Consider the following 68,081-nt stretch of genomic DNA (forward strand, 5'->3'; position numbering starts at 1 on the left):
TGACATGCCTACATTTTAATTCATACGTAATGAAAAGTAATTTCGTACAGTTTAAATAAAACATGTTGAAAATTTAAAATCCCACTAAAAATAGTTCTCACACTCACACCTACACAAGTGGATAATGTCTAAAATAAAAAAACTCTCAAAATAAAACCCAATGTTTTTTGTAGGTTATTTTGTCTTCAAGAGGGATAAAAGAGAAACAAGCCTACTCAAAAGGCTAAGAATACTGATTTTATTCTCTTTTTTTTGCTTTGTGGATTAGATGCTAAAACTTGATTACTTGCAATGCAGGAAAAGAACCTTCTTTCTCAGGCAGCCAAGGAAATAAATTTTCTTTCTTAATTGAAGCCATTTTCATTTAATTTGGCGAGTAAATTCTGCCATGGAGGAAAATATGAAGAAGTATAAATTAGAGAACTAGCTTGGTCTATTCGACCAATAAATTTAGACAAAATAAAAGTTAAAAAAAAAAAAATCTCTTTTCAACATTATTCAAGATTTGAATCAGCTCTATTATGGCTAATAAGATTTTGATATCAACTTTAATCTAATAATTAAGAAAATTACAAGCCAAATATATATCTAATGGAAACTAAAAACATCAACGTCATTTTTTTCATGCTCACAGAAGTGGAAGAAACAAAGAGAAAAGAAAAGAATCATAAACAAAAGAGATTAAAATGGAACTGTTAATCCATTCTCAAGTATGTAACTTACAAGGTAGAGAAAACTAAGAAAACTAACTAACTAATAACTTTCATTAATTAATTTCTTCTTCCCTTCTAAGCCTCTTCTTCATCAGCCAAACACCATCAACTTCCATATAAGAACTCATAAGCTCCAAATGCAAACATTCTCTTCTAATATTCCATGAAACCTTCCTCTTCCTCCTCTGGCTACCTTCGATTGGCTTCTTCGGTGCAGGCGGGCAATCTACCGATGGACGAATTCTATGCTCCGGTGATGTTGGAGTGTGATAACCCTCCGCCTCATCATCTCCATTGATATCTCCAATTTTCTTAGACGAAGCAGACAAAGCCAAGTCCTCCACAGTGGAAGAAGAAGAAGAGGAAGAGGAAGGAGAAAGAGAAGGCTTAGCTGCAGTGAATATTGAAAGATGATGATGATGATGGTGTTGAACATTCTCTTCTTCCTTGGTCAGTAAAGACGGAGTAATGGATTTGGAATTTGCCATGAAGGAGAAGTTACTGCGGAATTCCGAGCGAGTAGGGAGAGAAGCTAGGCAGAAGGCGACAGAAGAGAATAAGAAGCCAGGAAATTAAAAAGGAGTATTCATTAGAAAGAAGAAACGTTTAAGATTTCTTTATTTATTATCTTGTTTGTTTGTTTGTTTGAGAGAGAGAGAGAGAGAGAGACAAAAGGGGCTCAACGAGGGCTAATATTAAAGAGGAAATTTTTTATGTCGTGGCCTGTCTCCTACATATTTCTTTTAATAAGATGGTGACATCAAATTATTTTTATTTAAAATTTATAAAAAAAAAATTCATTATTTTGAAAAGAAATTATTAAATTTTTTATATAATTGTTAAAGCTATTGTACTCGTAATTTTTTTCTTTTATGCAAAGTATAAAACGAAAAATGCATCATAATGTTCTTTGAAAATATATAATAAAATGAGAAGTTATTTATATAAAATATAAAAATTTAAAATGTAAACATTTAAGATAATATAAATTTTATAAAAAATTAATATTTTAAAATATGTGATTAATTCAACATAACATAATTTTATAAAAGTATTGCTTGAAATCATTGTGTGAAACACTAACATAATTTTTTTTTCTACTAATGAATGAATATCTAAATCTTATAATTGTCACTCAACCATCAACAAACATAACCAAAGCTATTAATTAAATAATAAAACAATTCAATGTTTTTTACATTTCATCAAAAACATAATAATTCAGTTTACTTTCAATTTGTATATCAAAGGAATTAAAAATTAGATTACAAAATATTACCTTAATAATTCAGATCAAGACGAATCTGTCTCTACACCTTGCTACTATGTTAGGTCTTTTCAATTTTTTTTTTAAATGCCAAAGAATTTATAAAATGAGCACAACTATCCTAGAGGACTTTTTTTCCTAGTCATCACAAATATCAATGTCCATTTAAAATATTAAATATCAATTTAATGAAAACTCAATAACTTGTAAATAATGCATAAAGTGCTAGTAAAATATGATTTTCAAGAGTTTAAGTATGTATATGATTTTAAAATTCTTTCTTATACTTTTAAAATTGACTTTCATAGAGATTTCAATTATATCACAAAACACTTACCATTAGACAATTACTTCTTCTTTTTTCGATTAAAACCCACATAGGTTCCTATGTGTTAATATAAAAAAGGTTGCAAGTCCTTAATGAATCATAAGCTCTCTAAAAATATAACCTTTGAAGTAAAACCTATGAGTCAATGATTCAAACTAGTATAGAAAACAAACAGAAAGAACAGAAGGCATGCCAAACTAGCAAGAGGCCAACCCAAAAAAAGGACCTTTGGAAGAGCAGAAGAGCTTCAGCAAACAACCCAAAAGCCACCAAGCATCTAAAGCTGCAGAAAATCTAGAAATAGCAAGAGATACCGAGCATTAAAATAATTGGCTAATGGAGGAAGACCCCAACAAAACACACCAGCACCAAACCAACCCAGAACAACCAAAGGAGGAACAAGAAAAACACCACAACCCAAAACAACACAAGCCAATTAAGACCAAACACCAAAAGAAAAGCCCACGAATCAGGACAACTAAGGCCCCACCAACCACAAAAAAAAAAAAGAACAGTCACAACCAAAACCTCACAAAACAACACGCCAACAGAACAAAGGAACAACAACAACAACACAAAGGCAAGCTTAAAAAGTTTTTGAACTTTCTTTTTTTTTTTTTTTAATAATTTTCTTTCCATAACCCATAGAGAAACCAGCTTTATCAAATTTCATCACACCCAAATTAAAATCCTCTAAAGAAACTTTAGAACATGTAACATATATATCCCCATCACAATGAATATTACTTGAGAATTCCTCCATCCAATCAGATTAATCAACAGGGTCAACATGGTACTCACCAACCAAGTTAATACGCACATCTGGCATGGGAGAAACCAATAGATCAATAATAGGGACATTATTAGAAATATCAATGCCTTCAATAGGTAAATTAGAAATCAAGATAGGGTTAGAACTAGATGCCACGATTTTACCCACAACATCATAATCTTCATTCGACACATTCAAAACAACATAAGAAGAAATTAAATGAGTACCATAGCTATCAGAGTTAAGAGAGATTTTCTCCATTTTCTCACCATCAGAATTCAAATTCTCTAAAAAATTAACACTATAGGGAGTAAGCAAAGGAGAATTAGCATTGTTGTTAACATAGACAACTTCAGAAGGAGCAATATTAGAAGAAACAAAAGAAACTAAATGCACATTATCAAAAGCAGAGATAGGATCAGTCAAAAACATCTTTTAGAAACTCCGGCAAGAATAAAAGCAATATCCATTTCCATATCATTTAAAGCCAAAATCCCAACCTATGCAATAAGGGCAAATATTTAATTTCAATTCATTTAAAGTCAAAACTCTAGACCCCACAATAGGATTAGGAACATAACCAGCATCCAGATGAACAAAAACGTCATGCTTCCTCAACTGAGGATGCAATTTAACACATTCGGAATTTTTATGTCCCATAGCTTTATAATGAAAATAAAAACTAGGCAAACATTCTAAAACTACCTTTTGAATATAGCTAAAATTTTCAAGACCAAGCCAAACAGAACCAGGATAGGATCTAGAAATGTCCATCTTCACCAAAATACGCACAACGGGTGGCCTAGAACCCACAATAGTGGCATTATCCGTATGAAGTGATCGGGCAAACATATATCCCAAACCAGAAAGAATATGAGGTGAAAATAGATGGGGGAGAAGTTCTGGAAATGAGATCCATATGGAGATGATCAGGGACTCTTCCGATAAATCAAGAAAATGAGTCTATTTTATTAACTTCATAAAACAATCATAAACGAAGTAAGATCTATGCATAAAAATCCTACCATAGCCAAAATCATTAGAAAGCTTAGTCATAACATTTCTTTGATACAAAATAGTGACACAAAACTCACCCGACAATTTGAGGTTGAAAAAAAAATTTCTAATCAAATCTAATCGCGGCCTTCAGAATGAAAATTTCCCAACTAAAGCATAATCAAAATGCTTAACAAGATGAAGAACTTCTTCCTCAGATATCCACAACGCCGGCAAACCCTAAATATATCTCATACATATTTTTTATAGTCAAAATATATATTCAAAATATGACATAAAACAATATACAAAAAGTTACATGGTGAAAAATTTTTAAAAACATAAAAAATATATTTTATCCATATTTTAATAAAATCATTTAAATTAAAATCAGAGATAGCAGTTTAGAGGTCTACCTTGTGCTCTACAATATCCTGAATAGACCCGATGGACAAATCTAGAGCTTTGACCTTTAAAGTCTATATTCTTCTTTCTCTATCCTTCTCATCTGCCTTATGCTCTCTTCTTCTTTGGGTAAGGGCTGGGGATAGAGTGATATGCAAATAGTTTAAGATATTTTAATATTTAAAAATCATAATTAGTTTAGCCCGGCCAGCATCGCGATGGCGCTTCTTGGCACCGTAGCACCTCCCTTTCTTCCTTTACAACTAAAGAGTATATATTGCAATACTACCCATCCTTGTGCTATGGCGATCCCAGAGAAAATTTGATGACTTACATTTCTCTTTCCTAATAACTCTAGGGTTCATCTAGACTTATACTTAAGAATACATTGGAAACTCTAGGATTCATAATTATGAAATCAAATCAAAATTAAACAGGCATTAACATAAATCACATCCATTACTTGGGTTTTGGATATGTTTAGGATGGTAGCATCTTAAGGATTCTCTATGTTGAATAAGTAATTGTGTGTGTAGTTTAGATGATAATCATTCAATTGAAAATGAATTATTGGACTTAATTAATTCAATAAAGGTTTAGTGGCTTGAATTAGAACTGTTAAATTCAATCTCCATAATTAGATAATCGGGATATGAAAAGTTCAAATGTGAAGCTACTTGCCCAATAACGAGTAGGTTCTTTCTTCTAAGAAGAGCTTCCATTGGGGTAATTAGTTTTAAAGTAATTTATTGAATTTATTTTAAGATGAATGTGATATAAATTTTAATTGATTCCACATATAGTGCGCTTATTTTAAAGTCAATGTAATAGTTTTGAGACCGATCCTCATTAAAAAAGTCGCCACAAACAAATCCTAAACCTTTCTCGTTGTTATTCAAAGTACCTTATATCTATCCCCAAATAACTAAACTATCCTTTATTAAATTTAAGAAGCCAAATACATTCAAATGAGGATGGGAAACACACAACAACAGCCTTTGAAACCAAATTAAAGTTCAGTCATTAATGTAATCATGTATGATACAGATGATAATTAAAGGGTTTGTTCTAAATAAAGCAGCTAATCCATATTAAGACTGTTTAATATATAACTATGAAGCATCATACTTTGATCTTTTTTGAGGAACATCATTGGGCCTTCCGCATTCCTTTACACTTTCATGATTTTGCACAAATGACAGGCCACATTAATCATTCCATCACATTCTCTATGCTTTCTTTCTTCTCGATCCCTTCCATCCATTAGCATTCCATAAGGGAGCTAGCATGATAGAATTCCAGCTGAATGTGCAAAATGAGCATCAGATTTATATTAATCTAAAGCTCATTTGATTTATTTGAATTCAATTTTTTGTTTTGAAAAATATTGAAATTTTGTTAAATTCATTGATAGTTAGATCCGCTTCTACCAAATATTTCAAATTTGTTTGATTTTAGAAATTTTGTTGGGCTTCAAAATTAAGGTTATCAAAATTGAATCTAAAACGTCAAAAATAATAATATAGAAATATTCATATTCAAAATTAATCCTGGAACAAACCATGTTGATCGGCCGACTGCGGCTGCCGCTAATGACATATGAGGCTGCATATGCCATTATATGTAGTCTGAAAAATAATTATAATTAAATTTATTTGAATTGTAAGATAGAAATATGAAATGCATGACATTTTTTAAATTATTCAATAGTATTGAATAGGGTTGTTGGATCATTAGTTGTTTGTTTGTTACCTCTTACATGACCTATCTGCAATATTTTTTAATGGTGTAAATGGTAAATTTAAGGTGAGAATGAGTAAAAATTGTTATTAAATTTTACTCAAGAAAACCTAATCATCATGAAGTGCATAATCATACTAAATTAGGAAACTAATAAAGTGGTAAATATCTTTTCATTGAAAATTATGATGATTATTTCTTTAATATAATAACAGCAAATCTTGAAATCAACTAAAGTTTCGTTTGTGACTGATTTTTTATTATTTTCTAAAACAATTTTTTAGTACAAAATTTTTTATTTAAGAAATTTTTATACTAAAAAGTCATTTTAAAAAGCAGTGTGGAAGTTGTCTCAAATAAAGTCTAAATAACTTAGATTTATTTAAACTTCAATCAAGCCTGTCTTTGAAAATTAAAATGATAATAATAATACTTGATACTTCGACGAAAATCACATTGATACTAATCTCAATATATTTGAATTAGAAACTTTCAAAAATAAAATTGGGATCATCCAAACTTCGATCTTAACAACCTTACAGTGAAACTGAACATCTCGACAAGATGAACCCAATGATACCATGATCGGCCTAATCCGAGTCCAAATGGGCTTGAACCAAGGGACTAAAGCATATTTGGAAGCGTCAAAGCACTAATTGGGTAATCAAACAATCTCCAAATATGACATGCTTATAGTCGAATTAAGCGGCTCGATGACACAAATCCAACGAGCCCAATATCACTTAATTTTGACATCATTAAGATATTAAAAATACTTGAAGAAAGCTCTATAATCGAAGGAATCAAGATAGACCATTTGATGAAGCACACTGATTTTGCCCAAGATTTTTTCTATATTTACAGAGCATGTCACTACCCTAAATCTATAAATATGTTGTTACTCTTCACATGAGGAGGAAGAATTATATAGAAAATTAGAAAGAACTATCTCGCATTTTTCAGTCATTGTTGCAGACAACCGCTGTCAGTCATTGCCACCGACAACCAGCATCGCCACTATGGATCTGCATAAAAAATCTTTACATCTACAGATTATTGACAAGATTTAATCATGTTGTTGGGTATCAAAGTCTATCTATGTACAACTACTTTCCATGATCTCTATTGAGAAAATTCAACCATATTATTGGATATTAATTGTCAAACTTGATTTTTGTACTCTTCCTCTTCATCTAGTGGATTTTACAACTAGGTCAAGCTCCATAATTTTTTCCATTTCTGAATTTTTACACAAAAATTTATCCAATCTCATTACATTCATCTGTACATGTTGAACTTTTGTACATCCTGAGACATAAAATGTACACTCTACCAACTTAAATTTTCAAGCACATAATATTACTCATTGAATTGCTTAAATAGGTGTGCATTTATAGCGGTCCCTAATTTTAACACAGTATAGGCCTTTTTATGAAAGAATGTTGAAAGTAAATAAATTAGAAAAATCTATATTGCTTTTGGAAATAAAAAAAGATGGATTTGTATCTTTGTCTAAAATTCCTAATGTTAAAAAACAAAACAATTAAAGCGGTTCTCCCCTTTAGGGTATGGTTGTAATTTTTTTAAGTGTAAAAGGAAGAAAACTATAAATTTGAATAATTTAAAAATTAATTATGTGTAAATATGCAATTTTTTATTTAAAAAATTTGTACATTTTTTTATTTAAAGGAATTAGTGCGAAATAGAACAAAAGGGCCTCACAAAATCATTGTATCATTTTACATAATATTTTTCATATATATATTTATCAAAGTAGACCCAAAAAAAATTATTATTTTTAATATGGTTCATAAAAATGAGTTGCAACCGTGTATCAGGGTGTGGAGACCACTAATCTAATTATATGTGAATTAATAAGTATTTATACATACATATTCTATTTATATAATTTAAAACATTATAAATATTAAAATTTAAATGAATTCAGGCCCTCACCCTCTCAGCATCAATATAAATTTTGATTGATTATTAATAACTCCATACATTTATCTACTTTTTAAAATAAATTCAATAACTTTTAGACCATTCAACACTCTTTTTTTTTTCTTTTTGCCCTTTAATTGGGAATTTTAAAAATAAATACAAGTAAAAGCATTTAAATATTATGTTAAACTCTTTAGTCAAGAACTTAGGGACTATTTAAGATTGTTGCATCATTTTATAACATTATCCGGGAAGTTGTTGTTGGAAAAATAATTTAGCTACTGTAATTATTTTTCGTTTGGGATGGCTTTCTTCCAGCTTCTTAAAGCGATTTTTTAGTACAAAAATTATTATTTTTTTGGTACTAGAAAGCCGCTTTAAGAAGCAATAAGAAAGCCATCCCAAATGAAGCATAAATAATAAGATATATCCTTGTATTATTTGGTTAGTATATATGAAGAATATATACCTATATGCCAAATTTTTGTATGCTACAAAATTCATAGAGTTTGAAAAAAAAATTGTTATCTTAACATTATATAATGATTTTGCATACATACATATAAGAGAGTTGAGAGATTCTCATAAAAGATAGGAGGATATTTATATTAAAAATCAAATAAGGAAAAAAAATCATGATAAATTGCATAGTTGAAATGGTTAATTATATAAGTAAGATTACATTAGCATTATATTCTCCTCAATTAGAGAAAATGAGATCACAAAGTATATAACACAAATTTGATTTCTATGAATGAGGTGTGGTGAATATTGGAGATGAATTAAAGGGATATAACAATTAGATGACAACGATCAAGTGATGATATTGGGACACTGGTGATCTAATGATTACGATTGAGCGAAGATAGTTAGATGACAATAATCAAGCCATATCGCTTGGGCAACATTGGAGAGATGATGATGATCAGGTGATGGAATTTAGGCTACAATAATTGCTAACCGTGATCGTTGGCGTCAAATGTTTTGCAAAACTCTAGAGTTATTCAGATACCCAAGATATTTCTAATTTCAAGTTAAGATCCTCTTCATGTGGAAAATAGGGGTCTATTTAAAATTTCTTTAGTGGCATTTTAATAAATTCAACCAAAATGCCAAAATATTACATTGGACCATTATTTTAGTATTTTGTGAAGTAATTATATCATAATTGAATGATCTTATGCTCATTGGATTTTTCTCGTTGATATGCTCATTTTGTTACAAGCACATAGTATTTTGAGATATTTTAATACTTTAAATCAATGTAAAGACATTTTTAACTATGCTTTACGGGCTTGATTTGAGCTTATTTAGGCTCATATTAAAATATTTTTAGTATCATTGAACTCGTCTTATCGAAACTTTCATTTTAACTAAAACTTTATTAAAATCAGAGTTATATGGCATTGAATTTATTTTGAAACATTTACAACTCAAAGATTAATCCATATTCATATGTGATTGGATGGTTTTTTTTGTGTGTCACTTATGGCTAGCTCACTAAGCTCTATCACGTATCTTGTAGTCAGTTAATAATATTTTCTTTTAAGAAATGTAGAGTGCAGCCGGCGAGCCGGTGAACTCAATGGACGAGCGTGAGCAATGAGTTTCGGGTTTTTTGTTTGACTCGAATCTAATCCGTTTACCAAACGGACTGACTCGATGCCAAAATTTTCGAGTGAACTTTTGGGTTGCATCAAATATTGAAACCCCTACTTACATAATGAGGAATACGTGATTGGCACTCATAATTCGTGAAAATAATATTCAAAATATTTTTATCATATAGACAAGGGTGATTATGAAATTATTTGTTTTCGTTGGAGTAAAATAAAACTTGTTGAGTTTAGTGCTAATGACGATTATTAACAACTGCTTTGTCCGGATTCAAATGGACGCTCCCTTGTGGACTTTTTTATCTTGTTTGGTGTGTGGTCTGTCCTTAATACTTAAAAGACTTGAAAACTTAGAGCTTATCGGTTTTGAATATATAATAAGTACTACTTTATTAGCGAGAGTTATAAGAAAGGATAAAGTGATAAATTTTTTTTAAAAAAATTTATTGATGTTATAAAATACACTTTTTACTTCACATAAAAATATAAACAAAATAAATATGAAATAAATTTTAAAATATTATAAATAAGATGATTCCAAAAGCCTCTTAGTTAGCCAGGATATTTGATGTTATTATCTTTATTTATTTTGCTTTAACATATCATTGATATATCATCAAAAAATTATTTTGACCGGGCACGAATCTCGAGGCAAAATCATACTGGAAACTTCAAAAATTAAATACGGGATCACCTGAACTCTGATTTCAGCAAACTTACACTCAAACTGAGCGTCTCGGAAATACGAACTCAACGAAACCAAATTCGACTCAATCCGAGCCCAAATGAGACCAAATCATCACCCGAAGCGCTATTGGAAAGTTCAAATCACAATCTGAGTTACCAAATAGTTTCCAAATATGAGGAATCGAGCGGCTCGATGAGACGAATCCAACGAGTCCAAGATCGCCAAATTCCAACATCATTAAGACCTTCAAATGTCTGACGAACAGTACACGATCAAGGGATTCAATATCGGTCGTCCATCCGAATCACTCTACATTTGCCCCTGATCTCTCACCTATTTACGAGCCATGTCACTCCAAAAATCTATAAATAGACCCCTCATTTCTCTTTAGAAGGGGGCTCAAGCAAGAAGAAGAGAATAAGATGAAAAGGATGGGAGGGAAGAAACTCTTCATCGACCATCGCCGGAATTCTGTTCGACGCCCAAGTGACGTCAGAATTCTGCCCATGCGACTCTGGAATTTCGCCCAACTTCCACGGGACGCCGGAATTCCGCCCGATCTCCAAGAGACTGTGGAGTTTTGTCCGAATATCATCTAACGGCTGAGTTCTCCCCGCCCGCCGACAGACGTCGGACTTCTACCCGATGCCGGACCTCAGCTCGTCACCAGATTTCTACCCGAGACCAGACTTCTGCCCGTTTTTGGACTTTTGCCGAACATCTATCCGGTGCTGGATTTTTGTTCATTGATGGACTTCTACCTGACGTCCTCCTTCTAACCTCTGTCATCAGACAACGGTCCTTACGACCTCCGTTGCCTGCCGACTATACGGTCCTTCTAACTTTCGTCACCCACCAACTACAGTCCTTCCGACCTCCATCGCCCGCCGACTACGATCCTTCTGACTTATGTCGTCCACTGACTACAGTCCTTCCGACCTCCGTCGCCGGCCAACTACAGTCCTTCCGACTTACGTCGCCCACCGACTACGATCCTTTCGACATCCATTGCCCGTCGACTACGGTCCTTCTGACTTACGTCGCCCACCTACTGTAAAGACCATGTTTCCTCCCAAGTTCGTCCGGACGAAGTTTGATTGTCCGGGACGATCGGTACAGGTTGTGCAGGAAAACAGTTATGGATGTATGGTTTGTTTGGACGAAAATAGGATCGTCTGGACGAAATTCTTACCGAGGGCAAGTCGTACGGGACGATAATTAATTTCTTCTGGACGAAATCCGTCCAAAGCCCAAGTCGTCATGACGATAATTAATTTTCGTCTAGACGAAATTCGTCCAGAGCACCAAATCGTCCGGGATGAAGTTGCGATCGTCCGGGACGATCAGTCTTCATATATATGGAAATGAGATATTTTTGGAAAGAACAGTATGTCCAGGAGAGAGAAAAATGAAGGAAAATAGGATGTTTGAGCGACTCCGGTCTGTTTTCGTCCTTTGTTGTAGTTAGAGAAGTTGACCGACTCGAGGTAAGGCACATTCCGCCTTTCTCAATTTTCAAAACTGTGGATTTTGACGACTTTTCTGTTCTGGATTTTGTTTCCGTTAGCGAATTTTGTGTGTTATTTTCTACTGCTTCAGGTTTTACCGCGTAACTTTTGATATGTTTCCGAGATGATGATTGTGCACGTTTTGAATATTTTCTAGAAGATTTTTATCATATATTTTGGATTCCGATGTGTTTTAATTGAACTGCAATTTATTAGGATGTTGAAAAATATTTTGTTAGTACAGTAAAAGTCTTATAATGTTGTTGTAGATGTTTTGTCGTAATTTGGTAAATTTCTGGATCTGTGAATTCTGTGAGGTGTTTTTTGTACGAATTCTGCTTTTTTCCTGAATTGTACATTGAATGAATTGATTAATTGTATGCTATCAGAAAGGAGTTATAAGGGGCCGGAATCCTATGTGATTCCGTTGTCTGGGTCCGGGAAGGGAGACATAAGGGGAAGTTCTGAAATCTAAAATTCTGTATATATGTTCTGTTCTGGTGCTATAAGCACAAAAGGGAGCTATAAGGGGAAGTTCTGGTGCTATAAGCACAAAAGGAGCTATAAGGGGAAGTTCTGGTGTTATATGCACAAAAGGGAGATCCGAATCACTCTACATTTGCCCCTGATCTATCACCTATTTACGTGCCATGATTTTCCAAAAATCTATAAATAGACCCCTAATTTCTCTTGAGAAGGGGGCCCAAGCAAAAGGAAGAGAATAAGAAGAAAAGGATAGGAGGGAAGAAACTCCTCATCGACCACCGCCGGAATTCTGCTCGACGCCCAAGTGACGTCAGAATTTTGCCCATGCGACTCTGGAATTCCGCCCAACTTCCACGGGACGCCGGAATTTCGCCCGATCTCCAAGAGACTGTGGAGTTTTGTCCGAATATCATCTAACGCCTGAGTTCTCCCCGCCCGCCGACTAACGTCGGACTTCTACCCGATGCCGGACCTCAGCTCGTCACCAGATTTCTACCCGACACCAGACTTCCGCCCATTTTTGGACTTTCGTCAGACATCTATCTGGTGCTGGATTTCTGTTCATTGATGGACTTCTACCTAACACTTTCCTTCTAACCTCTGTCGTCAGACAACGGTCCTTACGACCTCTGTTGCCCGCCGACTACGATCCTTCTAACTTACATCGCCCACCAACTACAGTCCTTCCGACCTCCGTCGCAGGCCATCTACAGTCCTTTCGACTTACGTCGTCCACCGACTACGATCCTTTCGACATCCATTGCCCGCCGACTACGGTCCTTCTGACTTACGTCGCCCACCTACTACAATCCGCCCGACCAAACAAATACATCAACAATGATTCTTTGTATTCACATTATGTAATGTACTCTATAAAATGTATATCATGCTAAGGCCTTCCCCCAAGGAAGAGACTCTTTTGTAATCGACTGCGAATAATAGTATATTCATTCAAATTGGGCTAGGCCATGTGGGTTTTCCACCTTTTTAGGGGTTTTCCACGTAAAAATCTTGGTCTCTCATAAATGCTACGCCCTCTCTCTTATCTTATTGCGTGCCGGATTTTCGTACAAAATTAAGAGGTTAAATTTTATATTTATCTACTGACGCGAATACTCGTGGACTCAACACTCATAAATAAGTTAAAATTAGTGTCCTACGGGCTTTATATTAGTGTAGGAAAGGAGAATTTTAATATTGCTTTTTATACCAGGAAAAAATAACTTAGTATATTATGATAAATTTTTTTATTAAAACAAATATCAAAATTATACGTGTGCATAAATTAATTATTTAAAAATATCATCAATATTTTTTTAATATGTATTTATAAATTTAAATGCTATTTATTTTGAGGGCGCATGTAATAAAAATATTATAAAATTTTGGAGGCACGTCCCCCTCGTGTCCCTCTCTATATTTGCTTTAATCTAATTTAATTTGAGATGATTATAATGTATTACTAATTTGTATATATTATATTCATCTCACAATAAATTTAATATTGTAAAATTAAAAGATATATCAAAATGTTCAGATCAAAACTTTCATAATTTTTGTAATATATTTTAATATGAGTGCAATATATAGATTAGTAATTATTGCGGATGGGAACATTCACATTGGTAGAGAGATATAGAGTTTAACGTCTAATTTTTGTACGAAAATTCATCACACAAACAAATAAGAGGGAGGGGCATGAGAATCAAAAGAGATACTGAGATTTTTATGTGAAAAATTTTAAAAAGGGGAAAAAATCATGGGACATGGCCCAGTTGAAATGATTTTACTAGTGTTTATTTTTTATTACAAATGAGGCCCTTCCATGGAGGGAAGGCCTTGGCTTTATGTAGTAAATACACATAATATAAATCACACAACATGATTGGAGTTGAAAAAATATAGTGATATGAGTGTTGTTCTCAATAGAGTGTGTGCTATTTTATTAAATAAATATTTATTTTATTAAATGCATATTTATATTCCAAATTAATTTATCAAGTAATATTTATTTTTGCTATAAAATTTATATGTAGGTCTAATTTGAAAATTTGATAAATATAAAGATATTATTAAAAATAAATATAAAATAAAATATAAGAGATAATTATAATATGTTTTTTAATGTAAGGAATGAAATTCGGTTAAAATTTAAATATTATTACATTTCAAATCTCAAGTGGAAAATGGAAAATGAGTTTTTCCGTTTGAAATGGCCTTTTAGCTTAAAATTTTTCCGTAAAAGATACGCCTACTGAAGTGGTTCTGTTACAAAATTGTCATATCATTCGTTCAACTAATTCTTTTGTTTTTTTGGGGGCAGATTATGGGATTCGAACTTGGGTGGGAGGGAGGAAGCAATAAACTTCCTCGCCACTCTGGATCCCGTTCAACTACTTCTGATCTCTTAACGAGACATGTCAACAGTAGAAGCCTATGGTTCATTTACACGTGGCGGCAGAAACGGCTATTACCTGTTTTAAAATTCAAATCACATATGAGGAGGCATTGACTGACATCTTTCTCATCCTTTCCTCCCCCTCCACAAAATCCTTCATCTCAATTTCAACCAGCTTCCGATCTGTTTCTCTCTGTCTCTATCTCTCTGTGAATCATCTTTCCTCGAACAAATCTATCCTTCTAATTCGAAAAGCTACTCCCTTTGCTTAAGCAATCAGAACCCTTCTTCTTCTTCTTCTTCTCTTCGAAATAGTTCTGATCAAGCCCATGTCGATCCCAAGAAGCACAGGAATGGATGCCCCTTTCTTTTATGAGTTCAAGAAGCAAGCTACGTTTTTTCTCAGAGAAAAGATCAAGCACGCTCGGTTGGCTCTCACTGATGTCACTCCTGCTGAGCTGTGAGTCCTTTCTTCTACATCTAGGAGGTTTTTCTCTTTTGTTTCTATGAATATTTTGAGTTCTGATTGGGTTTTGTAGACTGACGGAGGAAGCAACTAATGGAAATCCATGGGCGCCGGATGCAAAGTCGATGAGCTTCATCTCAAGATCAGCTTTTGAGATCGATGATTTCTGGAGAATAGTGGATATTCTGCATAGGAGGTTAGTAGGTTTTTTGTTTTTGACCGAGATTCAGTTTTTATTTTTATTTTTTCTAGAGTTTTGTGAGTTTTATACGCTATAAAACAGGCTGGCTAAGTTTGATTTGAAGCACTGGAGAGAATCATACAATGCTTTAGTACTTCTCGAGCATCTTCTGACTCATGGACCAGAAAGCGTTGCAGATGAATTCCTGTGTGATAGAGAAGTCATACAGAGATTGGGCAATTTCCAGCATATTGATGAGAGAGGGTGAGAAAAAAATATTTGATTTGAGTGAGATTAATGATTTTTTTAATCAGAAATTTTGATGAACAAGAGGTTTTGTTTCAGGTTTAATTGGGGATTGGCTGTGAGGAAGAAATCAGAAAGGGTTCAGAAGTTACTTGAGAAGGGTCCAATGCTCAAAGAAGAGAGGGATAGAGCTCGAAAGGTTACAAGAGGGATTCAAGGATTTGGGAGCCTGAACCACAGATGGTCTCAGGGAAGCCAGGATGGATTTGAGTATTCATCTGATTACTTTGGAAGATGCAATTCTCATTATGAGAGTTATAGCAAGAATGATGACGCAATTTCCGAGAAACTAAACCAGAATTCTCATTCTAACGCTGGAAGTGATGACCTGCAGAAAAACGTGATTTTGATAGGAGAAAGATCCATGAAAACTAATTTTGCTGAAAGTACCTATGAAAGATTAGCAGACGAAGAAGCAAATCCTGATGATGAAGAAGAGAGCAAGGGATTGCCAAATGAAGATCTGAAACAACTATTGTCAGTTAAAGATGTGGAGAGACCAAATATTGAGTTTCAGAAAGAAGAACACCACCCATTTGTCTTCAATCAGCCTCACAGAATGGAATCAATGATCCTGTTGAGCCAATCTTGAGAAATTTTAAATTTTTGGCATCTGATGGAATCAAAGAAGCTTGCACCACTTTCTCAGCGATGCAGCTATGAGAAAATCTAGGAATGAAATCATGAAGAACTGATGAGGCTATCTCACCTCTCTTTTCATTTTAGCTTTGTAGATATGCTCATGTATGACTATTGTATTCTGTTTCAGCTTTTGTTCTCTTTTGTTGTTTGTTTTCTGGATCTGAATCTTAGTGTGGCCGGAGTTTATTGGTGTTAATACTTTTTCTCCAATAGGAGTTGTGATTGGTTTAGCAGACTAATGAGATCTTTCTAAACTATACTATATCTCTAAATCATGATAAAATCAAGGAAAGAAATTTTGTAAATTATGCATTATATGGCTGGTAGTAGGTTGTTGACATAACCATAAAGAGAGATTACTATTCTGCGAGCATTATCAATTCTGATAGCAACATGCTGAGTTTATTTGGATAACACTTTGGAAACATAGGGGGGTCAAATGTAATGCATGACTTATAAAATTTTTTTTTTTATTATATAAAACTATGTTTGATATGCATTTTGTTTTTTTTGTTTGAATTTACTTTTTTTGGTTATACAAAGTATGTATTTGGTTGATGCATTATTTGGATGCCATAATGACTTTGAGGTCATTGCGAGGCATTAATTATTGATGCACCCTTTCCTCCACAACCTCATTTTCAATAACACTAATAGTTTATCCCATGTAGCGACAAAAAGCCCCCTGCACCAAGTCTTATAAGCATTATTATACAATGACCTCAGATAACAAGTACCACTGAAGAGAAAATGATGCACCCTTTGGAGAGGGGAGAAATAACAAGAAAGGAGAGGAACAAATGAATGAAGGGAAAATCATGAAACATAAGCCAAAGTCCAACCAAGAATTGTAGATTTTGAACCTCTCCACCGCTTCATAGAATCATCCTTAAACTTCTTCGTTCTTTCTTCTTTTTTGGCACCGAAGAAGAGAATCATTATAGTTTAAACTACATGGGCATTCCTCTCTTTTTTCTAGAGGAAGTCATTTGAATATGAGATATTTTGTATGTAATTGGTGTCACAACCCAACCCAATAGGATTCCTATTGTGTTGAGCTTAAACAAATGGTTAGCTAACAATCATGGGGGACTGTCAACTGAGGAATTTAATGCTTGATTTAGATTTAAATTTTGAATTGATCAATGAAGATTAATGATTGAGAGAATTTTAGTTTTACTATGATCATATAATTGGAAATCATTTTGTGATTGTCAGGTGATAGATTATAATCATATGATAGTTAGGGGTGATTCTCAAGTGATGATTTATGTATGTCAACGATCAAGGCACTATGCGAATACACAACACAAAGTTTGATTTAGAGTTTGAAGTATGGTTCAATGATTGAAGCCTAGAGATAGATTTTTTATTTAGATCATTGACCTTATCCAAAAAATGAGGCTAACAACTGTTATTATGAATTCCATTAATGAAATAAAATATTGAAGCTAACAACGTCAAACTTACAAGTAAAAGCACAAAGTTTTTTTTTTCATAAATATCCTTACAACCAAAATTTGTTTTGAGTGCGCTGCCTCTCGACCCCTATTTGTTCATCGTTATACACTTCATAGATATGTCGGGGGTCCAAGGGGACAGCGCCCTGAAACAAATTTTGGTTGTAAGGATTTTTTTGGATTCTCTTTACTATTTCTCTTTGTATTTTGTTCATCATTTCCCTAGCAATAACACATCTACATAATGTGTTTAATTATGTGGGGCAATTGACTAAAGATCATAGTATTTTAAAATTTTTAGGGGGGCAATTGCCCTCCCTGGCCTTAAGGTAGGTTTGACCATGTACATCTATACCATCTTGTAAAATGGAAATGTAAGTATGTAACCAATATGTACTTTGTATATTGTTACAAGAGTAAGTTACAATACATGTTTTATTGAATTTAGTGCATATACAAGATGAGAAAAATTTCTTCTTTGTTCATCAATCCCCAAAGTAGTACTAACATCTGGAAAGGTCAAATCATAATCCTCTTGTGGGCTCTGAAAAACATCAATATCCCATGCATGAAAACTTTGCATATTCTTTCAAGGGACAAATTGATATAGCCACATTTCATATTTTTTCAAAATTTTTTAGCTATAATATTTGAGACTTCCAAATACCACCAATCATTGATTTTATACCCTCTTTCACATCGCCACTCATGGCTGGTTGGGCTCTAAACTATAAATAGGGATAAAAAAGTTGGGCATGAACATAATGTAATTTGATACTTTGGCCTAAACTCTCTCTCCAAGAAATATAAGGATATTCAAAATTTTATCGCAAATTTACCATCTTTCTTCATTATGTGTAAGTAGTGTCTTGGTGTCATGATACTTTACTCGAACACATTAAGGTTTCGTTTGGGATGGCTTTTTTATTACTTCTTCAAGCAACTTTTTTGCATAAAAAATAAATTTTTTGTACTATAAAGTTGCTTCAAGAAGCAGTAAAAAAGCCATCCCAAACGAAGCCTAAGGCTTCATTTGGGACGACTTTCTTATTTCTTCTTAAAGCAGCTTCCTGGTACAAAAATTAAAATTTTTATACCAAAAAGCTGCTTTAAGAAGCAATAAGAAAATCATTCCAAATGTAACCTAAATCCTGATAAGAACAACTGATAAGCAAACTCATCTACATAAATGTTGGCTTGAGCTACAATAGAGGAATAATCTCTAAGCCATTGGATCACTGCAACCTTAATCATCTCCACTCATACGTAAGTAACTTGATTATAGATATTTTCTCTCAGCTGTATATATATACAATATACTCACAGTTAACATTGTAGTATAAATGAAACTATACAAATAATTCCTGTTTCTATTTCCTTGTTCTCTCTGCTTTCTTATTGCTTTTACATGTAGGTTTATCAAATCCTATGTTTAATATTACAAGTTGAATTGTTATATTCTTAATATTATGCTTTTGATTTAATATTATTTTACTAAGCTGTAAAGGTTTTGCATATGAAAATATAGTTATTATATTTTTAAAATATCACAATATTAGGGTTGATTGCATTTTAGCACATTTAGGTTTTTTACTATCATGTTTTTTTCAGTCCACAGCTATAATTTTTATTTGACAATTATTTTTTGTAGCTTTTGAAAAAATTTTATACTAGAAAGTAACTTTTTACAGCAGATTTAAAAAGTTACATTCTCTGCAATAACTTTATATATTGGTAAGAAAATTGTTGAAAACAAAACCATTAGGTTTGTTTAAGACGATTGTAATTTTTTATAAAAACAATTGTAAAACTGTTACAAAGAAGATAACTTTTCAAAAATTGCTATAGAAAGTAGCTTTTTAATAAAAATTTTTTGGAAACAGTAAACAAACATTGATCAAATAAAATCTATGATTATAATATGAAAAATAAAATGGTAAGAAAATTATTCCAAACAAAGCCTTGTGTTTCGTTTGAGACAACATTTTAACTAATTTCTAAATCAATATTTTCGTACAAAAATTTTATATTAAAAAATTATTTAAAAAAACAGTAAAAAAGTTGCCCCATACGAAGCCTTCAATCATAATATAAAAAAGATATAATTGATATTTTTTTAAAATTTTATTTGAAAGTATCAATAAAATCACTATTTGGTAAGTTTAAATAATATAGTATATATACCACAAAATAACCCCTAAAATTCAAACTTTTATTACGTCCTCTGACCGGATTGTTACTCGGTATTTGGTCGGTATTGCTAGGTATTGTTTGGTAATAATGAGGAATACCGCTATGTGAAAATCAATACCGAGCAATACCGAGTTTTCCCAAAAAATACCAAGTTTTTCTAGAAAAAACTCGGTATTTTTTGGGATTATTCGGTATTGCTCGATATTGCTCGGTATTACTTGGTATTTTGTCTTCACATAATGATATTTCTCGTTATTGTTGGTATTGCTCGGTATTTGTTCGGTATTTCTCGTTTTGTGCCTGCGGTCTTACTGCCGGCCGAATGCTGGCTTAACGTAGCTCTACGTATGTTCACCGGACCAAATAAAAGTTCCCTAAATTCACTAAATGTTACGAGTTAATCAATTAGAAATCGGGTAAATCTAGAATATCAATTATAGGGTAAATAGGATTTATATTTGCAGTTGGATTTTTCAAAATTCGTCCGGAAAATTTAATTGCACACCATAAAATAGAGTAATTGTTTCTTAAAATCTCGCTTAAACCTAAGACAACCATCCTATGCACAGAAGTACCCTGTCTACTCTGAACTGAGCAGCTTGAGGTCTCCCGCCCGATCTCCTTCCACGGTGCAGTTCGCAATCTTCCGTCGAGATCTCCACTAACGAAAGATTTCCAGTAGCTTCGCAGGTTTCAATTAGATTATCTTGATCAATTTCGATGCCTAGAAGTAGAAAGCGGGCTTCCTCAGCCGTCTGTTTCTTTTCTCGCCTTTTGCAGAGAGAACCCTATCCGCCTTCTATTTATCCAGTAATTTCCGAGCGAACGCACTCTAGGTTCGGTATTATCGGTAAGGTTGAATCATTTGTTGTTCCGTTCCAAGACAGCGACGAGGATGAGTTCGGTAGCGCTGGGATCGGTTTTCCGAGATGTTGGATTCCTTCCTAAGGTTTGCACAAAGTTTCTCTTCTTCAAATGTGTGAAATGTCGTGGTTTTTTTTTTTAATTGGCTGAGAGCTTAATATTTTGAATGGTAGAATGCTCCGAGAAATTCAGAAGGAAGGAGATTTTGGATCAAGGGATCTGCGGTTACTTCGCCGCAAGGTCTGCAGGCCGCAAACTTGAGACCGAAGAGCTCAACTAAAGCGGTTCGTGTTGGAGTTTTAGGGGCCAGTGGCTATACTGGAGCTGAGGTACGTTTCTTTTCATCTCTTTTCATCCACATAGAAGTCTTATTATTAGCGATTTGTTTTAAGCTTAGTAACCTTTTATTTTCCGGGTGAGTTGCCCTACGCCATGCATCATGATGGTAGAGTATGCTTGGTGGTTGCAGGGCACCGCGGATTCAGCGAGAAAGTAACTTTTGAAGATGAACTAGATGAACAATTACCATCTTTTGTGCATGAAAGGCAGGTTTTGTGTGTAATTTGGATTTTTTTTTTCTGTGGAGATTTCGATACGGGTCTGCTTGAGTGTTTCATTAAGTTTTGAGACTGAAAAGCCGAAAGCCATGTATAGTTTATTTGAATGATTGGCACAACTTAGACAAACATATCTGATAGAGGATCACTAAAGGGTTAGGACATGGTCATTCTTATAAATGAGTTTAGAGTAAGGTCATCAAGGATATAAGATTTCTCATAAGAGCAGGTGATGGTGTATTATGAATGATATTCTAGAAACGTGATGAATACATGACCTGCAACAATATCATCAACTTTGCATTAAGGTCAACGTTTGATACACACGGTTAGGGTTTTTTTTGCTTTTAATGCATCGTTATCAATGATGGATACCTACAGAAATATTAGAATTGAGAGCTTGTTTCATAAAACAATGTAGAACATTTTTGGAAGTTAAGGGGAATATAGTAAATTGAAAAAGATGCATTTTTTTTTTATGCAAAATAAAGGATAAATACGAAATGATTCCCTGTTCCAGAAATGCTTGTAATATTGTTACTGTAGCATGGAAATGTAAACAGTAGAATAAGGCTCATGGACAAGATGTGGATTAGGTGGACATGACATTCTATATTCTGATTAAGAAAATGAATCAAATGATAATTTATTGCAATAAGATTATTGAACCTATTATGCAGTAAAGGAATGGTTGAAATGCAATAAAGCGGTGTAGGGGACATAATCTTCTATTTTGCTTATATTGCATGTATTTTCCATTATTCTTTGCCATTTTTGTTTAATGTATCAGAAGCTCAAGATTCAAATGCAAATTGCACTTAACTTCGCCTCATACCCGTGGCCTAAATGCAGAAGGCAATGTTAATAATCTTATTCATTTGTATTATACAATCAGTGCATGATTTGAAGGACCGACATATATAGAAATTTAACAAAAAAAATAAAAGAAGTTCCAATATTGTGCGTCATGGTTTTAATTAAATAAGCTCTAAAATATTCAAAATAAAATACAAGGTGAAAGTCATAATGGATCTGATATGAGTGTATCACATAAGAGGCTATATTATTTCTTTAACGGATGTTTTATTTACATTAAAGTTATTGGTTGATGGAGAAGGCACCTGATACCAAATTGATGTTGATTGATGATTTGATCCAAAATGGTATAGAGACTTTGCAGCAAAACGAGCTGCAAAATTTTGAGAGAAAGATGAAGGAACTCTATGTACGCAATTTAAAGAGGGAAGAAAGAAGAACACAATTTGGAGTGATTTGTAAAAGAGACCATCAATTTTTATATATAGTTATAATCTACTATTACATGAACCATTTGACCTCTATTTATAATAGAATATCCGACACGAAAAGATCATTAGTCAAAGTTATCCTTTACAATTAACAAATGATCATATTTCCTTTAAACTAAAAATGATAAATAAACTACAAAAACAGGAATGCAATGATACTCCTACTAAATACTAAGAATACATAATTGTTATTTTTCTCACATAAATGATTACATAGGGAAGGAAGGTATATGACAATGTATAAGAGGGGTGATCTAATTTATGTAAAAACTACTATGAACAACTGTGTTTAGGGAAACTAGGATGAATCTTTAACTATTATGTTTAAAAGTTACAATTGGTGGTTTGTAGATTTTTCTTTTGAAATGGGATCACTAGGGATGCAGATGAATTTTATTGGAAAAGTTTTTGCCTGTAAGTGTCTTGGTTAGGATTGAGCCAACTAGAAGAAAACAGATGTTCAGGCCAATCTAAGCAGTCTATAACTATAACTATATATATATATATATATATATATGCATGGATTGCTTATACTTCGTTTAGGTGGTTGGTGGTTGACTGACTTTGAGAGAGATTCTTTATTTTTTGACAAGTCTGGCCAGATTTGTGCCTACTATAGTAAAGGTCAGGTCTATGTCAGGCTGTCTCACACATCGATCTGTTTTGGATTCCTTGTTATGATATATAACTAAGAATGTAAGCAGCTATGATTGTGTTAGTTCATTTGGATTGCTTCCTTGTGATCCTATTATTTATTAAATTTCTATTTCTTTACGTTATTTTAAAGTGCAGATATACAATTTTTATTGTATTTTTCATCTTAGACAAACTGCTCATATTATATAGTTTTGAATTTCGTTTATTTTATGTTATTTCTCTAATTACTTTAGGCATTTTATTTTTTGCTATTGATCTAGTTTTATCTTACAGATAGTCCGTCTTCTAGCAAACCATCCTCAATTTTGTATTACGCTGATGACTGCTGATAGGAAAGCTGGTCAGTCATTTGGATCAGTATTTCCTCACTTGATAACTCAAGTAAAGTTCCTCGTGTGTGTTTTTTTTTTTTTCCTTGTTTTTGTATGCTTAGTGCATTGTTGTTATCCTAGTGTTGTATGCCAATTATGTAAGGTGGTTTTGCATTAATATCAACCTATGATGCATGGACACAGACACGACGACATGAACACGACTTTTTTTGAAATATAGAACACAGGATGGCGCAGACACGACATTACATTTTTTTATATAGTGTATAAATATTAATGTAACATCATATTAGAAATGGCAAACAATAATAAATAAATGACATGATAACTTATCTAGCTTATAATATAAAATGTTAAGTACAAAATATTTAGTATAACCACAAAAATATAAGCAAATAATCATTTACTACAACATCAAGCATTCAAGCTTCAACTACTAGGATTAGCTTCAAAGGTTTGTTTTTGGCCTTCAATATTATAATCATTGAATATCATTGCTTCCAACTATGATTCATCAAGAGAAATATTTTCAATAGTTGCAATAGTTCATTGGATATCATATAATGAAAGTTGGTTCTTCTTTCTATCTATTTACTTTTCTAGCTAGTTCTCTCCTATAATATTTCTTTAACCTCTAATCTAAATCACAAAGAATATATCTATTTACTTCTATACTTCTGTAGTTCTCTAGTTTTCTTCCATAATAGTTCATTAGATTTCATATATTAATCTTAAATCTTTTATATTCTAAATATTTTATTTATCATTCTAATTTTTCACCTATTTCAACAAATACCATCAACTAGAATTACAATAAGGCATGCACATCTTCTAGACATAATTATAAAATGATTAGAAGAAATTTCGTTCACAAAATGCTCATTGTTTATTGATATTCTTTTAAGCTCTAGCTTTTTGTTGTCAACTTATATAACAAACAAATTTGTGAGATTGTTTCTTCATTCCCTTTGTAAATTTCTACTCGAATCAATGGTAGTTGCTTTAAGGGCTATTTGGTTTGAAGTAAAATGTGTATAAAGTATTCTAGATATTAGAGTTTTGAAAATATTGATGTTTGATTTGAAGTAAAAGAAATGCAGAGTAAAATTTTGAAATATTTGAAATTTATCCTCTAGTTCAATGCTGGTGCTTCTTAAAATTATTAGATTTGTCGAGTTTTAAATACACTGTAAAGTAAATTGTCTGTTGTTGCTGCTGTGGCCACAACCACCGCTTGTCGCTTGCCATCGTCACTGACCGCCCGCCACTGGCTGCCTGCTGCCATTCGCAATCGTCCATCTCCATAATCAGTCTCCGCCGCTCTATGCCTCTGCTGATTGCTGCCCACCGCCATCACAATCGGCTATCATTGTTGGATAGTGTCTTCATCGTCACCATCGACCACCACCATCGTTTGGCTTTACACTATATTCATTTTATGTTAAGCTGAACAAAAATAAGCAATTACTTGCATTTATTTTATACTTATCCAAAAAACTTCAAAATATTTTCAATACATTGTAATTTTTTGTACCATTCTTCAGCAAATCAAACGGCCCCTTTTTTATATAATCCTGTTATTTTATGAAGACTTCTTTTAAATCATAATGTGATTTTCCACCAAAGTTTGCATTGTATGGATTGTGAAGCATTATTCACTTGAGGTGGCTTGTTGCGAAACCTTCTAAAAATCTATTTGTATAGTGGTGGAATAAGAAAATTTTTAAAGTGGGGCCACCAAAATAGATTTTTCAAATATTTTCTCTTTTTTTATTCATGTTTGAGACTAGCATTAACAGTTTTATAATATGTTTTATTTAAACTTGTTATTTTAAAGAGATAAATATAAGATAATAAAAACTTATAATTTATAAAGCTTATTCTTCATATTAAAAAAGAGATGAATAATTACTTTATTATCAATATAATCAAATATTTTTTTCTCAATATAAATGATTAAAATACCACTCATCAATTAATCTTTGATTCTATTTGCAGTCTATTTTTTATAATAGTCATAGGTTAAAATGCTCTCTAAACTTATATCTCATTAATTGATCTTAAAACAAATTCTTAAATTTTTAATTTAGAATAAAAATATTTATTACATGAATTGAGCACTCATCAATTAATCTCTGATTTTATTTGCAATAGATTTTTTATAATAGTCAGTTGAAAATGCTCTGTAAGCTTATATCACATGAATTGATTGATCTTAAAACAAATTCTAAAATTTTTAATTGAGAATAAACATATTTATCACATGAATTAATCACTCATCAATTAATCTTTAATTCTATTTGAGTCAATTTTTTATATTAGTCATTGTTGAAAATGCTCTCTAAGCTTATAAGAATTGATCTTAAAATCAAATTCTAAAATTTTTAATTTATCATGATAAAGTTTTAATTATAATATCTAATTATAATTTATTTTCATATAAAAATCAGAGTGATGAATAAAAGAATAAAGGTAATTAATTATAATTTTATTTTAATAAAAATTTAATAATAATATAAAAAATAAAAATAAAAATGCTTATAAATTTTTTTTTTCTTGGGAAGGGGAGGCCTATGGGGGCACAAGCCATCCTTAGCTCCCCCATATCTATATATTTTATTTTTGGTAACTTGAACATGCCCCCTCCTTAGCTCCGCCATGTCTATATCATATATTTGGTAACTTGAATCACACGATTGGAGCTAGACTTGGGTAACAGTTTAGTTGTGTTAATATCTACTTTATGTTCTTAAACACGTGCTTGGGTGGTAGGTTTTTGCTTTTAAATGTTTTACTATTCCTAAGTTAAAGTGATTTTTTTAATTTTGATAATTTCTGATCTAATGATAATTGGTCTACTTTTTATAGGATTTGCCTGAGATGGTTGCCGTAAAAGATGCAGATTTTTCTAATGTTGATGCTGTATTTTGTTGTTTGCCGCATGGAACAACGCAGGTGTTCCATTTTTTACATTGTTAATGCGTCTTTGATCTTGCAAGCTGTTACATCATCTTATTAGATTATATCACATCATGTCTGTCTTTGGTGTACGTAACTTCAGATGGTTGCTTTTATAGGAGATTATAAAAGGCCTACCTAACGGGCTAAAGATTGTTGATCTGTCTGCTGTATGATTCGGGCATTCCTATTCCTTAAGCTAAGCATTTGGATGTCACTTATTTTCTTTGTTGATATGCTGAATTACGGTTGTAATGGAATTGTACTTTCAGGATTTTCGGTTACGAAACCTTGGTGAATATGAAGAATGGTATGGCCAGCCTCATAAAGCTCCAGAGTTGCAGGTAAATACATCAAATTTAGACTTACCTCATACTTTTTGAATGAAAAGGATAGCCAACTTTTCCACTAGGTCTACTCCGTAGTTTTATTTTAGTTAGCTTCTCTAGGTTACTTAGAAAGAGGATCCAGTTCATTAAATGAACAATGATTTAATGAAAAATAATTTTTGTACCACATTGCTACTGACAAGTGAAAACTGCGCATCACCAGTGCCACCGCAAGAGAGTTTTACTTGATTTTTTTATTTTGTGGGTTTGCTTTTTCCATATAAACCACATTGACAATATGGTGGGAACCTCATTTCAAGGAGGTGAGTTTCTTCCTTTATTTCTCATGACCAAGCTGATTCTGACAAGTTAAAACTGCTAATCACCAATGTCTGTTCAAGAGATTATTACATGGTTACTTTTATTTTTTATTTTTATTTTCATATTTTTTCTTTTATCAGGTAAAACACATTGGTAATATGGTGTGCGAAACTTGTTTCAAGTTGCAATGACTTTTTAGTTCTGTCAAGTGTGTCTAGATTTTAGGATAACGTAATCCAGGCATCTTCTGCATTATAAATTTTGATATTTGTCTTCTTCTTAAGTTACGCGTGTTGAAAGTAGCATAATTTATGTACTTAAGCCATATTAGATTTTCTGTTTATTTTTTATTTATTAAATGTTTCTGTATTCTTAACTTCTCCTTGCAATATCGCCTGGCGTTTATTTTACCCACAAGCTTCTATTATAGCTATCGTTTATTTGAAAAATAGTTAATATTTCACTGGTTTGGCATCTGTTAATCTGGATGACTCGCCACATGCTATGTGAATTCTTGCTAATGTAGGCCTGGATCAGAATCTAAACTGACGCCCTCTTAAATTCTTGATATAAGGCAAACCTAACTGCCTGTTAAGCCGAAATTCTTCTCTATTTTTGAAGGAAAAAAGAATTTGTTAACTGCAAAGAGAATATAATGTAGCGATAAATGAACGAGTGTTGCTGCAAGTGCACTCACACTATTTCTCTTATCCTTGCTTTCTTGCTCTCTTCTCTTCACTTCTCTTTGATTTCTTTGTTGATCACGCGGAACAGTTCTAATACTCAATTTGTGAATCCTTGCACTTTTATTTGTTAGCTCCTTTTTTGTTCATTTGTCAAGCTGAAGTTATTGATCTCTTAATTTAGTCAGGGAAACATATTTTATTTTTTAACTTTTAAAACTATAAACCATGAATAATCATAATACGTTCCCTTTAAAATATTATAATTAACTAACCATATTTGTTGTCCATTCATAGCTCCAAGATTCATGCATCCACATTCTTGTTGCTACAATGGCTTTCCAAAGCAATGGTACATCCAAATCTCAACCAATAGATCCCTTCGAAATGCATGAATTACCTTCCACGATTCCATATTATCATAAAATCAAGCACATATTTTGTGGTGTCAACAAAGATCTGACCATTTATCTTAATTTATACCAAACACTATTCTTTGAGCCATCTTATGACCCGATTTTAATCATTGGGCATATAAATCTTATAGTCTAAGGGTTTCATCCATTTGCCTCTCATTCACAGGGACAAAATAGTCTAGAACGGATCTTAATGACAAGGTGTCCATTTCTCAATTCTTCTATTAGCTCTAGAACCAAAATACTCAACCTAGGATAATTTTCATCTAACACAAATCTTGGTGATGAACTATCTCGTTCATTCATTGTTCATCTCCACAAAAGTATTGAACTGTCCTTCACCCTCAACTCAATAAATAAACCATATTAATGTAAGGCAAAGGACTAATGTCAAGCCTTGTCAACTTTCTTCATCTACTTAAGCACTTTCCATGAAAGAATAGTCAACCTGGTTGACTTCCAAATATCCGGCAAACACTCTTCTGTTGGGCTAGGAAAGCATTCTCGCATCAGACTATCAGTGCAAGAACCCCTCACCCTTCCTATACAATCCCAGAGCTAGAAGGTGACACAACCTACAACTTCTTCTTCACCCTATGGGATGAGCTATAACTTTCTCCATATTAGTAGTCTCAATAGCTCTTCAATCATAAAGCTATTCAATATCTTGATATTTGACATAAAAAATATCATTGTCAAAGAGAGACATTTTTTTTTCAACCGGCATCATTGATACAATATCTTCAACTCAAAGTAGAGCATGCCTATGTAGAATTATGGATTCGTAGATTACTTTTAATAAAAGTGTTTTTATCAACAAAGAAGAGAAAAATGCCTTTTGGATACTCTGTTCGGGACTTTGTTAATCCAGTGTCATTGTTCATCAAAATTGAACAGAAGAATTCAAAGCTTGCCAATCCTCACTCCCGAAGGAAACCAGTTGCAAAGAGTTCGATGTTATATCCATAAAATTACAACATTGACACCCTTCATTAGGTGTAGAAGAGAATTTTAGAATGCACAATATCCTCCAACAAAAACCCTTCACAATCAATGTGAAGAGAAAGGGAAGATAATTACCAAGAGATGAACTTTAGAACAAGAAAAGAAAAGAGAATAAAAATGGCAAAATCCTTTGAGGGCTCAAAGATCTCTTAATATGAGCCAAGAAAGCAATGTCAAGATGATGCTCGCTACCTAAAGGACCCAATCTAATCTTCATTGAGCAACAGATAAAAACTATGTGGTTGCATAATTTCTGCATAGTTGGTAGCAGCTAGTTGTTGACTGTATGGTGCAATAGCTTAGTGGTTGCCAAAGCAACAACTGTTGGTAATAACACAACTAGCTAGTGTAGCAACCAACTAACCCACAACCAACTATAGAATGGCTCATCATTTTTGTTGAATGTTTATGCAGATGCTTTTGCATGTGTGGGTCTTATCATCAACATTCGTTATTTTTTTCTCTGTAAAAAGGATCATAAATGGGCATAATTCATGTGAGTATAAAGGCCAAAAGGACAAGAGGGTTTCATTCACATAAGTCAAATGAGCCAAACTTAAAACTTGTCCTGCTCAATTTGATTTAAAAATGGACGACTCTACAATACAACTTCAGAATCAACTTCCCACAAACAAGAACAAATCTAAGTGACATTGCCCAAGCATTATTCATCGAACCTTCATATTTGCAGTGTTTGCTCGTAATATTTAATCCATAACTTCAAGTCCATGTTTACAATTTTGGTTCTTTCTGAGAAACGAATATTAGAACTTGTTACATTGGTTGTTCCATATTTCTTTATTTTAATTTAACCTTTTTATTAATTTCTTATTAAGAGTGGTATTTCTGTAATATTATTTTTAAACCTTATCATGGTGGTGTGTTAACCCTAGAGAATAACATTCTCTTTTATACTTGATATCATCTTCTTTATATTTCTCCATTTTCTTCTTCCTCTGTTCAATCTTGGCCGGAGGATTTCTTCCTGGTTCCGTCCAAGAACCCTAAAAGAAAGTAATCTCGGAGGTTGCATCTCCTGTTAAAAGCTTAAGGCATAACTATGTTGACTAATAAAAAAAGAAACATAAATTGAAAACAATTGAACAGACACACTGCTTCATAAAATAGGTTTTAATCGAATAAGAGCACGGTTTCAGGAACAATGCCTCCATTCGATACAATACATTTACTCGATCAATAAATGCATGAAGAAAAATTGAAAACTTGCGCTCTTGCTGTTCGAAGTTTCGATCTGATACTCTTGCGCACTCTACCTGCCATCAAAACCTCTCGCTCCGATCAAACATCCGAATCCCGTTGCCTCACGGCGGCTTCGATTGTCTAAACAATCCAGGCTCCCGTAACCCAATCGGACGTCCGCCTCCCTTGACTGGATCCTGCGTGGATCACCTGCTTGTGAAAACACCCGCAAATCCGCGGTCTCCTTGCATAGGGCCAGCCTGATTCACGTGCCACCTTGCTTGTTCAGACCGCGCTTAGCCCGCCGTCTAAGCCAACGTCAACCACTGCTGAAGCCCACACTACACATTTGCCTTCTACCGCCTCGAACGCAAGGCCGGTTTTGTTAGTCCCTCTGCTTGCTTATGAGACCGAATACTCCCTCCTGTCCTTGCTCAACAGAGTCCCGTGCCTCTCTTGTGAACACCCAAACCCTATTTGCACACTCTGTGCGATCCGCCTCCAATCTGCTCGAACGAGACTCCCGCACGATCAAGCTTCCGTCCCGTTCCCTGCTACATGCTATAATTTCTCTCCAGTCAAACACATGCGCAAATAGTTTTGCAACAGGATGTGTATCTGTCGCCTATGATTGCTGCCTCCTCTATTTTTATAGAAGCTTGATCTACGAAAGGGAAATCAAAGCCTATTGTAGGGCTCGAAGGGAACATGACGGAAGCCTGATCGTGCGGGAGTCTCCTTCGAGCGTACTGGAGGCGGATCACACAGAGTGTACGAACTGGGCTTGGGTGTTCACAAAAGAGGCATGGGACTCTGTTGTGTGTGGACTGGAGGGAGTATTTGGTCCCATACGCAAGCAGAGGGACTGATGGAGCGAGCCTTGAGTTCGGGCCATAAAAAGGTGAAGGTGTTGTGTGGGTTTCAGTGGTTGACGCAGGCTCAGATGGCGGGCTAAGCGCGGTAAGAACGAGCAAGACGGCACAAGAATCGGCTTGGTCCTGTGCAAGGAGATGCACAGACGTGCGGGTCTTTCCACGAGCAGGTGATTCACACAAGTTCTGGGTTCGTGAGTCGAGAGAGGCGGACGTCCGGTTGGGGTTCGGGAGCCTGGATTGTTCAGACAATCGAAACCGTCGTGAGGCAATTGGATTCAATTGTTTGATCGGAGCGGGAGGTTTTGATCGACACGTGAGTGTGCGAGAGTAGCAGTTCAAAACTTCGAACATCAAGAGCATGAGTTTTCAATTTTTCTTCGTGTATTTATTGATTGAGTGAATGTGTTATGTCAAATGGAGGTGTCGTTTTTGAAACAATGCTCTTATTCGATTGAAGCCTATTTTCTGATGCAGTGTGCCTGTTCAATTATTTTGAATATCTGTTTCTTTTTTTATTTTTTATTTATTAGTCAACAAACTGTTGGAGTTATTTTTCTTGTTGTATGATTTCTAAGGTTTTGCCCCAAGAACTTTCTGTGCCCTGCTCATGGTGAACAATGTGCAGCTAGTTGCCTGGTGGTTTGATTGATCCAAGTTCTGTATAAGAACCAACCAACTCTCATTTCCTATAATAATGAAATTTGAAACATGAATGCTGAAGGTGCAGAGTTTTATATCAAGTGATATTAGGACCTGGAGAGAAAGAATAAATTTAGAATATGTAGATGGCCCAGATTGAGATTGAAAAGTGTTCATTGGTCTTAACGATTTCAGTTTTTGGAGGCTGAAGATGAAAGCACTTCTTCTCCACCAAGGCTTGGATGCAATTCTATCGGAGGAGCCAATCTAGAAAGTTATGGAAAAATTGCGAGTGGTGCTTAATAAAGCTCGCAACACAATTCTACTGAATCTTGGAGATTAGTTGCTCCAAGAGGTTTTGGGACAACCATTAACATATAGTGGAAGCTAGATTTTTGTATTCGAAGAATTATTTGGCTAATTTGTGTCTCATTAAGAAATTGTTTAAGTTGCAAATGTACGACTCCAAATCATTGAATATGTAAATGACTTTAATCGCATAATTCTTGATTTGAAAAGTAGTGGGAGAATAGAAGATGAAATCAATCAAATATTCACCTGAATTCATTACCATGTAGGTATGAATATATTGTTGACATGATGCTTTATTAGAAAGATTTTTCAGAAAATAAAAAAGATGGAAACCAAAGTGTATATTCCAAGTCAAGAAGGAAAGGGTTTCTTTGTTATAAAGAAGGCTATTTCAAGAAATAATGCTTGACGAGGAAGAACAAGAATTAAGAAAGGGTAAGAGATGGAGGAGATGCTACAATAATGCTGACGTATTGTCAATCGCAGATTTAGACGCAAGAAAGGAATGAATCATAGACTATGGATGCTGCTACCGTATTTACCCAAATATGAATTGGTTTGAGACTCTAAATGAAATAAGGTGTAGTAGTGTATCTTGGAAATAAGGTATGCAAAGTTAAAAGGTGAATGGTTTATGCAACTCAAAGTCCATGATGGCATGGAAAGAATGCTCAAGAATGTAAGTTGTACTCTTGAACATAGAAGAAATTTGATTTCCCTTGATGAATTAGAACATTATTGATACAATTTTAAATGTGATTATAAAAGTCTGAAGTTATGCAAAGATTCTCTGATCATCATGAAAGGTATTTGTATTAGTAGGGTCTATACGCTATATAGTAATATGATAAGGGTTTTTGGTGTACATATCTTTTAATCTTGATAAAACCAAATTGTGGCATGGAAGATTGGGATATGTGAGTCTAAGAGACCTAGAAGTATTGTGGGAATAAGGATTTTTTGGAAAAAAGAAGTCTACCAATTTTAGTTTTTATGAATCCAAGAGGCTAAACTTTACTACTTCAGAATAAAGAAATTTTAGATTATTTGCATTCAAATATATGGGGTCCTACAAGAAGTGAGTCAAATGGCAGAGCTAAATATTTTCTTTTGTTTATTGATGATTATTCAAGAAAATGTATGTGTACTTATTGAAATAGAAAACTGAAGCTTTTGAGTAATTAAAAGAATGACTGATTATGGTTGAAAGTAAAACATGAAAGAATGTGAGAAAATTGAGAACCAACTATGAGTTTGAGTTCTACTCACATCAATATAAGAAGTGTTTTAAGCTTTTTTCCTCTCCATTCTCTGAGTTTAACAGTAATCTCTAGGATACGTCGATACGAGCAAGGGAAGGAGCAATGTGTTACGCCGGCCCAGGAGGGGCCGGCTGGACTGGTCCAGGTCTATGCCAGGCGACGGGATAGGGCGGAAATCCAATGGGGCCCACGTTGGGCTTAATGTATGAGTGGGAGGGAAAATTTTGAATGTAAGGGTTGATTAGGGAATTTGTAGGAATCCATTATTGTTAATTAGGGGAGGAGGAGGAAATTGGGGGGATTATCTTGAATTTGAGATCTAGGTTTTCTTGCTTGGGCTCTTGGCGTTGCCGGAGATTGGCGAGTTGTTCTTCCTCTCGAATTGAAAAACAATTGTATCTTGCTTATTTTTATTCATCTACTAGTGAAGTACAAGTCTTTACTTGAGTTTCTCTCAGTTTTCTTGCTAGTTCTCACTGTTTCCCTGTGATATCCTGCTGTCCACTGCTGAAAACAGCAGTTTTCCACTCCAATTGTGATCAGGATTGCTTGCGGATTCAAGTATTCCTTAGGGTTTACTTGTGAACTCAAGTATTTCCTATCAAATTGCAAATCCGACGACATCGGAAGCAAGGGAAGCCACTGGCCACAATGGGAGATACGGGAACCCGAACCCATTGAGGGGGAGGGAGACTACGGAAGTGGAGATCCTTGATGGGAATGACGGAATGCCTCTGCTAGAACCGCTTTCTAGGGAGGAGATGAGCATGGGCTATGAGAGAAGGGGTGCTGAATTTTTTGGGAGAAGGGATGAGTTCTATCGTTGAGGTGCTGAGGAGGAGAGGAGAAGGGAAGAGTATGGGGAAGGGCAGGGATACGATCGGCAGAGAGAAGGTCGTGACCACTGGGGAGCTTTTCCCCCTCGGGGAATAGGAGGTTATGGAGGAGTCAGAGGGAACAGGGGAGATCCGAGGGTGAGGAAATTGAAGATTCCCATCTTTGAGGGCGAAGACGCACATGGCTGGATCTACAAGGTGGAGCGGTACTTTGCATTCAATGGGTTGACAGAGGATGAGAAACTGACAGTTGCAGGACTGTGTTTGGAAAGGAAAGCATTAGCGTGGTACCAGTGGCGGGACATGAGGAGGCCCATTCGAAGCTGGAGGGAGTTCAAGGACTGTCTGCCAGAGTGTTTCCGAACCAGTAGGGGAGGAGACTTCTACGAGCAGTTCTTTACCTTGACAAAGGAGGGGACGGTAGCCGATTACCGCGACAGGTTTGAGTACCTCGCGAGCAGATTGGTTCGTCTTTCTGAGACCGTGCTGGAGGAGAACTTCATGATGGGGCTCAAACCGGAGATCAGGGCAGCCGTCAGGGTGATGAGACCATGCGACTTGGGAGAGGCCATGGAGTTGGCACAGCTGGTGGAGGACCAGAAGCACCTGGAGAGGGGAGCTCGCGGCAGTAGCTCTGGGGGATCCTACAAGATGACGACTACCTTCCTAGCTCCCAAAGGAACTGCCCATAGAGGACTACGAGAAGCACCAAAGGAGAGGACAGGAGGAGGGGGACCTAGAGGAAATTTTAAGAAGCTAACAGAGAAGGAGATCCAAGAGAAGCGGGCTAAGTGGTTGTGCTTCAGATGCGACAAAAAGTATATGCCAGGGCATAGGTGTAAGGACCGAACTCTTCAGGTTCTCACCGTCTGTGATGACGAGGAAACTGAGGAGGGAGGCGAGAGCGGGATAGGGGAGGAAGAAGAAGAGAAGCTACTTCTGGACGTAGCTGAGGTTTCTTTAAACTCTGTGGTGGGATTCACACCAAATCACACCATGAAGGTGAGGGGTGAAATAGGTGATCAGGAGGTGGTGGTGTTGATCGACAGTGGGGCCACACACAATTTCATCTCTAACCAAATTGTACATCGGTTAAGAGTGAAATTAGTTGACACGGGAGGATATGGACTGATGATGGGCACGTGGAAGGTGGAGATGGGGAGAGGAGTTTGCAGGGGAGTGGTATTGTCCATTCAAGGGATCCAGTTGAGGGAGGATTTCCTTCCCTTAGTGTTGGGGAGTACCGATGTCATCTTGGGGATGAAATGGCTTCAGACTTTGGGGGAGGACTAAAGTCAATTGGGGTGCTCTGAGGATAGAACTGATGGTGGAAGGACAGGGGATGATGATCCAGGGGGATACAGGTCTATCGAGGGCAGGAGTATTTCTCAAATCCATGATCAGATCCATACAGGAGGTAGGAGGGGGATACTTAGTGGAGTTGCAATGCTTGGAGCGGGTCAGTGTGGGGGAAGAAGGAGACATTCCACTGGTGATGCAACCACTCATACAATAGTTCAAAGAGGTGTTCCAGCCACCACAAGGTCTGCCACCACCCAGTGAGCAGGAGCATGCCATTCTTCTGAAGGATGGGGTGTCGCCGATTAGTGTTCGACCCTACCGCTATCCCAAGATTCATAAAGATGAAATTGAGAAGCTGATCAGGGAGATGTTGGAGGCAGGGATTGTCAGACCTAGCGTGAGTCCCTTCTCCAGTCCTGTCTTACTCGTCAAAAAGAAAGATGAGAGCCGGAGGTTTTGCGTGGATTACAGAGCGCTAAACAAGGAGACAATACCATATAAATTCTCCATTCCAGTGATCGATGAGTTACTAGATGAGTTGAACGGAGCCGTAGTATTTTGCAAGATGGACTTGAAGTCTGGCTACCACCAAATCAGAATGAAGGAGGAGGACATTCAGAAGATGGCATTCAGAACGCATGAGGGGCACTATGAGTTTTTGGTGATGCCGTTTGGGCTCACTAACGCTCCTGCTACTTTTTAGTCCTTGATGAATAGAGTGTTCCGACAACATCTGAGGAAGTTTGTGCTAGTATTATTTGATGACATTTTGGTGTACAGCCGAATGAAGGAGCACTTGGAGCACTTGAAGGAGGTTCTTAGCATCCTACAAGCCCATCAGCTGAAGGCTAACTTAAAGAAGTGCAGTTTCGCCCAGTCCAGGGTAGAATATTTTGGTCATGTGGTTTCTGAAGAGGGAGTGGCGGCCGACCAGTCAAAGATTGAGGCAATGCAGAAATGGCCAATGCCTAGGAACATAAGAGAATTGAGAGATTTTCTAGGATTGACTAGATACTACAGAAGGTTTGTGAAGCGATACAGCACCATCGCCTGTCCCTTAACTGAGCAACTGAAGAAGGACAATTTTCTATGGGGAGAGGCGGCAACCCAAGCTTTTGAGAGGTTAAAAAAAGCTATGATGACAGCTCCAGTGTTAGCTCTACCAGATTTCTGTCAGATCTTTATAGTGGAGACCGATGCATCAGGATATGGCTTAGGAGCAGTGTTGATGCAGAATCACAGGCCTTTAGCATATTTTAGTCAGGTGCTATCGACTAGGGCTATATTGAAATCAGTGTATGAGAAAGAGCTGATGGCCATAGTCTTGGCCATTCAGAAATGACGCCCTTATCTGTTGGGACGGCATTTCACTATTCGGACAGATCATAGGAGTTTGAAATACCTGCTAGAGCAAAGGATGGTGACCAAGGAGCGTCAGAGGTGGTTGTCAAAGCTGTTAGGCTATGATTTTGAGATCCAGTACGGCCGGGGGTGGAGAATAAGGTAGCTGATGCCTTATCTAGATTTGTGGGGGAACTTCAAGAGGTGGCAGTTTCAGTACCCTTGATGGTTGATTGGGGGGCCATCAAGGAAGAGAGCATGCAGAACAAAAAATTGAAGAAGATCAAGGAAGGTTTGATGAAGGATAGTAGCAGCCATTCAGGGTACTATCTGGAGGGAGAGAGGCTGCTATACCAGGGAAGGTTTGTGATTCCACGAACATGAGTACACATTCCTCACCTATTGCAGGAATTCCACGGTAATGCAGTTGGGGGTCATTCAGGAGTACATATGACATATAGGAGGTTGGCATCAAAGCTCTACTGGAGGGGGATGTTTAAGGATGTTGAGGAGATGGTGGCAAAATGTGAGGTGTGCCAGAGGAATAAGTACATGACAATGGCGCCAAGAGGATTACTCCAACCATTAGCACTTCCAAACAGAGTATGGGAGGAAGTGTCTATGGACTTCATCGACGGCCTACCCCGCTCAGAAGGATTCACAGTCATCTTAGTCATGGTGGATCGACTCAGTAAATATGCACATTTTATCCTCCTACGACACCCTTACACCGTAGTATCAGTGGAGGCAGCATTTATCAGGGAAGTGGTTAGATTACACGGGATTCCAGATTCAATTGTGTTGGATAGAGACAAAGTGTTCCTCAGTCAATTTTGGAGAGAACTTTTCAGAATGCATGACACAATTCTCAAGAGAAGCACCGCATACCATCCACATACAGACGGACAAACAAGTGGTTAACCGGAGCCTGGAAACATATTTGAGGTGTTTTGCTTTTGATCTTGGGGAAGATTGGAGCAGTGGCTTATCGTCTGAAGCTACCGCCCTCCGCTACTATACATCCGGTGTTTCATGTGTCATAGTTGAGGAGAGCTCTAGGGGAGCATGCAGTTAGCGCAGAGTTATTAGCATCAATGACGGAAGATTGGGAAGTGATTCTAGAACCCCTGGAGCTTATAGGGGTAAGATCAGATCAAGGGGGCAATAAGGAAGTGCTGATTCGATGGAAGGACCTCCCTGATTTCGACGCGACTTGGGAGCCATTTGAAAGAGTGAAGGAGAAATTTTCCTCTTTTCACATTGAAGACAAGGTGAGTTTTTGAGAGGAGAGTAATGTTACGCCGGCCCAGGAGGGGCCGGCTGGACCGGTCCAGGTCTATGCCAGGCGACGGGATAGGGGGTGGAAATCCAATGGGGCCCACGTTGGGCTTAATGCATGAGTGGGAGGGAAAATTTTGAATGTAAAGGTTGATTAGTTAATTTGTAGGAATCCATTATTGTTAATTAGGGGAGGAGGAGGAAATTGGGGGCATTATCTTGAATTTGAGATCTAGGTTTTCTTGCTTGGGCTCTTGGCGTTGCCGGAGATTGGAGAGTTGTTCTTCCTCTTGAATTGAAGAACAATTGTTTATTGCTTATTTCTATTCATCCACTATTGAAATACAAGTCTTTATTTGAGTTTCTCTCAGTTTTCTCGCTAGTTCTCACTGTTTCCCTGTGATATCCTGCTGTCCACTGCTGAAAACAGCAGTTTTCCTGCTGTTTTCCACCCCGATTGTGATCAGGATTGCTTGCGGACTCAAGTATTCCTTAGGGTTACTTGCGAACTCAAGTATTTCCTATCACAATGATGCTTCTAAATCTCATCCATTGTACTACTTTAAGATAAATGAAGGCCTTCTGTCAGGTCATAGAATCAAACATAGATCTTTAGGCGTCAATCAATATCAGATTATTTAACTCAAATCATACCCAACACCAATGCTCTAGCACTCCTATGAATCAATCTTATTCTTCAACCATATAACCTAAAACCTAAGGGCTTCATCAATTGTGCTTCATTGTAAGGGAAAAAATTGTATGTCGTAGATCTCATAGAAAAAAAATGTCCAACTTTTCAATCAGTCGATCGGTAGGACCAAGTACTAATCACTTGTTCTTCTCCGTACGGATCTCAGAGATGATGCATCTACTTAATCCATTGTTCTTCTTTGTAAAAGTATTAAACTATTCTTAATTCTCACCTCTATAAAAGAATCCCCTTTTAAGGGAAGCTAAATGACTTCTAAGTCACTCTTTTTTCTAAGAGGTACGAGGATTCTCCTTCAAGCCCTTGCTCTTCTTCCCAATGAGGAATTTTTGTTGAACAAATATTAGCAGTTATTCACCTTCAAGCTTAGCCATTGAGTTGAACGCTTTTGGTTTTTACTTGCAAAAAAATCTTAGGTTGGCCGTCAACCTCTTGTTTTGATATATATGTGCAGGATATCGTATCCAACTAAAGTCAATCTCAATTTAAATTCTCCCGACACTTAACTGTTTCCTCTATTGAGCAATAATATATGTTTATTCTACATGGTATTATGTCTATGTTAATTTGTAGGAATATAGGCAAGTATAATTTGATTGGTTATTCTATTATAAAGAATTTGTAATGATTAATATATTTTTACTACTGAATTCTCAAATACACTATATTCTGTTTCTTTCTTGCAGCAATTGCATTCACTTGTTATATATTGTACCATTTTTTCTTTGAGCACTAATTCAGCCAGCATTTTGTTACTCTCCTTATTTTGTGTAATTCTTTCAATACTTATTCTTGATTAATCTAGAAAGAAGCTATATATGGCTTAACTGAGGTTTGGAGAGAGAAAATCAGGGATGCTCGACTTGTTGCCAATCCTGGTTGCTATCCGACGTCCGTACAACTTCCTCTTGTTCCATTAATAAAGGTTTGACTTCTTAAGCCATATCTCATACTGTTTACTAAAATTTTAGCTGGCTTTTTTATGATTATTTAGGATTTACTTTTTTAAGAGTCTCATATGTTTATTTTTTTATTTTTTTGCCTCGTCTAGAGCTGAAAATCATGTTAAAATATGATGGGCTGAAATCGCATTTTAAGGGGTTGTATATATTTCTTGTGAATTTAGAAATTTCTTTTTTAAATAATTAGCATGAAAAAACCTATAAAACCAACTTGCCCGTATCTTAAAATTGTGAGTTTTTTTTTTTTTTTACAGCACTACTTTGGATAGTAAAACATTAAGAATTGACTCGCTCATGATGTTTTGTGAGTGCTTGATGGTATCCTTTGTTGGCCAAATTTATTTTTCTATCCACTTTACCCATCTTGGCTTGTCTGCAACCTTGTTAAAAAAAACTAGCACTTTTCCGAATGTGATGTAAAGCCGCTGGACAATAAGTGCATTTGGCTATTTCCAATATCGTGTGTGAGGAGGGTTTGATGTATAGTCTTACCCTTTGTTGCATGAAGATTCCGTTAATTGAATGCATAAGGTAAGAACATATAACATGTAATAGATTAAGGTGCATTGGTAAAGGAGGTTCGAGGTGAAGTAATCTGTGAGAAGGAGAAAACAGAGAAGAACAAGAGAAGAATTGGAGGAAAATACAATACGGGGAAATAAATCCCTCGATCCATTACAGTTTCAGAGAAACATTTACATTGTATATTAAGGAATATTAGTTAGTTATAGAAGGGTAAAAGGTATTGGCTAAGTGGTCTATTCTAGAATGTGGTATCCTGCTAAAATGATTCCCTACAATGGGTAGCTGAGCCAATCAAGTGATAAGTTGGCTTGCTTATATATTATAGCTTTATCATAGCTGCTAACAGGCCCCCACAAACTTATGATTCAAGGATTGAATTGTGAGTTTGTCTTTGAGTGAGCTTAATCAAGCAAAGGGCAATGGTTTGGTTAGTATATCGGTCGGTTTATCAACAATGTTAATATGTTGGATAGATATTTCCTTGGAGATAATGCATTCTATGATGAAATGGTAGTTTATTTTAATGTGCTTTGTTCGAGCATGAAACATCGGATTGTTGGCCAAGGTAAGAGCAAAAGTGTTGTCACACAATAGAGTGGTAGGAGTGGAGGGCAAAGTCTGAAAATTTGTTAGTAGACGCCTTAACTAGTTAATGTCCGATGTGGCTGACGCTAAGGCGCGATACTCTGCTTCAGTAGATGATTTGGCAACGGTTGCTTGCTTCTTAACACACTAGGAGACGAGTGAGTTGCCAAGAAATATGCAAAATCCGGTGATGGATTTCCTGTCCGTTGAGTCAACTGCCCAATCAGAGTATGAAAACAAGCGTAAATGCAGATCACCGTTGATGATGGGAAAGCCAAATTGATAAGTGCCTTGTATGTAATGGAGCAGTTGTTTGAGGGCTTGAAAGTTCTGCTTTGTTGGATTATGCATATGTTGACAAATTGAGTTTGTTGCGAAGGCAATGTCTGATATAGTAATTGTAAGATACTACAGAGATCCTGCAATTTTGTGGTATAAGGCAAGGATCGGAATAGAGCACTCCACGTTCGGCTTTAAGAGGCTTGATAAACATAGGGGTGTTGGATGGTTTGCAGTTTGCAAAACCTGCCTGCTTGTAGAATGTCTTGAGTGTACTAGGATTGGTTTAGGAAATATTCGATTGATGTATGGAGAACTTGAATGCCTAGGAAGAAAAATATAGGCAAATGTTCTTTTAGGGAAAAGGTGGATTGCAGCTTGTTAATGAGATCGGATAGAATGCGATTGTTATTGCTCGATATAAGAATATCGTCTACATAAATGAGAATGTAAATTTGGATGTTGTTGTTGGAGTAGAGCAACAATGAAGGATCAAATTTACTAAAATTGAAACCGAGAGTTTTTTTTTCAGAAAATCTGTAAATGTTTGAAACCATTGCCTAGGAGCCTATTTAAGTTCGTATATAGCTTTGTGGAGCTTGCAAACATAATCGGGATGAGCTGTATCAACGAAGCCATGTGGTTGTTTCATGTATACCTCCTCTCGTAGTTTGCTAATCATAAATGCATTAGAGATATTCAGTTGGAGGACTGGCCAATTCTGTGTGATGGCAAGGAGGTCGAATTGTTTCTTTGGTTTTAAATGTCCTGTTTTTTATCTGGTTAACATGGGGTGGTGGGAACTGGGAATGGGATGATTTTGGGAAATATTATGGTTGTTTGTTTGAGATGGTGGGAGATGAGATGGTGGGAGATGAGATGGTAGGATTGTGAATTGAGGTGCTGAAGGTTGAAGTAGTTGAGGAGAGAGAGGTCATAAGGTTGATTATGAGGAGGGGTTAAGTGTCGAGTTGGAGTATTAGTTGGCAGTTGGAAGAGATGGTATAGTGGAGATTGGGATGAGGGTAAGGGGTAACTGATTAGAGGTTTGGTTGGGTGTTGCGGTTTGTGTAGTAGTAGTTGGATAGGGAAGGTGTCTTCATAGAAAACTACATAACAAGATATGTGTATTTTGTAGGTAAGGAGATTAAAGCAACGATACCCTTTGTGAGAAGATAAATAGCCAAGAAAGATGCATGTTGAGGACCAAGGATGGAGTTTATTTGTGGATAGTGGTCGTAAACATGGATAACAAAGACATCCAAAGGTTTTGAGATGAGTGTAGGAGGGTTGGTAACCGTGGAGGAGATTCTAGGGATTGTCGAGATGAAGAGCTTTGGTTGGGAGTCTTTTAATGAGATAATTTGCTGTAAGAAGAGATTTCATCCAGAATTTGATAGGAAACTGAGAAGCATGAAGCAAAGTGCGAGTAGTTTTGATGAGATGCCTATGTTTTCGTTCGGGAATGTCTTTTTTCTCATGAGTGTAAGGACAACTCATTTGATGCTGAATGCCATGAGTAGATAGAAAATTTTGAAAGTCTTTGGATAGGTATTCACCACCACCATCTAATCTAAGTGTTTTAATCTTAACATTGAATTGAGTATGAACCATATGAAGGAAATGTTTAAATTTTAGAAATGTATCATCTTTTGTATGCATAGGGTATAGCCATGAAAAAGGGGAAAAATCATCTGTGAAAATAGGATAATAGCTATAGCTATTTAAATAAGAAGTATGTGCATGTCCCCAAACATCTGAGTGTATAAGAGAAAACAGAATAAATGATTTTATTGAACCTGAAGTAAAAGATAGTTTATGGCTTTTAGCCACATTACAAGAGTTACATAAAAAAGAGGAAGAACTTGCAATACAAATAGCAGAGTTTTGTCTAGCTAAAGTATGAAGAAGCTGATGATGTGGATGTCCCAACCATGCATGCCAGAGAGATGTGGATCAATGAGAAGTGTGAATAGCTGAAGATGTTAGAGATGGAATGGAGTAGAGGCCATCACGACTCCGACCAATAAGGATTGGTTGATTAGTCAAATTTTCTTTTATGATGAAGCCAAAAGCATCAAATCAAATAAAACAGTTGTTATCAGATGTAATCTTGTGAATGGAAAGAAGGTTGTGGATGAGAGATGGTACACGAAATAGATTTTGGAGGTAGAGCTTACATGGTGTATGAGGTAATGGAAGAAGACTTTGACTGCTTGATTGAATTGGGAGGGCTGTACCATTGGCTATAGAGATACTATCAGTGCCATGATATTGTTGAGGTTGCTGCAGGTGGGTAGCATCTGAGGTGAGGTGGGAAGAAGCACTCGAATCCAAGTACAAATCACTTAGAGGAGGAGATTATTGCTGTGTGAAGAAGCCACATGGTGGGTTGAAGTTGGGTGGAGAATATTGTAGATTGCTTCGGTGCCAAAAATTGATAGCAGAGCGTCCAGCCTTGCCACAAATTTGGCAAATAATCCTGGGAGCTGTGGAGAAGCGAGGTGGATGACCAGTAGAGCTGAAGTATCTTGTTGAGGAGGTTTTTGGTGCAGAAGAGAGACCACGACTAGCTTGAAGGAATCAGCTGAAGGGACCCTGTAGGAGCCTTTGAATGCATTAAGGGTTGTGGAATCTGCAGGGATAGTGGCTTCTTTGGTGTGATCATTCTGGATATTTATTTCTTCACTGCAGAGAAGGGAATAAAGATCGTCCAAGCTAGTAGGAGAGAAGGATGTGCGAATAGTAGTCTTGAAGGCATTGAAGGTTGAGGGCAAGCCGTTTAAGATGTATAAGATAATGTCCTCAGTGTCTATATGAGATCTGACTGCTGCTATGTTGTCCACCAATGACTTAATCTGCGCCAAGTATTGATTGACAATGAGGTCATTCATGGTAATATGATGAAGTTCATTCTTAAGTTGAATTACTCTTTAATGATTAGTAGGTTGTAGTCGTTTTTCAAGTGTGACCTATATTTCATGAGTTGTTTTTAGAGTTGGAACATATGGAAGAATGGAAGGTGAGATGGTAGAGAATAATGCAGCTACTAGATTTTGATCGGTGAGCTACCACATTTGATAACGTGGATTGAGGGTGATGTCATCAGTGGAGGAAGAGAGATGTTTTGGAGGGAAAATTTGAGAACTGGACATAAACCCATCGAAGCCATTCACAACAAAAATTTTGAGAACTTGAAGCTTCCATATGGCATGATTGTCATTGGTAAGTTGTGCTTGGTGTTGAAGATAAGAAATTTCAATGGAGCAGAAATACTGAGGTCACTTGCAGTTGCCATGTTTGACGATGCTTGCAAGGATGAGGAAATATGGCTGTCCGCCATTGATATGATCAATAAGATGGCTCTTAAGCCTTTAGCTCTGATACCAGTAAGTAATCTGCGAGAAGGAGAAAACAAAGAAGAACAAGAGGAAAATACAATACAGGCAAATGAATCCTTCGATCCATTACAGTTTCAGAGAAATATTTACATAGTTTATTAAGGAATATTAGTTAGTTACAAAAGGATAAAAGGTATTGGCTAAGTGGTCTATTATGGAATAAGGTATCCTGCTGAAATGATTCCCTGCAATGGGTAGTGGTGCCAACCAAATGATAAGTTGGCTTGCTTACATATGATAGCTTTATCATAGCTGCCAACACGAGGCATGGATGCAAAACAAAGAAGATATGGGCTTGCTTCACTTATCTCTCTAAATTTCTTAAACTAAGAATAATTTTAAGACCTCAAAATCTTTGTAATTATCATATTTTTAAAATAATTTTTACAAAAAAATGATAAGGTGCACAACATAGAGGTTTGCTGGACGATCACAATAATGCAAGAGGGTTGAGAGACGTGCATCTTGATTTCCAGAGTGTTGTTTATGGAAGAATGCTGGTTAATTTTAGGAGGGATTAGAGGACAACAAAGGAGTGGACAGACATTGTCACAAAGAATGGAAGACACTTCTTGCCTCAAACAACTCTTAAAATCTTAGAAGGAAGGGGGAACAATGCTTTGATTGCTAACTGATCTAGTCGAATCATGCTGAAAATGCCACCAGGAAACCCTTGAATAAAGGTAATGTGATCTGAAGGGAGGTATGAGGCGAGTTAAGTGTAGGCAATCAGCAATTTGTGACAAAGGCATTCAGAAATTGAGTAATTGTATTGCCGTAGTGAGAGTGAGCTTTATGAACAAGCATTGGGAATTTGCGTGAGCCATATTGAAATTCCACATGTTGAAGAGCGTAACCATGGAACAGCATTCTCCAATGAAGTTTAATGATCTAAAAACACATGTAGGGGCACTAAAAACTTGTTTTCATGGCCACCTCAGCATAGGGTAGCATTCAGAAACTGAAAATTCATGACTTTTAATTTCCTGAAAAATTAAATCTTTTGTGGCACATGCTATCTAGTAGAAATTCCTAACTTATGTGACACTGGAAATTTGTATCTCAATTAATTATACTTATAATGGCAGATATTAGGCATTTTTCACCTTGTGCGATGCAATAGTTAACACATTAATTATCTCTCCTAGGGAGTATCAGAAGAATGAAACTCATAGAAATTGATTGGGGCCCACATAAGTGGTGGAGCATGCAGTATAGTTTGATGCAAAACAAAGAACATCACTTCTTGTGATGCCCTACTTCTCATCAATGGGAGGGGAGCTTGGGTCAGTTGCAGACACAACACATGTTCTCCATTAATAATGAAGCCTTGCATGACCCGTGTTGTTATCCAACTACATTCTCATCGACTTATGCATTCTTTTGCAAAAAAAAAAAGAGGATGCATAAACATAGCACACCTAGCCATCACTTGCTTATCAAGGGCTACAATAGCCCTAAGCAAGCCTAATGTTTTTGTGCTTTTCCAAGGGAGAATGTTGGGGTTGGATGGTCAACTGCGGCCATTTGTAGTTTCTTAATATAGTCAAACGGCCATGCTAATGCCACCTAGCATCTTCTTTCTTCAATGCTCTTATTTTTTGTTTTTATTTTAGGTGTGGAGCGGTGTTAGAGTTCTAGAAAAGGATTTAATAATATTTCTATTCAAGTCATTAAGGATAGGTAAAAAAAAAAGGTAGTTTGATCAAGTATGTTCCTATTTCAGTTAGATTACTTCAAGGACCAGCTTTAAGCCAATTTTGTTTTGCTTTAGTCATGGATGTTCTTACTAGACATGCAAGAGAATCTACCCTAGTGTATGCTGCTTGTTGATAAGACTAGAAAGGGAGTTGAAGAAAAACTTGAATTATGAAGGTCAACCATAGAGTCTTAAGATTTTCTTTTGAATAGATATATAACCAAATACATATTGTAATTTTAGCGGTAATAGATCTAGTAGGGTGATTGCGACTCAGGGCGATCAAGTCATTAAAAAGAGTATCTATTTTAAATATCTTGGGTGATGCAAGCAAAAGGGGGGCCAAAATATTTTGGGTTGTAATTTTGGTGAGCTTTTATGTCCTCAACTAAAATCAGCTCAATTAATGCTTGAGTTGTTGTGTTTTCAGCTCATTATGTTGGGTAGTTCCCCTTTTTGGTTCATTATGAGGAGAGTCTTTTGCTCTTTCCCCTTTCCCTGTGGCCCTTCGGTTTCCCCTTCCTGGTTCTTCTTCCCGTGGCTGTTCCTTCCCCTCTTGTGGTTGTCTGTTTCGATTCCCATTGTGGCTGCTCGTTCCTTCCCCCTTGGCTGCCTGTTCCGTTCCCTTTGGCTGCATGTTCCGTTCCTTCCCCCTTGGCTACCTTTTCTGGTTTTCTGTGTGGCTGTTCGGGTCCTATTTCTGGATTGAATGCTGGCCCCCTTTGTGCTCTTTGGGTGCTGTTCCTGGACAGCTCCTTGGCCTTCTATCTTTCCTTATTTTAATGGTTTAAATGAGGATATTTTTGGTTGTTTTGCTGCCCCATTTCCCCTATAAATATAAGGTGTTTTGTAATAAAAAAGGAGGATTTTGGTGAGATATTTTTGGAACTAAACCTGCGGGTTTCTTTCTTGGAAAAGCTTGCAAGCTTGTTCCATTCATCTCTTCTTCTAGGAAAGCTTGAGAGCTTGTCCTCTCCTTCGTCTCGGCTTCTTACCTCTTTCTTCTCTCTGCAAGTTCGACAACATCTGTATCTTTCTTCTCAAGTTATCAAAGTAATGTTTTGTTTTACAAAAATTATGTTGTGTCTTAATATTTGAAGTGGTACGTTATATTTTTATGAGATAAAAGAAGTATTTAGTATATGTTATGGTCTTCAATTTTTTGTGGAGACTTAGTTTAGTATTTATTTTCCTTTCTTTTTGTGACCAAGGGTCTCCTACTTGTTTTGGGAGTTTTCGGTTGCATCATTGGGTCTATTGTTCAAAATGATTATGAAATAGATGGGATCAAGTTGGATGGTTTAAGTGGAGGAATGCATTCAACCTATTGTGTGATACAAAAGTGCCCATCAAATTTAAGCGGAAATTCTATATGTTGGTAGTGAGACTTTCAATGCTTTATGTCGTAGACTATTGGCCATTAAAAGAGAAGCAAAAAATTAAGTTATTTGTTATAGAGATGAGGATGCTTAGGTGGATGAGTGGCTTTACACTTAGAGATAGAATGTAAAACTATTATTTACGCAAGGTTGGAGTAGCTCCAGTGGCAGAAAATATTAGAGATTCACCTTATATGATTTGGACTCACATAAAACATCGGCCTTTCGATAAGCAAGTTAGGAGAGTAAGATATATTAGATATGACCTATGTTAAGAAAGATAGATGTAGATCTAAAAAGACTTGGTTAGAAAGTATTAGTAATGACCTTTTTTGTTAGATTTAAATGAGAATTTGATTCTTAATATGACATAATGAAGAAAAAAGATTCATGTTGTCGACCCCATGTGGTGGGATAAAGGCTTGATGTTATAGTTGTTGTTGTGGGGCAGTGCAGAAATGTTAGTGGGGTTTTTAGCTTGCATATTTACATCTCCATGATTCGGTATCTTAGTTGAGATAGTGTAGAAATAAGTGCAACGAAATGAAGTAAGTTACTAACAATCTTACTCTTGTTGCAGGCTCACTTAATTGAATTAAAAAATATTATCATCGATGCAAAATCTGGTGTCAGTGGAGCAGGTTTGGAGACATCCCTTTCATTTATATCAACTCCATACATGTTTAAAGTGTGTTGTAAATTGGGGCTATTTACTGCCATTTGAATTATTTTAAAAACCGTGTCAATGAAGGAAGGGGGGCTAAGGAAACCAACCTATATGCAGAAATTTCTGAAGGCATGCATGCATATGGAATTTCTAAGCATAGACATGGTATTTCCTTATGAAACTTTCAAAATTCTCTTCTTTCCTTGATAAAAGAAAAAAAAAAGTTTGACAGCATTTATTTTACTTTATAAATGTTTTATTTGCTTGCAGCAAGTATATATTTCAATCATTTACAGAGCTTTTTTTTAGTGAAAAAGCTGGGAAGAGCATTTCTTAAAGGATAAAAAAGTAGCTACAAAGAGTACAATAAAGTGAAAAGAATCACTAAGAGAAAAAGTAACAAATATCAGATGACTTATATCAACGTCAACTAAGAACAAATATGAGAGTTGAGAATGCCCTTGTAGAGATAAATTTGGCATGTTGCTCATATAAACTATCCACATATGAACAAGAATCTAAGGAGGATTGCATTTTAAATACAATGAGTGCAAGAAGTAATACCTTCATTCATTAAGAAATTATACATAGACTGCACATTAAACTTGCCTTTAAAAGCAACGAAGTAGGTGTATAAAAAGTGTCTGATGGATGGACTTTGTTGATGATAGAACATCAACTAGATGAACATGAAGTCAATTTCTATTAAATATGCTGACCTAAATTAGTAATATTTTGAGATTTGTTTCTAGCAATGTAAAAGAACTCTTTGAAGTGATAGAATAAAGAAACCTTCAATCCATTTATCAAGCCAAAATTTTGGTAAACATAACATTATAAACATTCAATGCAATATTAAGGAGGCATGGTTGGACAAATTTATCAAAATTCTAATGGAAGTAGAAGATTTAGGCTTCATTTGGGACAATTTTTTTGCTGCTTCTTAAAACAGTTTTCTAGTAAAAAAATTTAATTTTGTACTAGAAAACTGTTTTAAGAAGTAGCAAAAAAGCTATCCCAAATGTAGCCTTAACCAAAGTAGCCTTCTTAAGAAAATACATTATATTTTTTTGACAATATATACTCATTACTAATTTTCTAATATGGAATATCTCTATGATAATATATGACCTATGTTGGGAAGGGTATTAATGGACTCATTCTTTCATAATATCAGTTCCAGAAATTGAACAAGGACTTTCAGATGCTTCACATTCTAATGTATCGGTCAGCTTCACTCCTCATTTGATACCAATGGTAAGTATACAATTCAGATTTATCTTTATTATTATTATTTTATCTAGTTATGTTCTCTTAAAAGCCTTCTTATTATTTTATCTGTTTTTAACAGAGCCGTGGAATGCAATCTACCATTTATGTGGAAATGTCAGTTGGGGTAACTCATGATGACTTGTATCAACACTTAATGGCCGCTTATGAGGTATTTGTGTTGTTTTTTTTTATTGATTAGTGATCTTTTCAACTTGAATATTCTATTTAAGGCATGTTTTGTGAAAATGGCGTTCCCTGTGTCTGAGGCTCCTGTCAATGTAAGAACTGATGCATGCTATTTTACTCTTAAATTGCGAAGATGTTGTTACTTTATGATTTGAGCCCGCTGAGGTCTCTTTCATTGATTCTTATAAAATTCAATTTCTTTCAAAAGCTATAAATTCTTTCTAAAGTTTATCTATTTGCATTACTATGGTTTATGATCATTTTGGAATGGTGTTGCTTAATTTTATGCATTAGGAGTTGGTTGTGCATGCAGAATGGGTGTTAAATTCATCCGACCATCTAAAATTTTCTACACTTTGGATACTTCACTCTATTTATTAAAAGTCATAAAGAATAATATAAAAAAAATTTCTTAAGGTTTATGCAGAAATTAAAGGAGATCAAATGATCATTTTTTCTCTTCTGATATTTCCTTATTTAATGGAAGGATTCCCTCTTTGCTATATTTAAAGTAATTATCCAAAGCGTATACCCACCTAAGGTCTATATAATACGTTCGGGCGCACGATTTAGACCTATATGACTAGCTAACTTTCATTGATTCTCATAAGACACAATGTCTTTCGAAAGCACTATTTTTTTTGCTAAAGTTTATCTATTTGCATTATTGTGATTTAGACCTGTATGACTAGCTAACTTTTGTTTTCACAACACTTTTTGCGCAACTTCTAATAGTTTTTACTTCGATCTTTTCTGTTTCAATCTCATCACATCACACTGGTTTTTCCCTTCCAATATAATTGTTTTTTGCTTTATCCTTTCTAGGTTTACCATGCATCCGTCTTAACATTCTCTTTCTTCCACACTTGGTAATAAGTGACATTTATTTTTGAATATTTGCATTTATATAGCTGGTCTATATAAATTTCTGTCTTCAAGATTTATTCTTTTAAATAGTTCTACCTATCGTATTTCTCCTTTAATTACTCAGGTTTAAATATAAAAATACTATTATCCTCTATATTCATGTTAAGATCTAAGGTACTTAAATCTATAGCATTTTTGTATCACTTGATCTTTTTAAGGTATTGAAGAAAACCTAAAGCTAAAAAAAAATTTCTTGACTTGCATGATCAATTTCTGCTATTATTTAATTCTTTAGTAATGAGATTGAAGTTTGGTAGTGTGCTAATGCCCCCATATGATGATCCGAATATTTTCGTTTATTAGTTTTGGACTTTAAGATTAAGGGGCATAATATTAAAAATAAAGTAAATTGTTGTTCTAAGAATAGATGGGTCATTTAAGGAATATTAACAAAAATATTTTTGAGAGTAAGATTCTAGATCTTAAGATTTTTTCTGTGCATGAGAAGCTTATTTTATGTGGTAAAAAGGAGCTAGTGATATTAAGAATGTTACAAAAGATGTGCTTGGACTATTAAAAGGAAAAACTACTAATAGTAAAAATAGTTGGTGGTGAAATCAAAACATGTAAAAAAGATAAAATGTATGAAGATTTGTTATAAAAATTGGTTTAGCTGTAAAAACTTTGATAATTGAGAAAGATATAAAAATGCCCGTAAGAAGTTAAGAAAGTGATTTACAATGCAAAGTTTTTAGCTTTTAATGATTTATATAATAGATATACTAAGGAGAGCGAAAGATATATGTATAAGTTAGTTAAACAAAGAGATAGGAGTAGTAAGGATTTAGCTCAAGTGAATTGCATTAAGGATCAAAAAGTATTTTTATTAGAAAATGATATTCAACAAAAGGTGGATGAGATATTTTACTAAACTTTTTAACGAAGATTATGAGAATGCAATTGAATTCAATGATCTTAGCACTCTAAATGAAAGTAAAGTTTTTTGTTTTTATCGGTGTATTAGTAAAATCAAAGCTAAAGAGGCTTTAAAGAAAATGAAGCGTGGAAAAGCTGTTGGACCTGATGATATCCCAATAGAGGTGTGGAAATGCTTAGGAGATGAAGGAATTTCTTAGCTTACTAAACTTTTTAATATTATTTTTAAGACTAAATAGATGTCAGATGAGTGGAGAATGAGTATGTTTATTCCTAATTTTAATAGTGAAGGTGATGCACAAGATTGTGCGAATTATAGAGGAATTAAGTTAATTTGTCTTACTTTAAAACTATGGGAGAGAGTTATGGAGCATAGGTTGCAGTGTGACACCAATGTTTCTCAAAATCAAATTGGATTCATTCTAGGTAGGTTTACTATGGAAGCTATACATTTATTGAGAGGTTTGATGGGGAAGTATAGAGAGAATAAGGAGGATTTACATAAGATTTTTATTAATTTAGAGAAAGCATATGATAAAGTTCTAAGAAAAGTGCTATGGAGAGTTCTACATAAGAAAGGGGTTAATAATGCTTATATTCAAGTCGTTAAGGATATGTATGTAGGAGTTGTTACTTGTGTTTAAACACAAGGTGGTTTTGACCAAGTATTTTCCTATTTTAGTTGGATTACATCAAGGATCAGCCTTAAGCCCATATCCTTTTGCTTTAGTCATGGATGTTCTCACTAGTCATTTGCAAGAGGTTGTACTTGGTGTATGCTTTTTTCTGATGATATTCTTCTTATTGATAAGACTAGAGAGGGAGTTGAAGGTAAACTTGAATTACATATGTCAACTTTAGAGTCTAAAGGCTTTCATTTGAGTATATCTAATACTGAATATATGTTGTATGTATCCCACATAAGAAGACTACAAAACTATGTTGTATGTATCCTCTAACTCACTGATTTGGATGACACCATATTGCCCTCATACATCAAACACTTTATTTCAGCTTCTAAGAATTTTAACTTGCTTTATTTAAAGCTACATAAATGTGGTTAGTACCAATTGAATATAAGGCTATAAGCTGCAAAATTCATTTGATAACTCACCAATCGAAAACTAAAGTAGATCAAGTACTCTTTGTTCTAATTAATCATGATATTTCTTTCTTAAATTCTTTTCTATTATATAGTGCTGTATTATTCAATTGTTTATAGTGGGAGTGGCATCCTAACAAATCAAACGCAATCCTATTTTTTCCAAGGACTTCTAAACGTTATTAGATTCTCCTATTCTTATTTTCATCTTGTACATTTCTGATACTATTTAATGAAGGCTTGGTGTTGATGCATATGAATATGTTTACAATATAACACAAAATGACTGCGGCTTGCTTATCTTCTCCTTTTGTGGGCTCCGAAAATTTGGCCCCGGCTTCACCCGCTTTTTTTTTGGGGAGTTTTAACGGATTAAGTTCAGGGGTAAATTTTTGGAAGGCAGATGAGTTTGTAGATAAGACACTACCCAGAAATTTCACCCTCATTTTTGCGAGGACTTTATGATCTGAGTTCTGGTTTCCTATAGGCGCAAGCCCCTATAGTTAATTATCCCTCCCGATAATGAGAGAGAACTTTCGATTAAGGCTAGCCGTCAATTATATACGTAGAATGAGGGCGAATTATCAAGCAGATATACGGTCAAGGCGTCGACCGGAATATTTGTTTTATGCGTTCATATAAGGCCTTCAAGGTCTATGACAAAAGAAATCCATCAACACCTTTTAGTTTTGTTCTTATTGTTATATGGTTTTCTCTGCTCGCAGGGTGAAGATTTTGTTAAGCTACTACAAAAGGGAGCAGTGCCTCACACTCGGAATGTCCGGGGTTCGAATTACTGCTTTATGAATGTTTTCCCAGATCGGATTCCAGGAAGAGCCATTATAATCTCTGTGGTATATGAACTCTTGAGCTTTATGTTATCGTTAGATCAACATACCAACCATTTTTTTTAAATTATTTCTCTCCCACTTTTTTGGCAGATTGATAATCTAGTTAAAGGAGCATCAGGTCAAGCACTACAAAACCTAAATCTTATGATGGGGTATCCTGAAAACCTCGGCTTGCAGCAGCAACCTCTGTTTCCTTAGCTTATTTGTGGGTAAATCATTATGAAATTCTGTGATCTTGATTTCAATTCCTTAGCTGTTTTTTTTTTTTTTTCTTTTTTAGGCTTCGTTTGGGACGACTTTCTTATTGTTTCTTAAAACACCTTTTTAGTATAAAATTTTTAATTTTTGTACTAAAAAGTTGCTTTAAGAATAAACAAAAAAGCCATCCCAAACGAAACTTTAATCAAAGTATTTTAATGGCTTCGTTTTAAAATTATGCTCCAGGCTGAAGGTAGCAAAAATGGAGTTCCTAACAACATTTTTACCAACATGAAGGATACCTTCGTCGAGGTTTTCTCCTGTGAACTGCTTTGTTAAGCCTGTATCATGTTGTATTTTTTGTTATAAATAATAACATTATCAAAGTAGTTTTGTTATGCCGAATTCGCATCAAGTGATGAAAGTTTCCATGGTTCTTGAGTGTGGACTTATTACAGGTAGTTTATGCTGGTCTAAGTTTGGATAGGGGAAAGAATGAATTGAAACTTTTGTGGGACTTCTATTTAAGCAGTTTCAGAGTTTGTCATTTGATGATAATATTATTCATGTTACACCTTGTATTTGTTTTACAGCTTGCGAGGAAATAACTAACGCTTGTTTTCTATTTAACTTTAGCTATTTGCTAGGCTTATATTGCAGCAGCGTACCACATTGCTGCAGTGTTGTAGTCCAACTAACTTAAGTAAGTAAGCTATTTTCTCTGTTTGAGTTTAGTTTTTAGGCTCTAAGACCACGATTAAAGTATTTGCTTTGTTAGTGTGGGAAAATCTTACAGCATTAAACAACAGATACAGGGAAGTTGTATTGTTCTTATCATGGGGGTCAATTTGACTAATTAAAGAATCTAAAATTATATTTATTAGGATCGTGACAAAATATATGTAATCATCAAATTGTTATAATATAAAGATGACAATATACTTGATACGTCACAAAAAATCATCTTGATCAAGTATGAATCTCGAAGCTTATATGAGTCCGTAATTTTCTAAATTAAATTCAGGACCAACTCCAATTTCAACAAACTTATAGTCAAATTGAATGTCTCGACAAGGCGAATCCAATGATACAAATCGGTCCAAAACAAGCTAATATGGGCTCAAATCAAGGGACTGAAGCATATTTGAAGGCTCAAAGCATTAATTTGACCAAATGAACTCTCTCTCTCTCTCTCTCTCTCTCTCTCTCTCTCTCTCTATATATATATATATATATATATATATATATATCGAGCGATTCGACGAGACAAATTTAAAGAGCCTAAGACTGATTAATTCAGACATCATTAAGACACTTAAATTGACTTAATAAATGCACTTAAATGACTTCAATATTGGACCTGAATCGAAAATTTTAGGTTTGGGTTGACCCGAAATGGGTCGGTTTCGGGTTCAACAATTCAACTTTTTTAAAAAATTGGGTTGAGTTTGGGTTTAATCTGCAAATTTGTTTTTGACCCGACAACTTGATTGACCCGTTTTGACATGTTTTTGACCCGAAAAGCGGAGATTGACCCATTTTGGATTCGAAAAGTTGCAAATTTTTGTTGGCATTGAGTCATTCGGGTCGGGTCGGGTCGGGTTGACTTGGACCCGAAGTGGGTCAGGTTCGAGTCCGGAAAATCAACCCGTTTGCAAAAATGGGTCAGGTTCGGTTTGACCTAAATAGTGCCAGGTCAGTTTCGGGTTTGACCTGAACCCGGGCCGTAACCCGAAATTGACACCCCTTGTGTCTGTGTGATTAAATAATACATGTTAGGAGTCGTAAGGAATTAGAATCTTTTGAGATTCTATATGTGTAAAAGAATATTCTAGTGTCTATGGGTCATGTTCTGGTGTTATAAGAAAAAAAGATAATCATAAGGGGCAAGAATCCTTTGAGATTCTATCTGGGTCCGAGGAATATGATATGAACTGCTATATGATATAAATTGCAATTTATTCTTCTACTTAGTATTATTTTTTATAATTAGATAATTATTATGCTAGTATTATATTCTCAGTATAGTAATTTATTATATTGCATTTAATTAATTTTAAATATTAAGTAAAATATTTAATAAAAGAATTTTAAAACTTTAGATCACTTTGTGTGGCCTGTTAAGCTATTGTAGCTCATTGTAGTTTTGCTTATGTTTTTAGGCTCTAATAAAGGGAAGGAGCTTACGGATTAGCAGTTCAGGACTGATCAAAGTTTATATGTATTTCTTTTATTGATTTTGTACAATCATGACTAGTTTATCATTCAATTTTATAATTTCTATTTGTAGTCTTGTATTGTTGTGTATATACATTTTAATGAATTGAAAGAAATCTTGTTGATGAGTTTATTTTCAATATTTGGATGTTTTAATAGCTATGTTGTATGTAAATTATTTAAAATGAATATTAGAATAAAATATGAAATACTTCAAAATTAGATATTGAGATTTGTCTGTCACAGCTCAACATGATAGGACATGTCCTGATCGGGTTGGGTTATGAGAAGCTTTTGTGGTATTAGAGCAATAGTTTTGGAATGAATCATAAAAGAAAGTTATATGAATTAATTTGTAAGTCAAGTAGGTAATTTTAAGTCTATTCGGATGTTTATTATTATTTATTTTATATACATGTATGCTCAATTGTATATTTCATGTGATTATGGATCCGCCAATTCCAAATAAAACATACGGGCAAAGTGGAAGCAAACAGCTCCTGTATATAGTACAACTCCAACAGTGGGTTCTTATACAATTTTCCAGTTTGCTAATTGCCCATACAATTTCCAAGATTTTCGGAGTTTTGCACATAAAAATTATGGTCTCTTATGACTCTCACACCCCTCTCTTATATCTATATGTGTGCTGGATTTTCGTTCAAAGTTAAGATGTTAAGCTCTTTATCTCTCAACCACTGTGAATGTTCCTAAACGCGACAATTCTTATTAAAATTTAAGGAGAATAAGTATTATCATTTTTAAATTTATTTTAAAATAAATATAATATATGAATAATCAATTAAAATGCATCTCGATTCTCGCAACAACATCCAGATTTATCTTATGTAGCTCTGTCAGGCACGACGAGAATTTCTGTCACGCACAACGAGAATTTCATAGCCAATATAAATTTGTAATTAAAATTGCGTAAAACCTCAGAGTAAACGATCTTGTTTATGTACAGCACAGATGATTTTAGATTTGTAATTAAATTTGCGTAAAATCTCAGAGTAAACGATCTTGTTTAAGTACTGCACAGATGATTTTAGGTGTTTTTTTTTTTTAATGTGTGAGCGCTAGAATTGAGTCGAAGAGAATTCTCAAATTTATTCTCAATCAACTCTAAGATTCCAAGTGCTCATATAATTATGTTTCAACATAATTTATTCAAGTGTTTTGCTCCTGTATCGGGCCGTCCGGAGGTGAATCAGAACGCCCCACGTCGCCTAGTACACAGTCGCGGTACTTAACAAAACAATGACGTGACACGTTCTGATTCGTCTTCGGACAACGTCCGTATCCACATAGAATAATTAATTTTACGTTGAAAAAGTAGCCAAATCGGGTGTTCCCCAAAATAAATATAATTAATGCAAGCATAAAGTAGTGAAGTATAAACAAGGATTTGTTTGGAATAACTTTTTAGCTGAAATAATTTTTTAATACAAATATTTTTTTACTTTAAAATTTATGTGCTAAAATTTATTTTAAAAAATAGTAAGACAGTTGTGTTAAAGGAACCTATATTATGTCAATGCATGCATTTATTATTCCAACGAAATAAAAAATAGAAAAGTTTTACCAACCAACAAAATAAACATTTAGCTACTCAATCAAAGTATACACAAAGCCAACAAGTTGAAGCAAAGTATAAAAATTAAAAACACGCTATGGGCATGTTTGGGCAAGGAAGGATTTTAGTAAATATGAATTTAATACATTATGTTTAAGCAAAATTTAATTAGATTTTAGTAACTATTGATGATAGACCTTTTTTTATTTACTATTTTTTATTTATTTTTATGATAGACCTATTTTGTTATTTTAGTTCCTAATCCAATATATTAAAACGCTGGACTTTTTGGTTGTATTATAGAATATTTGAGAGATTTAATAAATAATATTGAAGTAATTTTCTTTTATCTCATTGTTATCGGAATTTGATGAATTTTAAAATTGAGCAAAAATTTATCAATTCCTACAAAATTCATGATTTATTTTAGGTAGGATTTCAAATTGCTTATAAATTATTTGGCGAATTTTATTTTAAATTGTACCCAAATCTCAAATAAAATAGGCAACTAGACAGACTTTAAACATTCACCCTAGCTATTAAGAATATTAGCTTTGCATGGTCATATGATAGAGGAGCAGATGGAAGGTGAAAGAAGTTTGTAGCACAAAAAAATATAATTTGATTGGACATACCGCTCAGCTTCTTTACTTGGTGCGGGTTACTTGCACCTTGTTTAGCCTTATCATCTTTTCCAAGGCGAAATGCTACATTCTTTACTTGTTTTACATTTGATAAAGCTAACTCAACAGGATCCATTCTTATCATGCTCATAGGTTTATATAGTCTTATTCAAATGTTCAAAGGAGTAAAGGATCCCACCACCAAATTGCTTCTTATAGAGGTCGGACACAAGCGGCATCACTTTAACATTCTTCATAGGAATCTACGCAACAACCAATGCTACAATAAAAAATGGAAGTAACTTTGTATTTTACTCTCCCTTAATAGTTTGGCAGTCCTATTTAATGCTCATCCTTGGTTCACTTGTCATTTAGTCTCATGCTTTCTAATGGGTCACATGAATTAGGAAATTAAATGTATACTCACATATATTTTCTTAGGCATTTAGCAAGTGTTCAACAGTTCATGGTAGAAGAGCTCACACCTAGTAGGCTCCGCAAAGGAACCCCAAATATCTAGGGACCTAACTTGAAATGGAGTCACCTTTCGCACAAACTACCAAGGGTCCTAGCCTCCTAGGGAAACTAGCCTTTTAGGTTTCTCACCCTCATTAAGGGTGAGTTACCATCAGTTAGACTCATTGCTTCAGTTATAGAAAAACACGGACGAAAGGGGCTTCCAACTCACCCTATCATAACCAACCAACCATGGAGCCCACATTCCATGTAACTTAAGTTCATTCTCTTTCTAGTCCCACATGACCTAGGGCCTCAACTTAAGTTGCCAGAGGCTTCAAGGTGCTCACTAGTCATTGATCACTCTGCTCAAGGCTCATTAACGCACTCACCCATACATAATCGGCACTATTGAATCTCAAGGCAGATAATCATGGCCAAGGAAAGCTCCTCTCCAACTAGCTAGAGTGTGTCACGTGTCTAAAGCAGTCTGTACTAAGAATCATTAAGCTATATATTTTATTTATTTTTACAAGATGTTGCCTTATTTGTAGCTCTTATATTCCTATAAATAAAAGATGAAGATGAACTTTTTTTTTTATTGTTTAATACCTTTAAAATATCTTTTATTCTTGAACACTTAAACTACAGACATTAGAGTTATTAGACTGTTTCCTATAAAGCTTTCGCTCTCCTTATTTCTCCATTCTCACGCAGGTTTTCATGTCATACTCCAAATCTTGCTGGCTACTAAGATCAAGTATTACCCACAAATAAATTTGGATACAACAATTCATCATATTTACTTTTCACCTTGTAAACATACTTAAATGAAATGAGAAAAACATTACTCAGCCAATACTAAAACCATGAGCTTTATTAAAAGAACTGAGTGCTTGCTTCTCAGCATCAGAAACAATAATACACAATTAAAAAAAATCTCAATCATCATTCTCTTAAATAAGCTTCTTCTTAAGGTTCTTGCTCAATTCATCTCTCACTTTCATCTTCAAGTACAACTCACTTTCCCTTTGAATGAAATCATAAACACCAAACTCCAAACACTTTTCATAAAATGAGAAGAATTGAAGAGGGTGTATAACAGTCTTAAGCTACCTCTCAGCAGAAGGTTGAGCATAATCATCTTCAAAATCTTTTCTTCCTTAGAAGTTCATATTTTAACTATAAAAAAAAATGTTCCTCATTAAGCACAACATGTTTGGATATGTAAATCTCCATTATGATAGAATCTATGCATCTCTAATCTTTCTAGAACTCATCATATCCAAAAGACATATCCTTTATAGACTTTTTTTATTAAGCTTATCCAAACAGTCATTGTAATTTTGCATCATAAGTAAGCACAAAAATAAAATGAAGTGATTTGATCAATTTCATTAATAATAACAGTCATATTATAACTAATGACATGATTAGCCACCAAAATTAAGAATTAAAAAATTGTTTATAAGTAATGAGATCATTAGAATATTCAAAAGTAATTGAAATTAATCTTTGTGCAGTTTGATATTGAAAAGTTTGAGCAATAGTAATGCATAAGATCAAAGAGCCCAATTACAATTGTCATCTTCCTCATCTCTACTTGACGTAATACAATTGGCTGCATAGGTGTAACTCTACACTGTCACATCTCATATAAGTTCTATTGAAATTATTCTCTCTCTTTTAATTAGTGTTTCCATCTTTTTAGATGTGGAAATTGTCAAACTACTTATTTGAGAATTTAAAGGTTCTCAATGAACAATCAAATTCTCTAATGTATTAAATTTGGTGCAGCCCAAGCATAAACAAGATTTGGATTTGTATTGTCAAATTGGTTGATTTGACTGTAAATGCATAAGATTTAGAGATCAGTTGTATAACAGCTCAAATTTTTAATTATCGAGATATTGTGTTCTTTGGGCTAATGATCTCACTTTTTTTTTTTCAATTAGTGCAATTTCCTAAGAGGCCACTCATGCCAGCAGTACTCATGTATGAGCATGCTTAATTTTAAAGTTTCTGATGTAATTCCAACTGTTATGCTAAAAGTTGCCTTGATATTAAAGAGTTTAGTTTTATTTTTATACAGGGTTTTATAATCTCCCACACTTAGATGACTGATTTTCGCATCTTACACCATTTGTAACAACCCAAACTTTAAACTATTGAGATATTGCTCAATTTGACCTAATAACATCACGGTTTTATTACATTTGTGTAACATCCCAGAAGATCATCCATCCTAAAAGTGCTCTCATACCAGCACACATAACTACATAATTTTTAATGAAATTATAACCATTGCACAAAAACGTGCCTCAATTTTTAAGAGTTTTATTTTATATTCTTAAGGAGTTTCACAATTTAATCCTGCAATTAATGTCTAAAAATTTCTAATTATATTTAGCCATTCACCTGAAAAAACTCACCTTAAATATTTGAGTTGATTTCTCTTCTTACCTTCTTTGGTTGGAGCCGCCGGCTCTGATCCAAGAGGCATTTCCAACACTTTAATAAAGGCCACCTCCTCATGAGTGTGTGCCGCCTCCATTGGTCGTACTAATGGTATCCACCTTGGTATCCTCAAATCAGTGGCACATCCTCAGAATTAGAGGAGAGGCTCATTCCCCCAGAACTTGCATGTGTTGTCGCCTATAGTTGTGGTTTCAGCATATCCCATTGCCTTATTCGATAGGGTGGCAATCTCGTTCACAGCCCCAAGCTCATATTTTACTCTCTTCATAGGGGGAGCGGCGATGGGTTTAGTAGACCCTTGCATTGTTTGGACACACCGCTCAGCCTCTTTACAAGTTGCGGGTTAGTTGCTCCTTGTTTAGCCTTATTCTATTTTTCAAGGTGAAATGCTACATTCTTTACTTGTTTTATAATGGATAAAGCTAACTCAACATGAATCATTCTTATCATGCTCACAGGTTTATATAGTCTTATTCAAATGTTCAAATGAGTAAAGGATCCCATCGCGAAATTACTTCTTATAGAGGCCGAACACAAGTGGCATCACTTTACTATCATTCTGAGAAATCTACGCAACAATAATGCTACAATAAAACATGGCAGTAACTTTGTATTTACTCTCCCTTCATAGTTTGATAGTCCTATTTAATGCTCATTCGTGGTTCACTTGTCATTTAGTCTCATGCCTTCTAATGGGTCAAGTGAATTAGAGAATTAAATGAATGCTCACATATGTTATTTTAAATATTTACCATGTGTTCAGCGGTTCGTGGAAGAAGAGCTCGCACCTAGTGGGCTCCGCAAAGGAACTAGCCCCAAATATCAAGGGACCTAACTTGAAATGGAGTCGCCTCTCACACAAACTACCAAAGGCCCTCGCCTCCTAAGGGTAACTAACCATTGAGGTTTCTCACCCTCATTTAGGGTGAGGTGCTATCGATTAGACTCATTTCTTTTGTTATAAAAAAACATGTACCAAAAGGGCTCTTAACTCGGCCAATCATAGCCAACCAACCATGGAGCCCACGTTTCCTGCAACTCAAGTTCATTCGCTTTCTAGTCCCACATGGCCTATGGCCTCAACTCAAGTTGCCAGAGGCTCCAAGGTGCTCACCAGTCTTTGATCCCTATGCTCATGGCCAAGGAAAGCTCCTCTTCAACTAGCTAAAGTGTGTCACATGTCTAAAGCAGTCTGTACTAAGAATCATTAAGCTATATATTTTATTTATCTATTTATTTTTACTAGATGTAGCCTTATTTGTAGCTCTTAGATTCCTATAAATAAAAGATGATGAACATTTTTTTATTGTTTAATGCCTTTGAAATCTCTTATATTCTTGAACACTTAGACTACAGACATTAGCGTCATTAGATTGTTTCCTATAAAGCTTTCGCTCTCCTCATTTCTCCATTCTCACGTAGGTTTTCATGTCATACTCCAAATCTTGCTAGCTACTAAGATCAAATATTACCCACAAATAAATTTGAATACAACAATTCATCATATTTACTTTTCACCTTGTAAACATACTTAAATGAAATGAGAAAAACATCACTCAGCCAATACCAAAACCATGGGCTTTATTAAAAGAATTGAGTGCTTGCTTCTCAGGATCAGAAACAATAATACACAATTAAAAAAAAAATCTCAATCATCATTCTCTTAAATAAGCCTCTTCTTAAGGTTCTTGCTCAAGTCATCCCTCACTTTCATCTTCAAGTACAACTCACTTTCCCTTTGAATGAAATCATAAACACCAAACTCCAAAAACTTTTCATAAAATGAGAAGAATTGAAGAGGGTGTATAACAGTCTTAAGCTTAATCATCTTCAAAATCTTTTCTTCATTATAAGTTCAGATTTCAACTATAAAAAAAAATGTTCCTCGTTAAGCACAACATGTTTGGATATGTAAATCTTCATTATGATAGAATCTATGCATCTCTAATCTTTCTAGAACTCATCATATCCAAAAGACATATCCTTTATAGACTTTTTTTATTAAGCTTATCCAAACAGTCATTGTAATTTTGCATCATAAGTAAGCACAAAAATAAAATGAAGTGATTTGATCAATTTCATTAATAATAACAGTCATATTATAACTAATGAGATGATTAACCACCAAAATTAAGAATTAAAAAATTGTTTATAAGTAATGAGATCATTAGAATATTCAAAAGTAATTGAAATCTTTGTGCAGTTTGATATTGAAAAGTCTGAGCAATAGTAATGCATAAGATCAAAGAGCCCAATTACAATTGTCATCTTCCTCATCTCTACTTGACGTAATACAATTGGCTGCATTGGTGTAACTCTACACTGCCACATCTCATATAAGTTCTAATGAAATTATTCTTTCTCTTTTAATTAGTGTTTCCATCTTTTTAGATGTGGAAATTGTCAAACTACTTATTTGAGAATTTAAAGGTTCTCGATGAACAATCAAATTCTCTAATGTATTAAATTTGGTGCAGCCCAAACATAAACAAGATTTGGATTCGTATTGTCAAATTGGTTGATTTGACTGTAAATGCATATGATTTGAAGATCATTTGATAAATGTCCAAATTCTTAATTATCGAGATATTGTGTACTTTGGTCAAATGGCCTCACAACTTTTTTCAATTGGTGTAACTTCCTAAGAGGTCGCTCATCTCAGGGAGATATTATTCTGTGCGAACACAGGATGGTCCAGAGACAAACCAGAATGCGTCACATCACCAGATAAATAGTGGTACTAAGCAAAAAAGTGACGTGGCGTGTTCTGGTTAGTCTCTGGACGTCATCTGGGGTCTGTATATAATAATTTTTACATCCCATGAGTGCTCATGTATGAGCATGCTTAATTTTGAAGTTTTTTTTATGTAATTTCAAATGTTACTCTAAAAGGTAACTTAATATTTAAGAGTTTGGTTTTGTTTTTATATAGAGTTTTACAATCTCCTGCACTTAGATGATTGATGTTCTCGTCAGTTCTCCTTAGCCCAAAATCATCCACTAGGTAGAAAGGAATATTAAGATAGAGTTTCCATCTTCTGGTTGTTGTATTGTTCTGACACCATTTGTAGCAATCCAAACTTTAAACTATTGAGATTTGCTCGATTTGACCTAATAACATCACGATTTTATCACATTTGTGTAACATCCAAGAAGGTCATCCATCGTAAAAGTGCTCTCATACCAACACACATAACTACATAGTTTTTAAAGAAATTATAACCATTACACAAAAACGTGCCTTTCTTAAGGAGTTTCACAATTTAATCCTTCAATTAATGTCTAAAAATTTCTAATTATATTTCTTGTGCTTAATTTTAACTCATTTTGACTCATATTGGACCGTTCTCGATCACATTGAATTCGCCTTGTCGAAACATTCAATTCTACTCTAAATTAGGCGAAATCATACTAAAAGCTTGCTAAAATGAGAAAAATCCAGACCTGAAAACCATCTCCGAAATAAGGAATCCATATAAATAGAAATTAAGCAGTTACACTATCTAATTACGTGAATCCATGTATTTATATGTCCACTTACATGCAATAAGCACCAGTCAACTATTTACCGAAGTGAAAGTCAATGAGCACCTGGCAAAAAAACTTAGCTATTAAGAGGATTTACTTAATTAGCTTTGCATGGTCATTGCGTCAGAGGAGTAGGTAGGTCAAAGGTGTAAGAGGGTTGGACCGTAGAAACTTACTCTTAATGCTTGATTCTGTAACAAATAATAAATTGAGTCAACTCCTTTTTTATATACAGTGAAGCTGACCTAACACATAATTAAGGAAGCAATATACAGATCAAATCTGATAAATAAAATAAACATGAAAATAAATGAATATCTACTAATTAAAGATGGACAGAATCTTTATTTTAGAAGAAAATTCTGACTTAAGGAAAGATATAATCTTGTAATAGAAGACTTTTTATTGAAGTTGAAGGCCTTCGAATCTAATTTGATCTTTTGTGCAAACTTGATTCGAACCTTGTTGGAACCAAGACTGATACTTTGTTAGAAATTGATTCTAACTAAGGTTTGAATTGGGATTGTGAGCTACAGGGTGCATATTCATCTTCTTCTTTACATGCCACACTATAAAATATCATCATGAATGCACCTTTTTATTCTAGAATCATCGTTAGTTCATTGATACCTAGTCCAAGCGTTATTGTTATGAACTCCTATTTTCCTTAGCATATTGTTGATGGTCCTGCAATGCTTGTGTGCAACACTCATGTCATGAACATATTTTCTTCTTCATGAATTACTGCCAGTTCTTCGTTACCTGCCTTTGATGCTATGTTCATGAACACCACTGCCGATTCGTCGATGTTGTTAGCCACGTCATCATCTTGAATTGTTATCAAGATTACACGTGACCTCATATTATTTGTCTTTCCATTTTCCATAGTCTATTTATACATGCTTGTACTGTACATCTTATAATGAATTTACAAGAAACATTTTCTTCTTCTCTCTTCTCTTTTTCCACTGCCTTCTTCTTCCGTAGCTCTAGGCGTTCTTGTTTATGCTTTCAAATGTGTAATCCCAATACTCCCTTCATGAACTCCTCTTCTACTTCACACACCATTGGTCTTATCCTTAGCAGCTAACAACAACTTCCCATGACGAACTTTTCTTTTCCTTCAAACACTGCCAGTGCCATTGATATTTTTCACCAGTAAATTCCTATAATGCATGGCAAGCAAATCATGTTCAGTTTGTAAATACAAAAGATTATCTCTTATTATGAGTACTTTTATCCCAAATTAAAGAATATTGAGACACCTAAAGTCAAATTTTCTTTATAGAAATAAAAGGATAGTCAACTCAAAGATATTATTACTCTCCCAAAAAATCAATAATTATACTTGCAGAATCTTTTTGGTAAAATAACCGGCGGTAGCCGGTGGTTACTCGAACACACGACGGCCTCTTTAACCGCCGGCATACCGTCGGTAACGTGACCGCCGGTTAGCCGTCGGTGATATAACCGGCGGCTTAACGGCCGGAGAACCGCCGGTTACAATTCTGGTAGTCACCGGCGGCATCCACCGCCGGAAAACTGGCGCCTAAATCAACCGCCGGTAATAAGCCGCCGGTAAAAGTTTCCTACGCCAATATTTCCGGCGGTTCAAAAACCGCCGAAAAACCGCCGGTAAAATTTAAAACCACCGATTTTGCCTTCCTAACCGCCGGAAAAAACCGCCGGTATTTGACGTTTTTCCTGTAGTGTTCAAAATCAAATTCTTTTAATTGATAACTAAAGTTCTCAATCAACAGATCAAAAAGAACTGCATACAAAATTAGTATTTATAATCAGCTAATCAACAACCTGTTAAACTCAATAAAAATTGTTTGAGTAGTCGACCAAAAACAACTTGTACTTTCATTGAGTTTAACAGGCAAAATCTTGTTCCACTTGCTAAAAAGTACAAGTTGTCTATAGTCAACTAATCAACAGTCTCTTAAACTCAATGAAAGAAATGGGAAGCATCAAGTGATGATCTAAACTTCATTATTTTATTTTTCAGTTTTTTTTTCTCTAGCTTTCAACGGTGATGATCTAAACATTTTTATTATGATTATTTATTTCTAGAATATCTAAGAGAACGCTATCCCTCTAGTAGTTTTCCCGTGCTCAATCTTTACAATTTAACTACTTTCTTATGGCATTGGTCTCCTCGTAGGGCGTAAACGAGTCAAGTCAAGTTCGAGCCATTCCTGATTTAAACTTGAGCTTGTTTAATTAATTGAGTTCGATCTTGAGCCGTTGAGCACAAGGTTTATTCTAAGAGTCTAGCCTCCTCAATAGCTCGCTTGTTTGTAATGAAAGAGAGAAAATAATTATTATTTAAATCATTATTATAATAAAATGATATAATGAATGACAAATTAGAAGAAAAAATTTAAAAATTATTAAATATAAAAAGCGAGATATGATTTTTAAATATTTTTAACAACTTTATCCATTAAATAATGAATGTTAATATATTTAAAGTGTAATTTATATTAATATATTTTAAACGACCAGGCTCACTAGTTAATTAGTAGAGTCTGGCTCAAGCTTGACTCATTAGCTCATTGAATTCAGCTCATGAGCCACTTATCTGGTTGAGTCCGAGCCAGCCCACGAGTCAACTCGACGCACTTACACCACTCTCCTCTCTTGCATCGTTATGGTATCCAATCTCTGGCCTCTTGATTTTTCTTCCCTCGCATTATTTTTTTCCCCTATAAATTTTAGAAAAAAATATCTTCTCATGTGACTGTCTGATAGAAAATTATGCTTTTAAATTTTCTTCTAAAATTTTTCAGTATAAATCATTTGTGGCCCCCATCTTGAAATTCTATTTGGATATTTTCTCTTGTCCTTACAACTCAATTTTTATTTTATTTAATTGTGCTAAGGATCTCAATTTTGTTAAAAAAAATTAATAATTGTTATTTATATAATATATTTTAATTGGTTATTTATATATTATAATTATTTAAAAATAAATTTAATAATTTTAAAATTCA

The 68,081-nt window shown here is 34.9% G+C and overlaps 2 protein-coding genes across 2 annotated transcripts; both read left to right on the forward strand.

The window, feature by feature from the left end:
- The first annotated feature begins 14,978 nt into the window (after nt 1-14,978).
- On the forward strand, nt 14,979-16,695 carry LOC110110227 (epsin-2). The gene is made up of 4 exons (XM_020841607.2): nt 14,979-15,321; nt 15,401-15,523; nt 15,611-15,772; nt 15,854-16,695. The coding sequence occupies exons 1-4, from the start codon at nt 15,191-15,193 to the stop codon at nt 16,404-16,406; spliced, it is 969 nt and encodes a 322-aa protein (XP_020697266.1). The 5' UTR covers nt 14,979-15,190; the 3' UTR covers nt 16,407-16,695.
- A 3,958-nt stretch (nt 16,696-20,653) lies between these two features.
- Nucleotides 20,654-54,794, forward strand: LOC110110234 (probable N-acetyl-gamma-glutamyl-phosphate reductase, chloroplastic). Its single transcript, XM_020841615.2, has 15 exons — nt 20,654-20,799; nt 20,890-21,058; nt 21,147-21,302; nt 23,768-23,875; nt 26,695-26,781; nt 26,904-26,954; nt 27,057-27,128; nt 40,101-40,220; nt 48,706-48,766; nt 48,877-48,957; nt 49,970-50,049; nt 50,144-50,233; nt 53,881-54,009; nt 54,097-54,211; nt 54,451-54,794. The coding sequence occupies exons 2-14, from the start codon at nt 21,005-21,007 to the stop codon at nt 54,202-54,204; spliced, it is 1,197 nt and encodes a 398-aa protein (XP_020697274.1). The 5' UTR covers nt 20,654-20,799; nt 20,890-21,004; the 3' UTR covers nt 54,205-54,211; nt 54,451-54,794.
- The last annotated feature ends 13,287 nt before the right edge of the window (nt 54,795-68,081 follow it).

This window comes from Dendrobium catenatum, unplaced genomic scaffold (assembly GCF_001605985.2).
Source record: "Dendrobium catenatum unplaced genomic scaffold, ASM160598v2 fragScaff_scaffold_740, whole genome shotgun sequence".
NCBI lineage: Eukaryota > Viridiplantae > Streptophyta > Magnoliopsida > Asparagales > Orchidaceae > Dendrobium > Dendrobium catenatum.

Excerpts from the sequence above, each read along its gene's own strand:
- LOC110110227 (XM_020841607.2), top strand. The coding sequence starts at position 15,191 with ATGTCGATCCCAAGAAGCACAGGAATGGATGCCCCTTTCTTTTATGAG. Across the intron at positions 15,524-15,610 it reads GTGGATATTCTGCATAGGAG|GCTGGCTAAGTTTGATTTGA; the intron begins GTTAGTAGGTTT and ends GCTATAAAACAG. Across the intron at positions 15,773-15,853 it reads CAGCATATTGATGAGAGAGG|GTTTAATTGGGGATTGGCTG; the intron begins GTGAGAAAAAAA and ends GTTTTGTTTCAG.
- LOC110110234 (XM_020841615.2), top strand. The coding sequence starts at position 21,005 with ATGAGTTCGGTAGCGCTGGGATCGGTTTTCCGAGATGTTGGATTCCTT. Across the intron at positions 23,876-26,694 it reads TTCCTCACTTGATAACTCAA|GATTTGCCTGAGATGGTTGC; the intron begins GTAAAGTTCCTC and ends TACTTTTTATAG. Across the intron at positions 48,767-48,876 it reads ATCTGGTGTCAGTGGAGCAG|GAAGGGGGGCTAAGGAAACC; the intron begins GTTTGGAGACAT and ends GTGTCAATGAAG.